This window comes from Hordeum vulgare, chromosome 5H, assembly GCF_904849725.1.
Source record: "Hordeum vulgare subsp. vulgare chromosome 5H, MorexV3_pseudomolecules_assembly, whole genome shotgun sequence".
In the NCBI taxonomy this organism is placed as follows: Eukaryota; Viridiplantae; Streptophyta; class Magnoliopsida; order Poales; family Poaceae; genus Hordeum; species Hordeum vulgare.
Window position 1 is genome coordinate 540,654,863 of NC_058522.1, and position 55,117 is coordinate 540,709,979.

General features: G+C 41.5%; 1 protein-coding gene and 3 pseudogenes across 1 annotated transcript; all 4 read right to left on the minus strand.

Annotated features, from left to right (window-relative positions):
• Positions 1-4,555: 4,555 nt before the first annotated feature.
• LOC123397196 lies at positions 4,556-14,686 on the minus strand (annotated as a pseudogene).
• A 4,842-nt stretch (positions 14,687-19,528) lies between these two features.
• LOC123397197 lies at positions 19,529-30,846 on the minus strand (annotated as a pseudogene).
• A 3,486-nt stretch (positions 30,847-34,332) lies between these two features.
• Positions 34,333-37,265, minus strand: LOC123397198 (annotated as a pseudogene).
• A 3,143-nt stretch (positions 37,266-40,408) lies between these two features.
• Positions 40,409-43,582, minus strand: LOC123452549 (AP-1 complex subunit sigma-1). The gene is made up of 7 exons (XM_045129213.1): positions 43,274-43,582; positions 42,241-42,327; positions 41,672-41,763; positions 41,470-41,578; positions 41,313-41,348; positions 41,091-41,177; positions 40,409-40,778 (listed from the first exon to the last, which is right to left on the minus strand). The coding sequence occupies exons 1-7, from the start codon at positions 43,274-43,276 to the stop codon at positions 40,707-40,709; spliced, it is 486 nt and encodes a 161-aa protein (XP_044985148.1). The 5' UTR covers positions 43,277-43,582; the 3' UTR covers positions 40,409-40,706.
• Between the last annotated feature and the right edge of the window lie 11,535 nt (positions 43,583-55,117).

The following is a 55,117-nucleotide window of genomic DNA, read 5'->3' on the forward strand; positions in this document are numbered from 1 at the left end:
ATTTGTGCTTTCCCCGGCCAACCAAGCATCTTCAATGGTGCATAATCTAGATACCAGATCACACAATTCCAGGAGTGTTTGAACACAGCGGCGAGCGAGGGCATTCGAAACGCCCTTATCCTTGCATCCGCGCTGGAAGGCTGTTATTATGTCCGAGTCCTGGTAGCTCGGTATCTTGTTTTTGACACACAAGAACCTAGCCCAGAACAGCCTGATTGACTCATCATGAATTTGTTGCACATAGGTTAGATCCCAAACGTCTGGTGGGGCCGAGTTATCGGGGCGATACTCGATGTGGGAGGTGGGTGGGTGAGTTTGATCTCTATGGACCAGGGTCCAAAGCCCTATCATCCTCATCCCTTGTCAGATCTGTAGCCCATCAGATTGGTCGGACTAATTTGAAGATTAGTTTCATCGACTACCTCTGATCGGCCGGTGTCTGAGTCTCTTTCCAAAAAATACCTTAGCCCTTTGTCCTTGAAGGAGGGTTCATAAGGCCAGAGAGGAGTCATGGGTCGCCTCGATCCCGCAAAGGAGAGAAGGAGTTTTCATGACAGAAGTTTTGGGCATGGGAATCATGCACGTGAGTTTGGAGTCGTTAACCGACGATCCCATCGATCCTTCCGTCGATCTCACAGCGGAACTCTCAATGAAAACACCAGTGTCGGTGTGAAAACCGACAGACTTTGGGGTAGGGGTCCCGAGCTATGGATCTTGTACGGATGGTAACAGGAACAAGGAGGCGATGTTTACCCAGGTTCGGGCCCTCTTGATGAAGGTAAAAGCCTACGTCCTTCTCTTGTTTATATCAATGGAAAAGTATCAAGTACAGAGTTGATCTACCTCGAGATCGTTAGATGTGTTCTAACTCTAGGGCTAGGTGAATGATGTTGTGTTGATGTTCTCTCAACGGGCTAAACCCTATGGCTTATATACACGCCACGTAGGGCATCTAGGGTTACAAAGTCGGTATCTTGGAGTATACATCAAACCTGCAACATATGCACTCTTGATAACGCCACGTTGTACAGCTTTCGGGGTCCATCTTGAGGAGGACGAGGAGAACCCATCGACCCAATCCGGGGAGCCTGGGCCTACTAGGTTAGTGCCCCCTATTCCAGGATACCGTCAATGACGCACGGACTAGTCTTTTTTCTTCTAGCCAATGATATTTAGTTTGTCTTTTTGACCTTTGAGATTTGTGATCATTATTAAAACCTTGATTGTGAGTTCTCATGTTAGTTTAGTGTGATATATCATACAATGGTAACATTAACCAGTGATTGATCGATCAACATATAACTTCGACGAAGCGATCTCCAGATGATCAGTTTTTGTGAAATGTAGCATACTTAATTTGTATATTTCACATGTGTAACATATTCAAAAATATTGATCTTGCACACTAACTAAAGTCATTACTAATTTGTTCAATATTCGATATGATGTCCATGTCTGTGTGTGTAAATAACTTACAATAAGAACTACTTTTTTATAGAAAAAATTCTTCTTCTTTTACTCCCCACTCATATAGCGGGGATGTGCATTCTCAATCAAATGATTTCTTACTTCTACGACAAATAAAATTTAATCTTCATACAACACAACATTTTCAGAATATGTAAAAAGGAAAAGGCGGCTTTGAGGAACCAGAGCAAGGCAAGTATCAGTCTGCTTCTTATATGCTAGGTGCTAGCTAGTTGTATCCACTTTTGTCGACCAACAGAGCATGGCATTTCACCGCATATATTCTTGGCACTACCAATCACTTTCCCTCCTTCCAGAACCATTATGAAATATGGACAGTGCGGGATCATGAAGTGAATAAAAATGCAAAAATACATGCATCTAGTATAAACTCAAAGGAATTGCTAGTATATTAGAGAAGAATAGTTGGAAGAGTTGGTTGCAACTTGCAAGTGCAAAAGCCAATTGATAAATGTAGTATGGGGATCATTTTCAGAAGAGTTGGTTGCAACTTTCGAGTGTAAAGTAAGTGATGATGAGTCCTATGTTAGGCATCTTAAAATTTTTTATGGCAGTAAATCGAGCATACACCTCATGTTATCTATGTAACTCAAATGATTTGACTCGCAATGTATCACCTCTTGGCAACATGAAGCATAATCTCGTTAATTTTCTCATATAATTCATGCCATATTGATTAGTTTTCTCAACAAAATGGAGCACCTTTACAGTTATGTGGACTAGGATCACGGTCAAATATGACCCTTCTCTCCTTTTCATGCCACGAGAATAATCTCCAATAATAAAGTGAATCACTAAGCATGCGAGTTATATCTCATCAGTATAGTGTAAGAGTTTGTTTAGCCAGCATCACGCAAGTAAGCACAATATCAAACATGTATCGCACTTCCAAAAAGCTAGGTTTTCACCATGTATGCATACTCAAGACTTTCCAATTGGATGTCGCACTCTTCTCCATCACTCCTTACTCGTAAACTAGACGTATTTTATTCTTTTACACAACTTGATGCATAGCTTCATTCCTCAAATTGTGCATTACTTTTACCTAAGATAACCAGATGTTCATAGTGAGCAAGTGCGCAAGTGCCATGTAAATTCTAAGCATGTGACTAGCCAAAATATCAACCGTGTGGCATATCATCACTGTTCTCTTGAATCCTGGTACCTTCCATCCCCAAACAAGTAATCTTGTTTGAAATAAAGTAGCTGACAGTTCTCACTCCTAGAAAGCCTGAGACCAACAAGGAAGAGGAAACTGCCTCGACTAAAGCTTGTGGATATTGTAAAGCCTAGCAAGTAAGAAGGGAAGAAAGCAAGACCGGCATAATATATAGCCAGAGACAGCTAAGATGTTAGAGTTGTACCACGGGCAACCTTTTTATTTTATTTATTTCAGAAGGACAACCTGAGCACGGCCCCAACAACCATTGTGCTTAACCACAAGAGAATGCACTCCCGAATTATGTCATGGATTCACATTAAAAAACACAGGTGAACAATCTCCATAACAGTCACCTTTGGAAGATCCCAATTCAGTTGCAAAGGAGCACGTACATTGTAGTTGCATATCACTCATTCTGAACGGGTTGGAATCTGATAAGTCGCATTTCTTTGGGAAAATGGATACAACAAAGGAGCTATTACATCAAGTTTACCAACATAAACATAAACCAAAGGGCGGAAGGGCAGGGATCATAAGTCGCGTTCATGGGCAGTAGTCGAAGATGTAAAGACAAGGCTCCAAGGGTTTCGAGATCATGAAGCGATGGCAGTATGCCATATGAATCATAAATCCAGTTATTCTCTCATATAATTTTCAAGCCATACTTGATCACTTTTGTTGACAAAATGGACCCATCTTCTAATTTATGTGCGATCCGATGATTAAATACATAGAGCACCTTTACAGCTGGACCATGATCATGTTCTAATATGACCCTTCTCTCATGTTCATATCATGAGCCTTTATGTTAGAAGAGAATAAAGTGGATCAATAAGCATATTAGTCGTATTCCATCAATCTAGTATATACAGTTTTATAGCTTCCATCACGCATGAAAGGACATCGACTATGCATCAAACCCCGGAATGGTTAGGCTTTCACTAAGTCTGGTACACAAGACATTTCGATTGGATGCTTCAATCTTCCTCGACCTTGCTTACTCGTAAACCAGACTTATTTCCTTCGTCTACACAACTGAGAATCCTAAAACTATGCATCATCCTTTAATGAAACGAGTGTCATGCGAATGGTATGCACAGGAGGGCGGAATCTCTCAACTGGGTATCCGTTTGCACCTGTTCTCATGAATCCTGGTACCTTCCATCCCCAAACAAGTTCTCTTGTTTGAAATTAAATACTCCATGATACAAACAAGCATTTGAAGTAGTTCATAGTTCTCGCTCATAGAAAGTCTAAGATCAACCAGAGGGAACTGTCTTGGACTTCAGCTCATGGATATCATTCCTAGAATCCTAGAACTATGCATCATCTTTGAATGAAACGAGTGTCATGCCAATGGTATGCAAAAGGGGGGCGAAACTCTCAACGAAGCATCTTCTTGTACGTGTTCTCATGAATCCTGGTACCTTCCATCCCCAAACAAGTTCCCTTGTTTGAAATTAAATACTACATGATTCAAACAGGCATTTGAAGTAGTTCACAGTTCTCGCTCACAGAAAGCCTAAGATCAACCACATGGAACTGCCTTGGACTTCAGCTCATGGGTACTATCAAGCCTAGTACGCAAGGGGAGAAAGCAAGGCATGTGTATATATAACCAGAGACAGCTAAGATGTTAAGAGTTGTACTAGGGCGCAACCCATTTATAGTATTTATTTCTGAAGGACAGCATGAGCACGCCCACAACAACCACTGTGATTAAACGCAAGATAATGCGCTGCCGAATTATGACCATGAATTTACAAATACTTCTTAATATATCCACTAAACAGATTACTGGTGAACAATCTCCATGACAGTTTTATCTTTGGAAAATTCCAAATTCAGTTGCAAAGGAACACATGCATTGTAGTTACATATCACTCATTCTGACGGGTCTGAATCTGGGAAGTCATATTTCTTTGGAAAAATGGATACAGCAAAGGAGCTATTACATCAAATTTACCAACATGAACATAAAGCAAAGAGCGGAGGGGCATCATCAAACGCAGGCTTTTACTTCGTAGCCTGGGCAATGATGTTACTGATGGAGCTAGCTTCCCCTTTAGCAGCCTCTACCAACGAATCCTATCAAAGTAGGTAAGCGAATTGTTAAGAGAGAAAAAAAAGTATGGACTTTTTGAGAGTAGTCCAACACAGGTTTTGCGATTTTCTATTGTACTCGTGTTTTTATATCTGTACAAACTATATTGGAAGCACAAACCCATTCAAGAGGTAACGGTAGATTTTAGAAGACAATGCTAATCCTGATATTTAAGCAAAGAAATGAAATCTAGTCATGGAAATGTACAATTTATGTTTGTTTGGTGGTGCAGCAATAAGTCTTGCAACATTCTTCTTGCTAGATTCCTGAAACTCACCAGAAATGAGAATCTCATCCACTACGTAGTAGGCCTACAAATTTCACCATTGGTACTCACGAAAATGAGTACATGACTCATAAAAATGGCATAACTCAGTAAAGAAAAAAAAATCATATAACTCCAGTCCTGGGTCTTCAGCATCAGCATTTCAACATATGTGAAACATATTACCTTGTGGAAATTGAATATCAAATCCAGCTCGCATACCTCAAGAAATTATGAAAAAGACGGTCAAAACAATAGTATATTTTGTTGGGGAACGTCGCATGGGAAACAAAAAATTTCCTACGCGCACGAAGACCTATCATGGTGATGTCCATCTACGAGAGGGGATGAGTGATCTACATACCCTTGTAGACCGTACAGCAGAAGCGTTAGAGAACGCGGTTGATGTAGTGGAACGTCCTCACGTCCCTCGATCCGCCCCGCGAACAATCCCGCGATCAGTCCCACGATCTAGTACCGAACGAACGGCACCTCCGCGTTCAGCACACGTACAGCTCGACGATGATCTCGGCCTTCTTGATCCAGCAAGAGAGACGGAGAGGTAGAAGAGTTATCCGGCAGTGTGACGGCGCTCCGGAGGTTGGTGATGACCTTGTCTCAGCAGAGCTCCGCCCGAGCTCCGAAGAAACGCGATCTAGAGGGAAAACTGTGGAGGTATGTGGTCGGGCTGCCGTGGAAAAATCGTCTCAAATCAGCCCTAAAACCTCCGTATATATAGGTGGGAGGGAGGGAGCCTTGCCTTGGGGCTCAAGGAGCCCCAAGGGGGTCGGCCGAGTCCAAGGGGGAGGACTCTCCCCCCCCCCAAACCGAGTTGGACTAGGTTTGGTGGGAGGGAGTCCCCCTCCCTTCCCACCTCCTCCTTTTTTTTCCTTTTCTCTCTTGATTTTCTTCTCCTTGGCGCATAGGGCACTTGTGGGCTGTCCCACCAGCCCACTAAGGGCTGGTGTGTCTCCCCCAAGGCCTATGGGCTTCCCCGGGGTGGGTTGCCCCCCCGGTGAACTCCCGGAACCCATTCGTCATTCCCGGTACATTCCCGGTAACTCCGAAAACCTTCCGGTAATCAAATGAGGTCATCCTATATATCAATCTTCGTTTCCGGACCATTCCGGAAACCCTCGTGACGTCCGTGATCTCATCTGGGACTCCGAACAACATTCGGTAACCAACCATATAACTCAAATACGCATAAAACAATGTCGAACCTTAAGTGTGCAGACCCTGCGGGTTCGAGAACTACGTAGACATGACCCGAGAGACTCCTCGGTCAATATCCAATAGCGGGACCTGGATGCCCATATTGGATCCTACATATTCTACGAAGATCTTATCGTTTGAACCTCAGTGCCAAGGATTCATATAATCCCGTATGTCATTCCCTTTGTCCTTCGGTATGTTACTTGCCCGAGATTCGATCGTCAGTATCCGCATACCTATTTCAATCTCGTTTACCGGCAAGTCTCTTTACTCGTTCCGTAATACAAGATCCCGCAACTTACACTAAGTTACATTGCTTGCAAGGCTTGTGTGTGATGTTGTATTACCGAGTGGGCCCCGAGATACCTCTCCGTCACATGGAGTGACAAATCCCAGTCTTGATCCATACTAACTCAACTAACACCTTCGGAGATACCTATAGAGCATCTTTATAGTCACCCAGTTACGTTGCGACGTTTGATACACACAAAGCATTCCTCCGGTGTCAGTGAGTTATATGATCTCATGGTCATAGGAATAAATACTTGACACGCAGAAAACAGTAGCAACAAAATGACACGATCAACATGCTACGTCTATTAGTTTGGGTCTGGTCCATCACATGATTCTCCTAATGATGTGATCCCATTATCAAGTGACAACACTTGCCTATGGCCAGGAAACCTTGACCATCTTTGATCAACGAGCTAGTCAACTAGAGGCTTACTAGGGACAGTGTTTTGTCTATGTATCCGCACAAGTATTGTGTTTCCAATCAATACAATTATAGCATGGATAATAAACGATTATCATGAACTAAGAAATATAATAATAACTAATTTATTATTGCCTCTAGAGCATATTTCCAACAGTCTCCCACTTGCACTAGAGTCAATAATCTAGTTCACATCACCATGTGATTCCAACGAATCCAACACCCATATAGTTCTGGGGTCTGATCACGTCTTGATCGTGAGAGAGGTTTCAGTCAACGGTTCTGAAACTTTCAGATCCGTGTGTTCTTTACAAATCTTCATGTCATCTTATAGATGCTGCTACTACGTGCTATTCGGAAATGCTCCAAATATCTACTCTACTATACGAATCCGTTTCACTACTCATAGTTATTCGGATTAGTGTCAAAGCTTGCATCAACGTAACCCTTTACGACGAACTCTTTAACCACCTCCATAATCGAGAAAAATTCCTTAGTATATTCAGTTACTAAGGATAACTTTGACCGCTGATCACTAATTCAATCCTGGATCACTCTGTGTACCTCTTAACAGATTTTGAGTCAAGGCACACATCATGTGCGGTACACAGCATGGCATACTTTAGATTCTACGGCTAAGGCATAGAAGACGACATTCGTCTATTCTCTTTATTCTGCCGTGGTCGGGTTTTGAGTCTTACTCAAATTCACACCTCACAACGCAATCAAGAACTCCTTCTTTGCTGATCTATTTTGAACTCTTTCAAAAACTTGTCAAGGCATGCATCTTGTTGAAACTTCTATTAAGCGCTTTTGATCTATCTCCATAGATCTTTGATGCTCAACGTTCAAGTAGCGTAATCCAGGTACTCCTTTGAAAACTTCTTTCAAACAACCTTGTATGCTTTACAGAAATTCTACATTACTTCTGATCCACAATATGTCAACCACATATACCTATCAGAAATTCTATAGTGCTCCCACTCACTTCTTTGGAAATAAAAGTTTCTCATAAACCTTGTACAAACCCAAAATCTTTGATCATCTCATCAAAGTGTATATTCCAACTCCAAGATGCTTGCACCAGTCCATTGAAGGATCACTGGAGTTTGCATACTTGCTAATATCTTTAGGATCGACAAAACCTTCTGGTTGTATCACATACAATGTTTGCTCAAGGAAACCGTCGAGGAAACAATGTTTTGACATCCTACATGCAATATTTCATAAATAATGCATCAACAACTAACATAATTCTAACAGACCTTTAGCATCGCTACGAGTGAGAAAGTCTCATCATAGTCAACTGTTTGATCTTGTCGAAAACATCTTTGCGACAAGTCGAGCTTTTCTTAATAGTGACTTATCACCATCATCGTCTGTCTTCCTTTAATGATCCATTTTATTCAATAGTCCTATGATCATCAAGTAGTTCTACCAAAGTCTACACTTTGTTTTCACACATGGATCCTCTCTCGGATTTCATGGCTTCCAGCCATTTGTCGGAATCCGGGCCCACCATTTCTTTCTCCATAACTCGTAGGTTCACTGTTGCTCAACAACATGACCTCCAAGACAGGGTTACCGTACCACTCTGCAGTAGTACGCGACCTTGTCGACCTACGAGGCTTGTAGTAACTTGATCCGATGCTTGATGATCACCATCATCAGCTTCCACTTCAATTGGTGTAGGCGCCACAGGAACAACTTCCTGCGCCCTGCTACACACTGGTTGAAGTGATGGTTCAATAACCTTATCAAGTTCTACTACCCTCCCACTCAATTCTTTCGAGAGAAACCTTTCCTCGAGAAAGGATCCGTTTCTAGAAACAAACACTTTGCTTTCGGATCTGAGATAGGAGATGTACCCAACTGTTTTGGATATCCTATGAAGATGCATTTATCCGCTTTGGGTTTGAGCTTATCAGACTGAAACTTTTTCACATAAGTGTCGAAGCCCCAAATTTTCAAGAAACGACAGTTTAGATTTCTCTAAACCTCAGTCTTTACTGTGTCATCTCAACGGAAATACGCGGTGCCCTATTTAAAGTGAGTGCGGTTGTCTCTAATGCATAACCCATAAACGATAGTGGTAATTCGATAAGAGACATCATAGTATGCACCATACCAAATAGTGTGTGGCTATGACGTTCAGATACATCATCACACTATGATGTTCCAGGTGGCATGAACTGCGAAACAATTTCCACATTGTCTTAACTGCGTACCAAAACTCGTAACTCAGATATTCATTTCCATGATCATATCGTAGACAGTTTATCCTCTTGTTACGACGAACTTCACTCTGAAACGGAATTGAACTTTTCAACATTTCAGACTTGTGATTCATTAAGTAAATACTCCTGTATCTACTCAAATCGTTACTGAAGTAATAACATAATGATATTCACTGCATGCCTCAGCACCCATTGGACTGCATACATCAAAATGTATCACTTCCAACAAGTTACTATCTTATTTCATCTCAATGAAAAACAAGGCCTTGCTCATGTGGTATGATTTGCATGTCACTAGTGATTCGAAATCAGGTGAGTACAAAGATCCATCAGCATGGAGCCTCTTCATGCAATTTATACTAACATGACTCAAGCGGCAGTGCCACAAGTAAGTGGTACTATCATCATTAACTCGTATCTTTTGGCACCAATATCATAAACATGTGTAACACTACGATCGAGATTCAATAAACCATTGAAGGTGAATATTCAAGAAAATAGAGTAACCATTATTCTCTTTAAATGAATAATCGTATTGCAATAAACACGATCCAATCATGTTCATGCTTAACGCAAGCACCAAATAACAATTATTTAGGTTTAACACCAATCCCGATGGTAGAGGGAGCGTGCGGCGTTTGATCATATCAACCTTGGAAACACTTCCAACACGTATCGTCACCTCGCCTTTAGCTAGTCTCCGTTTATGCCGTAGCTTTCATTTCGTGTTACTAATCACTTAGCAACCGAACCGGTATCCAATACCCTCATGCTACTAGGAGTACTAGTAAAGTACACATCAACATCATGTATATCAAATACACTTCTTTCGACTTTTGCCAGCCTTCTTATCTACCAAGTATCTAGAGTTACTCCGCCTCAGTGACTGTTCCCCTCATTACAGAAGCACTTAGTCTCCGGTTTGGGTTTAATCTTGGGTCTCTTCATTGGTGCAGCAACTGTTTTGCCGTTTCACGAAGTATCCCTTCTAGCCCTTGCCTTTCTTGAAACTTAGTGGTTTTACAAACCATCAACTATTGATGCTCCTTCTTGATTTCTACTTTCGCAGTGTCAAACATCGCGAATCGCTCAAGGATCATTGTATCTATCCTCGATATGTTATAGTTCATCACGGAGCTCTCACAGCTTGGTGGCAGTGACTTTGGAGAACCATCACTATCTCATCTGGAAGATTAACTCCCACTTGATTCAAGTGATTGTCGTACTCATACAATCTGAGCACACGCTCAACGATTGAGCTTTTCTCCTTTACTTTGTGGACAAAGAATCTTGTCGGAGGTCTCGTACCTCTCAACAAGGGCATGAGCATGAAATCACAACTTCATCTCTTTGGAACATCACTTATGTTCCGTGACGTTTCAAAACGTCTTCGGTGCCTTGCTTCTAAGCCATTAAGTATTTTGCACTGAACTATCGTGTAGTCATCAGAAACGTGTATGTCGGATGTTCACAGCATCCACAGACGACGCTCGAGGTGCAGCACACCGAGTGGTGAATTAAGGACATAAGCCTTCTGCGCAGCAACGAGGACAATCCTCTTCAAATTTTGCTACTATCAACTTTCAACTAAATTTTCTCTAGGAACATATAAAAACAGTAGAGCTATAGCGCAAGCTACATCGTAATTCGCAAAGACCATTAGACTATGTTCATGACAATTAGTTCAGTTAATCATATTACTTAAGAACTCCCACTCAAAAGGTACATCTCTCTAGTCATTTCAGTGGTACATGATCCAAATCCACTATCTCAAGTCCGATCATCACGTGAGTCGAGAATAGTTTCAGTGGTAAGCATCTCTATGCTAATCATATCAACTATACGATTCATGCTCGACCTTTCGGTCTCATGTGTTCCGAGGCCATGTCTGCACATGCTAGGCTCGTCAAGCTTAACCCGAGTGTTCCGCGTGCGCAACTGTTTTGCACCCGTTGTATGTGAACGTTGAGTCTATCACACCCGATCATCACGTGGTGTCTCGAAACGACGAACTGTAGCAACGGTGCACAGTCGGGGAGAACACAATTTCGTCTTGAAATTTTAGTGAGAGATCACCTCATAATGCTACCGTCGTTCTAAGCAAAATAAGGTGCATAAAAGGATTAACATCACATGCAATTCATAAGTGATATGATATGGCCATCATCACGTGCTTCTTGATCTCCATCACCAAAGCACCGGCACGATCTTCTTGTCACCGGCGCGACACCATGATCATCCATCAACGTGTTGCCATCGGGGTTGTCGTGCTACTCATGCTATTACTACCAAAACTACATCCTAGCAAAATAGTAAACGCATCTGCAAGCACAAACGTTAGTATAAAGACAACCCTATGGCTCCTGCCGGTTGCCGTACCATCGACGTGCAAGTCGATATTTCTATTACAACATGATCATCTCATACATCCAATATATCACATCACATCGTTGGCCATATCACATCACAAGCATACCCTGCAAAAACAAGTTAGACGTCCTCTAATTTTGTTGTTGCATGTTTTACGTGGTGACCAAGGGTATCTAGTAGGATCGCATCTTACTTACAAAAACACCACAACGGAGATATATGAGTTGCTATTTAACCTCATCCAAGGACCTCCTCGGTCAAATCCGATTCAACTAAAGTTGGAGAAACCGACACTTGCCAGTCATCTTTGAGCATAGGGGGTTACTCGTAACGATGAAACCAGTCTCTCGTAAGCGTACGAGTAATGTCGGTCCAAGCCGCTTCAATTCAACAATACCGCGGAATCAAGAAAAGACTAAGGAGGGCAGCAAAACGCACATCACCGCCCACAAAAACTTTTGTGTTCTACTCGAGAAGACATCTACGCATGAACCTAGCTCATGATGCCACTGTTGGGGAACGTCGCATGGGAAACAAAAAAATTCCTACGCGCACGAAGACCTATCATGGTGATGTCCATCTACGAGAGGGGATGAGTGATCTACATACCCTTGTAGACCGTACAGCAGAAGCGTTAGAGAACGCGGTTGATGTAGTGGAACGTCCTCACGTCCCTCGATCCGCCCCGCGAACAATCCCGCGATCAGTCCCACGATCTAGTACCGAACGGACGGCACCTCCGCGTTCAGCACACGTACAGCTCGACGATGATCTCGGCCTTCTTGATCCAGCAAGAGAGACGGAGAGCTAGAAGAGTTCTCCGGTAGCGTGACGGCGCTCCGGAGGTTGGTGATGACCTTGTCTCAGCAGGGCTCCGCCCGAGCTCCGCAGAAACGCGATCTAGAGGAAAAACTGTGGAGGTATGTGGTCGGGCTGCCGTGGAAAAATCGTCTCAAATCAGCCCTAAAACCTCCGTATATATAGGTGGGAGGGAGGGAGCCTTGCCTTGGGGCTCAAGGAGCCCCAAGGGGGTCGGCCGAGTCCAAGGGGGAGGACTCTCCCCCCCCCCCCCAAACCGAGTTGGACTAGGTTTGGTGGGAGGGAGTCCCCCTCCCTTCCCACCTCCTCCTTTTTTTTCCTTTTCTCTCTTGATTTTCTTCTCCTTGGCGCATAGGGCACTTGTGGGCTGTCCCACCAGCCCACTAAGGGCTGGTGTGTCTCCCCCAAGGCCTATGGGCTTCCCCGGGGTGGGTTGCCCCCCCGGTGAACTCCCGGAACCCGTTCGTCATTCCCGGTACATTCCCGGTAACTCCGAAAACCTTCCGGTAATCAAATGAGGTCATCCTATATATCAATCTTCGTTTCCGGACCATTCCGGAAACCCTCGTGACGTCCGTGATCTCATCTGGGACTCCGAACAACATTCGGTAACCAACCATATAACTCAAATACGCATAAAACAATGTCGAACCTTAAGTGTGCAGACCCTGCGGGTTCGAGAACTACGTAGACATGACCCGAGAGACTCCTCGGTCAATATCCAATAGCGGGACCTGGATGCCCATATTGGATCCTACATATTCTACGAAGATCTTATCGTTTGAACCTCAGTGCCAAGGATTCATATAATCCCGTATGTCATTCCCTTTGTCCTTCGGTATGTTACTTGCCCGAGATTCGATCGTCAGTATCCGCATACCTATTTCAATCTCGTTTACCGGCAAGTCTCTTTACTCGTTTCGTAATACAAGATCCCGGAACTTACACTAAGTTACATTGCTTGCAAGGCTTGTGTGTGATGTTGTATTACCGAGTGGGCCCCGAGATACCTCTCCGTCACATGGAGTGACAAATCCCAGTCTTGATCCATACTAACTCAACTAACACCTTCGGAGATACCTATAGAGCATCTTTATAGTCACCCAGTTATGTTGCGACGTTTGATACACACAAAGCATTCCTCCGGTGTCAGTGAGTTATATGATCTCATGGTCATAGGAATAAATACTTGACACGCAGAAAACAGTAGCAACAAAATGACACGATCAACATGCTACGTCTATTAGTTTGGGTCTGGTCCATCACATGATTCTCCTAATCATGTGATCCCGTTATCAAGTGACAACACTTGCCTATGGCCAGGAAACCTTGACCATCTTTGATCAACGAGCTAGTCAACTAGAGGCTTACTAGGGACAGTGTTTTGTCTATGTATCCACACAAGTATTGTGTTTCCAATCAATACAATTATAGCATGGATAATAAACGATTATCATGAACTAAGAAATATAATAATAACTAATTTATTATTGCCTCTAGAGCATATTTCCAACATATTTCACCCAGGAAGAAAACAATAGTACATTCAAGAAATAATGCTAATCCATAAAAAACATCACAGGGAACCACTTACACTGCCGAAGTAGCGGTCCAGTATCTCAACAAAATGATGGATAATTCAAGGACTTCGAGCTCATTGTCATTAGCATCGATACACATGCAGAAATAGAGGCTGGCATACTTGTACATAATTATCAGCAGATATATATAAATAGCTAACAAGCATATCTTGCAAACAGAATAGACTCAATGGCGTTCCTTATTACTAAAACATACCTTATGTACACAACCGTGTAACCTCTCCACTCGACAAAGTTACAGAGTTTTGGCACTCGAGTAAGAATGAGCCCACTAAGCTCATGGATGACCTTTCCAAATGAGAAGGGTGTGTAAAAATCAGCTAACCAATACAATCCTCCTAGCCAACAAGAATAATGTAGTTGGCGGTAGCGATTTAAGAGGTTTAAATGTAAAACCGGTGTCGATGTATCAGCACCTACAATACTTGGCCATCTTTCATAGAAAACAAATACATTGAATGGGTACCCAAGAGGTCAGAAAAATGTCAAAATCATGCATTAAATCGTTAAAGAGATAGAATCACAAATCATCAACACTGGGCAGCAACAGAAATGCTTGCATCTGTGACAGTAGAATAGCTGAAATTTATCCTTAGTAGAATAGCTGAAATTTGCCTCACCTTGCCATGGCGGCTGATTAGGAGCACGAAATTAATCTGAGAAAACACAGAGAAGAAAAGGAATGTTAAGCGACAATGAACCCCGAACAAGATTCAGTGCTAGTGGCAACAAGCAACCGCCTGTGTTGCACAGACACAGACAGATATTTGATTTTTCAAACAACGGCGACAAAAAAACACTGCTATATGTATTTAATTATATTGTATTATTCATTAAATCTTAAAAGTGCACGTCAGCATGAAAAACTATCGACTACACTTATTCTACATCATTTTTTTTAGCAAACGACACTTTTATTGATTTTTAGCGGGCGTTTCGCTTGCGGGGCTCGCCCCGGGGTGTGGGTACATCGCGTCGGATTGTGTTCATAGATCGAATTTGTGCTTTCCCCGGCCAACCAAGCATCTTCAATGGTGCAGAATCTAGATACCAGATCACACAATTCCAGGAGTGTTTGAACACAGTGGCGAGCGAGGGCATTCGAAACGCCCTTATCCTTGCATCCGCGCTGGAAGGCTGTTATTATGTCCGAGTCCTGGTAGCTCGGTATCTTGTTTTTGACACACAAGAACCTAGCCCAGAACAGCCTGATTGACTCATCAGGAATTTGTTGCACATAGGTTAGATCCCAAACGTCTGGTGGGGCCGAGTTATCGGGGCGATACTCGATGTGGGAGGTGGGTGGGTGAGTTTGATCTCTATGGACCAGGGTCCAAAGCCCTATCATCCTCATCCCTTGTCAGATCTGTAGCCCATCAGATCGGTCGGACTAATTTGAAGATTAGTTTCATCGACTACCTCTGATCGGCCGGTGTCTGAGTCTCTTTCCAAAAAATACCTTAGCCCTTTGTCCTTGAAGGAGGGTTCATAAGGCCAGAGAGGAGTCATGGGTCGCCTCGATCCCGCAAAGGAGAGAAGGAGTTTTCATGACAGAAGTTTCGGGCATGGGAATCATGCACGTGAGTTTGGAGTCGTTAACCGACGATCCCATCGATCCTTCCGTCGATCTCACAGCGGAACTCCCAATGAAAACACCAGTGTCGGTGTGAAAACCGACAGACTTTGGGGTAGGGGTCCCGAGCTATGGATCTTGTACGGATGGTAACAGGAACAAGGAGGCGATGTTTACCCAGGTTCGGGCCCTCTTGATGAAGGTAAAAGCCTACGTCCTTCTCTTGTTTATATCAATGGAAAAGTATCAAGTACAGAGTTGATCTACCTCGAGATCGTTAGATGTGTTCTAACTCTAGGGCTAGGTGAATGATGTTGTGTTGATGTTCTCTCAACGGGCTAAACCCTATGGCTTATATACACGCCACGTAGGGCATCTAGGGTTACAAAGTCGGTATCTTGGAGTATACATCAAACCTGCAGCATATGCACTCTTGATAACGCCACGTTGTACAGCTTTCGGGGTCCATCTTGAGGAGGACGAGGAGAACCCATCGACCCAATACGGGGAGCCTGGGCCTACTAGGTTAGTGCCCCCTATTCCAGGATACCGTCAATGACGCACGGACTAGTCTTTTTTCTTCTGGCCAATGATATTTAGTTTGTCTTTTTGACCTTTGAGATTTGTGATCATTATTAAAACCATGATTGTGAGTTCTCGTGTTAGTTTAGTGTGATATATCATACAATGGTAACATTAACCAGTGATTGATCGATCAACATATAACTTCGACGAAGCGATCTCCAGATGATCAGTTTTTGTGAAATGTAGCATACTTAATTTGTATATTTCACATGTGTAACATATTCAAAAATATTGATCTTGCACACTAACTAAAGTCATTACTAATTTGTTCAATATTCGATATGATGTCCATGTCTGTGTGTGTAAATAACTTACAATAAGAACTACTTTTTTATAGAAAAAATTCTTCTTCTTTTACTCCCCACTCATATAGCGGGGATGTGCATTCTCAATCAAATGATTTCTTACTTCTACGACAAATAAAATTTAATCTTCATACAACACAACATTTTCAGAATATGTAAAAAGGAAAAGGCGGCTTTGAGGAACCAGAGCAAGGCAAGTATCAGTCTGCTTCTTATATGCTAGGTGCTAGCTAGTTGTATCCACTTTTGTCGACCAACAGAGCATGGCATTTCACCGCATATATTCTTGGCACTACCAATCACTTTCCCTCCTTCCAGAACCATTATGAAATATGGACAGTGCGGGATCATGAAGTGAATAAAAATGCAAAAATACATGCATCTAGTATAAACTCAAAGGAATTGCTAGTATATTAGAGAAGAATAGTTGGAAGAGTTGGTTGCAACTTGCAAGTGCAAAAGCCAATTGATAAATGTAGTATGGGGATCATTTTCAGAAGAGTTGGTTGCAACTTTCGAGTGTAAAGTAAGTGACGATGAGTCCTATGTTAGGCATCTTAAATTTTTTTATGGCAGTAAATCGAGCATACACCTCATGTTATCTATGTAACTCAAATGATTTGACTCGCAATGTATCACCTCTTGGCAACATGAAGCATAATCTCGTTAATTTTCTCATATAATTCATGCCATATTGATTAGTTTTCTCAACAAAATGGAGCACCTTTACAGTTATGTGGACTAGGATCACGGTCAAATATGACCCTTCTCTCCTTTTCATGCCACGAGAATAATCTCCAATAATAAAGTGAATCACTAAGCATGCGAGTTATATCTCATCAGTATAGTGTAAGAGTTTGTTTAGCCAGCATCACGCAAGTAAGCACAATATCAAACATGTATCGCACTTCCAAAAAGCTAGGTTTTCACCATGTATGCATACTCAAGACTTTCCAATTGGATGTCGCACTCTTCTCCATCACTCCTTACTCGTAAACTAGACGTATTTTCTTCTTTTACACAACTTGATGCATAGCTTCATTCCTCAAATTGTGCATTACTTTTACCTAAGATAACCAGATGTTCATAGTGAGCAAGTGCGCAAGTGCCATGTAAATTCTAAGCATGTGACTAGCCAAAATATCAACCGTGTGGCATATCATCACTGTTCTCTTGAATCATGGTACCTTCCATCCCCAAACAAGTAATCTTGATTGAAATAAAGTAGCTGACAGTTCTCACTCCTAGAAAGCCTGAGACCAACAAGGAAGAGGAAACTGCCTCGACTAAAGCTTGTGGATATTGTAAAGCCTAGCAAGTAAGAAGGGAAGAAAGCAAGACCAGCATAATATATAGCCAGAGACAGCTAAGATGTTAGAGTTGTACCACGGGCAACCTTTTTATTTTATTTATTTCAGAAGGACAACCTGAGCACGGCCCCAACAACCATTGTGCTTAACCACAAGAGAATGCACTCCCGAATTATGTCATGGATTCACATTAAAAAACACAGGTGAACAATCTCCATAACAGTCACCTTTGGAAGATCCCAATTCAGTTGCAAAGGAGCACGTACATTGTAGTTGCATATCACTCATTCTGAACGGGTTGGAATCTGATAAGTCGCATTTCTTTGGGAAAATGGATACAACAAAGGAGCTATTACATCAAGTTTACCAACATAAACATAAACCAAAGGGCGGAAGGGCAGGGATCATAAGTCGCGTTCATGGGCGGTAGTCGAAGATGTAAAGACAAGGCTCCAAGGGTTTCGAGATCATGAAGCGATGGCAGTATGCCATATGAATCATAAATCCAGTTATTCTCTCATATAATTTTCAAGCCATACTTGATCACTTTTGTTGACAAAATGGACCCATCTTCTAATTTATGTGCGATCCGATGATTAAATACACAGAGCACCTTTACAGCTGGACCATGATCATGTTCTAATATGACCCTTCTCTCATGTTCATATCATGAGCCTTTATGTTAGAAGAGAATAAAGTGGATCAATAAGCATATTAGTCGTATTCCATCAATCTAGTATATACAGTTTTATAGCTTCCATCACGCATGAAAGGACATCGACTATGCATCAAACCCCGGAATGGTTAGGCTTTCACTAAGTCTGGTACACAAGACATTTCGATTGGATGCTTCAATCTTCCTCGACCTTGCTTACTCGTAAACCAGACTTATTTCCTTCGTCTACACAACTGAGAATCCTAAAACTATGCATCATCCTTTAATGAAACGAGTGTCATGCGAATGGTATGCACAGGAGGGCGGAATCTCTCAACTGGGTATCCGTTTGCACCTGTTCTCATGAATCCTGGTACCTTCCATCCCCAAACAAGTTCTCTTGTTTGAAATTAAATACTCCATGATACAAACAAGCATTTGAAGTAGTTCACAGTTCTCGCTCATAGAAAGTCTAAGATCAACCAGAGGGAACTGTCTTGGACTTCAGCTCATGGATATCATTCCTAGAATCCTAGAACTATGCATCATCTTTGAATGAAACGAGTGTCATGCCAATGGTATGCAAAAGGGGGGCGAAACTCTCAACGAAGCATCTTCTTGTACGTGTTCTCATGAATCCTGGTACCTTCCATCCCCAAACAAGTTCCCTTGTTTGAAATTAAATACTACATGATTCAAACAGGCATTTGAAGTAGTTCACAGTTCTCGCTCACAGAAAGCCTAAGATCAACCACATGGAACTGCCTTGGACTTCAGCTCATGGGTACTGTCAAGCCTAGTACGCAAGGGGAGAAAGCAAGGCATGTGTATATATAACCAGAGACAGCTAAGATGTTAAGAGTTGTACTAGGGCGCAACCCATTTATAGTATTTATTTCTGAAGGACAGCATGAGCACGCCCACAACAACCACTGTGATTAAACGCAAGATAATGCGCTGCCGAATTATGACCATGAATTTACAAATACTTCTTAATATATCCACTAAACACATTACTGGTGAACAATCTCCATGACAGTTTTATCTTTGGAAAATTCCAAATTCAGTTGCAAAGGAACACATGCATTGTAGTTACATATCACTCATTCTGACGGGTCTGAATCTGGGAAGTCATATTTCTTTGGAAAAATGGATACAGCAAAGGAGCTATTACATCAAATTTACCAACATGAACATAAAGCAAAGAGCGGAGGGGCATCATCAAACGCAGGCTTTTACTTCGTAGCCTGGGCAATGATGTTACTGATGGAGCTAGCTTCCCCTTTAGCAGCCTCTACCAACGAATCCTATCAAAGTAGGTAAGCGAATTGTTAAGAGAGAAAAAAAAGTATGGACTTTTTGAGAGTAATCCAACACAGGTTTTGCGATTTTCTATTGTACTCGTGTTTTTATATCTGTACAAACTATATTGGAAGCACAAACCCATTCAAGAGGTAACGGTAGATTTTAGAAGACAATGCTAATCCTGATATTTAAGCAAAGAAATGAAATCTAGTCATGGAAATGTACAATTTATGTTTGTTTGGTGGTGCAGCAATAAGTCTTGCAACATTCTTCTTGCTAGATTCCTGAAACTCACCAGAAATGAGAATCTCATCCAGTACGTAGTAGGCCTACAAATTTCACCATTGGTACTCACGAAAATGAGTACATGACTCATAAAAATGGCATAACTCAGTAAAGAAAAAAAATCATATAACTCCAGTCCTGGGTCTTCAGCATCAGCATTTCAACATATGTGAAACATATTACCTTGTGGAAATTGAATATCAAATCCAGCTCGCATACCTCAAGAAATTATGAAAAAGACGGTCAAAACAATAGTATATTTTGTTGGGGAACGTCGCATGGGAAACAAAAAATTTCCTACGCGCACGAAGACCTATCATGGTGATGTCCATCTACGAGAGGGGATGAGTGATCTACATACCCTTGTAGACCGTACAGCAGAAGCGTTAGAGAACGCGGTTGATGTAGTGGAACGTCCTCACGTCCCTCGATCCGCCCCGCGAACAATCCCGCGATCAGTCCCACGATCTAGTACCGAACGAACGGCACCTCCGCGTTCAGCACACGTACAGCTCGACGATGATCTCGGCCTTCTTGATCCAGCAAGAGAGACGGAGAGGTAGAAGAGTTATCCGGCAGTGTGACGGCGCTCCGGAGGTTGGTGATGACCTTGTCTCAGCAGAGCTCCGCCCGAGCTCCGCAGAAACGCGATCTAGAGGGAAAACTGTGGAGGTATGTGGTCGGGCTGCCGTGGAAAAATCGTCTCAAATCAGCCCTAAAACCTCCGTATATATAGGTGGGAGGGAGGGAGCCTTGCCTTGGGGCTCAAGGAGCCCCAAGGGGGTCGGCCGAGTCCAAGGGGGAGGACTCTCCCCCCCCCCCCCCCCAAACCGAGTTGGACTAGGTTTGGTGGGAGGGAGTCCCCCTCCCTTCCCACCTCCTCCTTTTTTTTCCTTTTCTCTCTTGATTTTCTTCTCCTTGGCGCATAGGGCACTTGTGGGCTGTCCCACCAGCCCACTAAGGGCTGGTGTGTCTCCCCCAAGGCCTATGGGCTTCCCCGGGGTGGGTTGCCCCCCCGGTGAACTCCCGGAACCCATTCGTCATTCCCGGTACATTCCCGGTAACTCCGAAAACCTTCCGGTAATCAAATGAGGTCATCCTATATATCAATCTTCGTTTCCGGACCATTCCGGAAACCCTCGTGACGTCCGTGATCTCATCTGGGACTCCGAACAACATTCGGTAACCAACCATATAACTCAAATACGCATAAAACAATGTCGAACCTTAAGTGTGCAGACCCTGCGGGTTCGAGAACTACGTAGACATGACCCGAGAGACTCCTCGGTCAATATCCAATAGCGGGACCTGGATGCCCATATTGGATCCTACATATTCTACGAAGATCTTATCGTTTGAACCTCAGTGCCAAGGATTCATATAATCCCGTATGTCATTCCCTTTGTCCTTCGGTATGTTACTTGCCCGAGATTCGATCGTCAGTATCCGCATACCTATTTCAATCTCGTTTACCGGCAAGTCTCTTTACTCGTTCCGTAATACAAGATCCCGCAACTTACACTAAGTTACATTGCTTGCAAGGCTTGTGTGTGATGTTGTATTACCGAGTGGGCCCCGAGATACCTCTCCGTCACATGGAGTGACAAATCCCAGTCTTGATCCATACTAACTCAACTAACACCTTCGGAGATACCTATAGAGCATCTTTATAGTCACCCAGTTACGTTGCGACGTTTGATACACACAAAGCATTCCTCCGGTGTAAGTGAGTTATATGATCTCATGGTCATAGGAATAAATACTTGACACGCAGAAAACAGTAGCAACAAAATGACACGATCAACATGCTACGTCTATTAGTTTGGGTCTGGTCCATCACATGATTCTCCTAATGATGTGATCCCGTTATCAAGTGACAACACTTGCCTATGGCCAGGAAACCTTGACCATCTTTGATCAACGAGCTAGTCAACTAGAGGCTTACTAGGGACAGTGTTTTGTCTATGTATCCGCACGAGTATTGTGTTTCCAATCAATACAATTATAGCATGGATAATAAACGATTATCATGAACTAAGAAATATAATAATAACTAATTTATTATTGCCTCTAGAGCATATTTCCAACAGTCTCCCACTTGCACTAGAGTCAATAATCTAGTTCACATCACCATGTGATTCCAACGAATCCAACACCCATATAGTTCTGGGGTCTGATCACGTCTTGATCGTGAGAGAGGTTTCAGTCAACGGTTCTGAAACTTTCAGATCCGTGTGTTCTTTACAAATCTTCATGTCATCTTATAGATGCTGCTACTACGTGCTATTCGGAAATGCTCCAAATATCTACTCTACTATACGAATCCGTTTCACTACTCATAGTTATTCGGATTAGTGTCAAAGCTTGCATCAACGTAACCCTTTACGACGAACTCTTTAACCACCTCCATAATCGAGAAAAATTCCTTAGTATATTCAGTTACTAAGGATAACTTTGACCGCTGATCACTAATTCAATCCTGGATCACTCTGTGTACCTCTTAACAGATTTTGAGTCAAGGCACACATCATGTGCGGTACACAGCATGGCATACTTTAGATTCTACGGCTAAGGCATAGAAGACGACATTCGTCTATTCTCTTTATTCTGCCGTGGTCGGGTTTTGAGTCTTACTCAAATTCACACCTCACAACGCAATCAAGAACTCCTTCTTTGCTGATCTATTTTGAACTCTTTCAAAAACTTGTCAAGGCATGCATCTTGTTGAAACTTCTATTAAGCGCTTTTGATCTATCTCCATAGATCTTTGATGCTCAACGTTCAAGTAGCGTAATCCAGGTACTCCTTTGAAAACTTCTTTCAAACAACCTTGTATGCTTTACAGAAATTCTACATTACTTCTGATCCACAATATGTCAACCACATATACCTATCAGAAATTCTATAGTGCTCCCACTCACTTCTTTGGAAATAAAAGTTTCTCATAAACCTTGTACAAACCCAAAATCTTTGATCATCTCATCAAAGTGTATATTCCAACTCCAAGATGCTTGCACCAGTCCATTGAAGGATCACTGGAGTTTGCATACTTGCTAATATCTTTAGGATCGACAAAACCTTCTGGTTGTATCACATACAATGTTTGCTCAAGGAAACCGTCGAGGAAACAATGTTTTGACATCCTACATGCAATATTTCATAAATAATGCATCAACAACTAACATAATTCTAACAGACCTTTAGCATCGCTACGAGTGAGAAAGTCTCATCATAGTCAACTGTTTGATCTTGTCGAAAACATCTTTGCGACAAGTCGAGCTTTTCTTAATAGTGACTTATCACCATCATCGTCTGTCTTCCTTTAATGATCCATTTTATTCAATAGTCCTATGATCATCAAGTAGTTCTACCAAAGTCTACACTTTGTTTTCACACATGGATCCTCTCTCGGATTTCATGGCTTCCAGCCATTTGTCGGAATCCGGGCCCACCATTTCTTTCTCCATAACTCGTAGGTTCACTGTTGCTCAACAACATGACCTCCAAGACAGGGTTACCGTACCACTCTGCAGTAGTACGCGACCTTGTCGACCTACGAGGCTTGTAGTAACTTGATCCGATGCTTGATGATCACCATCATCAGCTTCCACTTCAATTGGTGTAGGCGCCACAGGAACAACTTCCTGCGCCCTGCTACACACTGGTTGAAGTGATGGTTCAATAACCTTATCAAGTTCTACTACCCTCCCACTCAATTCTTTCGAGAGAAACCTTTCCTCGAGAAAGGATCCGTTTCTAGAAACAAACACTTTGCTTTCGGATCTGAGATAGGAGATGTACCCAACTGTTTTGGATATCCTATGAAGATGCATTTATCCGCTTTGGGTTTGAGCTTATCAGACTGAAACTTTTTCACATAAGTGTCGAAGCCCCAAATTTTCAAGAAACGACAGTTTAGATTTCTCTAAACCTCAGTCTTTACTGTGTCATCTCAACGGAAATACGCGGTGCCCTATTTAAAGTGAGTGCGGTTGTCTCTAATGCATAACCCATAAACGATAGTGGTAATTCGATAAGAGACATCATAGTATGCACCATACCAAATAGTGTGTGGCTATGACGTTCAGATACATCATCACACTATGATGTTCCAGGTGGCATGAACTGCGAAACAATTTCCACATTGTCTTAACTGCGTACCAAAACTCGTAACTCAGATATTCATTTCCATGATCATATCGTAGACAGTTTATCCTCTTGTTACGACGAACTTCACTCTGAAACGGAATTGAACTTTTCAACATTTCAGACTTGTGATTCATTAAGTAAATACTCCTGTATCTACTCAAATCGTTACTGAAGTAATAACATAATGATATTCACTGCATGCCTCAGCACCCATTGGACTGCATACATCAAAATGTATCACTTCCAACAAGTTACTATCTTATTTCATCTCAATGAAAAACAAGGCCTTGCTCATGTGGTATGATTTGCATGTCACTAGTGATTCGAAATCAGGTGAGTACAAAGATCCATCAGCATGGAGCCTCTTCATGCAATTTATACTAACATGACTCAAGCGGCAGTGCCACAAGTAAGTGGTACTATCATCATTAACTCGTATCTTTTGGCACCAATATCATAAACATGTGTAACACTACGATCGAGATTCAATAAACCATTGAAGGTGAATATTCAAGAAAATAGAGTAACCATTATTCTCTTTAAATGAATAATCGTATTGCAATAAACACGATCCAATCATGTTCATGCTTAACGCAAGCACCAAATAACAATTATTTAGGTTTAACACCAATCCCGATGGTAGAGGGAGCGTGCGGCGTTTGATCATATCAACCTTGGAAACACTTCCAACACGTATCGTCACCTCGCCTTTAGCTAGTCTCCGTTTATGCCGTAGCTTTCATTTCGTGTTACTAATCACTTAGCAACCGAACCGGTATCCAATACCCTCATGCTACTAGGAGTACTAGTAAAGTACACATCAACATCATGTATATCAAATACACTTCTTTCGACTTTTGCCAGCCTTCTTATCTACCAAGTATCTAGAGTTACTCCGCCTCAGTGACTGTTCCCCTCATTACAGAAGCACTTAGTCTCCGGTTTGGGTTTAATCTTGGGTCTCTTCATTGGTGCAGCAACTGTTTTGCCGTTTCACGAAGTATCCCTTCCAGCCCTTGCCTTTCTTGAAACTTAGTGGTTTTACAAACCATCAACTATTGATGCTCCTTCTTGATTTCTACTTTCGCAGTGTCAAACATCGCGAATCGCTCAAGGATCATTGTATCTATCCTCGATATGTTATAGTTCATCACGGAGCTCTCACAGCTTGGTGGCAGTGACTTTGGAGAACCATCACTATCTCATCTGGAAGATTAACTCCCACTTGATTCAAGTGATTGTCGTACTCATACAATCTGAGCACACGCTCAACGATTGAGCTTTTCTCCTTTACTTTGTGGACAAAGAATCTTGTCGGAGGTCTCGTACCTCTCAACAAGGGCATGAGCATGAAATCACAACTTCATCTCTTTGGAACATCACTTATGTTCCGTGACGTTTCAAAACGTCTTCGGTGCCTTGCTTCTAAGCCATTAAGTATTTTGCACTGAACTATCGTGTAGTCATCAGAAACGTGTATGTCGGATGTTCACAGCATCCACAGACGACGCTCGAGGTGCAGCACACCGAGTGGTGCATTAAGGACATAAGCCTTCTGCGCAGCAACGAGGACAATCCTCTTCAAATTTTGCTACTATCAACTTTCAACTAAATTTTCTCTAGGAACATATAAAAACAGTAGAGCTATAGCGCAAGCTACATCGTAATTCGCAAAGACCATTAGACTATGTTCATGACAATTAGTTCAGCTAATCATATTACTTAAGAACTCCCACTCAAAAAGTACATCTCTCTAGTCATTTCAGTGGTACATGATCCAAATCCACTATCTCAAGTCCGATCATCACGTGAGTCGAGAATAGTTTCAGTGGTAAGCATCTCTATGCTAATCATATCAACTATACGATTCATGCTCGACCTTTCGGTCTCATGTGTTCCGAGGCCATGTCTGCACATGCTAGGCTCGTCAAGCTTAACCCGAGTGTTCCGCGTGCGCAACTGTTTTGCACCCGTTGTATGTGAACGTTGAGTCTATCACACCCGATCATCACGTGGTGTCTCGAAACGACGAACTGTAGCAACGGTGCACAGTCGGGGAGAACACAATTTCGTCTTGAAATTTTAGTGAGAGATCACCTCATAATGCTACCGTCGTTCTAAGCAAAATAAGGTGCATAAAAGGATTAACATCACATGCAATTCATAAGTGATATGATATGGCCATCATCACGTGCTTCTTGATCTCCATCACCAAAGCACCGGCACGATCTTCTTGTCACCGGCGCGACACCATGATCATCCATCAACGTGTTGCCATCGGGGTTGTCGTGCTACTCATGCTATTACTACCAAAACTACATCCTAGCAAAATAGTAAACGCATCTGCAAGCACAAACGTTAGTATAAAGACAACCCTATGGCTCCTGCCGGTTGCCGTACCATCGACGTGCAAGTCGATATTTCTATTACAACATGATCATCTCATACATCCAATATATCACATCACATCGTTGGCCATATCACATCACAAGCATACCCTGCAAAAACAAGTTAGACGTCCTCTAATTTTGTTGTTGCATGTTTTACGTGGTGACCAAGGGTATCTAGTAGGATCGCATCTTACTTACAAAAACACCACAACGGAGATATATGAGTTGCTATTTAACCTCATCCAAGGACCTCCTCGGTCAAATCCGATTCAACTAAAGTTGGAGAAACCGACACTTGCCAGTCATCTTTGAGCATAGGGGGTTACTCGTAACGATGAAACCAGTCTCTCGTAAGCGTACGAGTAATGTCGGTCCAAGCCGCTTCAATTCAACAATACCGCGGAATCAAGAAAAGACTAAGGAGGGCAGCAAAACGCACATCACCGCCCACAAAAACTTTTGTGTTCTACTCGAGAAGACATCTACGCATGAACCTAGCTCATGATGCCACTGTTGGGGAACGTCGCATGGGAAACAAAAAAATTCCTACGCGCACGAAGACCTATCATGGTGATGTCCATCTACGAGAGGGGATGAGTGATCTACATACCCTTGTAGACCGTACAGCAGAAGCGTTAGAGAACGCGGTTGATGTAGTGGAACGTCCTCACGTCCCTCGATCCGCCCCGCGAACAATCCCGCGATCAGTCCCACGATCTAGTACCGAACGGACGGCACCTCCGCGTTCAGCACACGTACAGCTCGACGATGATCTCGGCCTTCTTGATCCAGCAAGAGAGACGGAGAGCTAGAAGAGTTCTCCGGTAGCGTGACGGCGCTCCGGAGGTTGGTGATGACCTTGTCTCAGCAGGGCTCCGCCCGAGCTCCGCAGAAACGCGATCTAGAGGAAAAACTGTGGAGGTATGTGGTCGGGCTGCCGTGGAAAAATCGTCTCAAATCAGCCCTAAAACCTCCGTATATATAGGTGGGAGGGAGGGAGCCTTGCCTTGGGGCTCAAGGAGCCCCAAGGGGGTCGGCCGAGTCCAAGGGGGAGGACTCTCCCCCCCCCCCCAAACCGAGTTGGACTAGGTTTGGTGGGAGGGAGTCCCCCTCCCTTCCCACCTCCTCCTTTTTTTTCCTTTTCTCTCTTGATTTTCTTCTCCTTGGCACATAGGGCACTTGTGGGCTGTCCCACCAGCCCACTAAGGGCTGGTGTGTCTCCCCCAAGGCCTATGGGCTTCCCCGGGGTGGGTTGCCCCCCCGGTGAACTCCCGGAACCCATTCGTCATTCCCGGTACATTCCCGGTAACTCCGAAAACCTTCCGGTAATCAAATGAGGTCATCCTATATATCAATCTTCGTTTCCGGACCATTCCGGAAACCCTCGTGACGTCCGTGATCTCATCTGGGACTCCGAACAACATTCGGTAACCAACCATATAACTCAAATACGCATAAAACAATGTCGAACCTTAAGTGTGCAGACCCTGCGGGTTCGAGAACTACGTAGACATGACCCGAGAGACTCCTCGGTCAATATCCAATAGCGGGACCTGGATGCCCATATTGGATCCTACATATTCTACGAAGATCTTATCGTTTGAACCTCAGTGCCAAGGATTCATATAATCCCGTATGTCATTCCCTTTGTCCTTCGGTATGTTACTTGCCCGAGATTCGATCGTCAGTATCCGCATACCTATTTCAATCTCGTTTACCGGCAAGTCTCTTTACTCGTTCCGTAATACAAGATCCCGCAACTTACACTAAGTTACATTGCTTGCAAGGCTTGTGTGTGATGTTGTATTACCGAGTGGGCCCCGAGATACCTCTCCGTCACATGGAGTGACAAATCCCAGTCTTGATCCATACTAACTCAACTAACACCTTCGGAGATACCTATAGAGCATCTTTATAGTCACCCAGTTACGTTGCGACGTTTGATACACACAAAGCATTCCTCCGGTGTAAGTGAGTTATATGATCTCATGGTCATAGGAATAAATACTTGACACGCAGAAAACAGTAGCAACAAAATGACACGATCAAGTATTGTGTTTCCAATCAATACAATTATAGCATGGATAATAAACGATTATCATGAACTAAGAAATATAATAATAACTAATTTATTATTGCCTCTAGAGCATATTTCCAACATATTTCACCCAGGAAGAAAACAATAGTACATTCAAGAAATAATGCTAATCCATAAAAAACATCACAGGGAACCACTTACACTGCCGAAGTAGCGGTCCAGTATCTCAACAAAATGATGGATAATTCAAGGACTTCGAGCTCATTGTCATCAGCATCGATACACATGCAGAAATAGAGGCTGGCATACTTGTACATAATTATCAGCAGATATATATAAATAGCTAACAAGCATATCTTGCAAACAGAATAGACTCAATGGCGTTCCTTATTACTAAAACATACCTTATGTACACAACCTTGTAACCTCTCCACTCGACAAAGTTACAGAGTTTTGGCACTCGAGTAAGAATGAGCCCACTAAGCTCATGGATGACCTTTCCAAATGAGAAGGGTGTGTAAAAATCAGCTAACCAATACAATCCTCCTAGCCAACAAGAATAATGTAGTTGGCGGTAGCGATTTAAGAGGTTTAAATGTAAAACCGGTGTCGATGTATCAGCACCTACAATACTTGGCCATCTTTCATAGAAAACAAATACATTGAATGGGTACCCAAGAGGTCAAAAAAATGTCAAAATCATGCATTAAATCGTTAAAGAGATAGAATCACAAATCATCAACACTGGGCAGCAACAGAAATGCTTGCATCTGTGACAGTAGAATAGCTGAAATTTATCCTTAGTAGAATAGCTGAAATTTGCCTCACCTTGCCATGGCGGCTGATTAGGAGCACGAAATTAATCTGAGAAAACACAGAGAAGAAAAGGAATGTTAAGCGACAATGAACCCCGAACAAGATTCAGTGCTAGTGGCAACAAGCAACCGCCTGTGTTGCACAGACACAGACAGATATTTGATTTTTCAAACAACGGCGACAAAAAAACACTGCTATATGTATTTAATTATATTGTATTATTCATTAAATCTTAAAAGTGCACGTCAGCATGAAAAACTATCGACTACACTTATTCTACATCATTTTTTTTAGAAAACGACACTTTTATTGATTTTTAGCGGGCGTTTCGCTTGCGGGGCTCGCCCCGGGGTGTGGGTACATCGCGTCGGATTGTGTTCATAGATCGAATTTGTGCTTTCCCCGGCCAACCAAGCATCTTCAATGGTGCAGAATCTAGATACCAGATCACACAATTCCAGGAGTGTTTGAACACAGTGGCGAGCGAGGGCATTCGAAACGCCCTTATCCTTGCATCCGCGCTGGAAGGCTGTTATTATGTCCGAGTCCTGGTAGCTCGGTATCTTGTTTTTGACACACAAGAACCTAGCCCAGAACAGCCTGATTGACTCATCAGGAATTTGTTGCACATAGGTTAGATCCCAAACGTCTGGTGGGGCCGAGTTATCGGGGCGATACTCGATGTGGGAGGTGGGTGGGTGAGTTTGATCTCTATGGACCAGGGTCCAAAGCCCTATCATCCTCATCCCTTGTCAGATCTGTAGCCCATCAGATCGGTCGGACTAATTTGAAGATTAGTTTCATCGACTACCTCTGATCGGCCGGTGTCTGAGTCTCTTTCCAAAAAATACCTTAGCCCTTTGTCCTTGAAGGAGGGTTCATAAGGCCAGAGAGGAGTCATGGGTCGCCTCGATCCCGCAAAGGAGAGAAGGAGTTTTCATGACAGAAGTTTCGGGCATGGGAATCATGCACGTGAGTTTGGAGTCGTTAACCGACGATCCCATCGATCCTTCCGTCGATCTCACAGCGGAACTCCCAATGAAAACACCAGTGTCGGTGTGAAAACCGACAGACTTTGGGGTAGGGGTCCCGAGCTATGGATCTTGTACGGATGGTAACAGGAACAAGGAGGCGATGTTTACCCAGGTTCGGGCCCTCTTGATGAAGGTAAAAGCCTACGTCCTTCTCTTGTTTATATCAATGGAAAAGTATCAAGTACAGAGTTGATCTACCTCGAGATCGTTAGATGTGTTCTAACTCTAGGGCTAGGTGAATGATGTTGTGTTGATGTTCTCTCAACGGGCTAAACCCTATGGCTTATATACACGCCACGTAGGGCATCTAGGGTTACAAAGTCGGTATCTTGGAGTATACATCAAACCTGCAGCATATGCACTCTTGATAACGCCACGTTGTACAGCTTTCGGGGTCCATCTTGAGGAGGACGAGGAGAACCCATCGACCCAATCCGGGGAGCCTGGGCCTACTAGGTTAGTGCCCCCTATTCCAGGATACCGTCAATGACGCACGGACTAGTCTTTTTTCTTCTGGCCAATGATATTTAGTTTGTCTTTTTGACCTTTGAGATTTGTGATCATTATTAAAACCATGATTGTGAGTTCTCGTGTTAGTTTAGTGTGATATATCATACAATGGTAACATTAACCAGTGATTGATCGATCAACATATAACTTCGACGAAGCGATCTCCAGATGATCAGTTTTTGTGAAATGTAGCATACTTAATTTGTATATTTCACATGTGTAACATATTCAAAAATATTGATCTTGCACACTAACTAAAGTCATTACTAATTTGTTCAATATTCGATATGATGTCCATGTCTGTGTGTGTAAATAACTTACAATAAGAACTACTTTTTTATAGAAAAAATTCTTCTTCTTTTACTCCCCACTCATATAGCGGGGATGTGCATTCTCAATCAAATGATTTCTTACTTCTACGACAAATAAAATTTAATCTTCATACAACACAACATTTTCAGAATATGTAAAAAGGAAAAGGCGGCTTTGAGGAACCAGAGCAAGGCAAGTATCAGTCTGCTTCTTATATGCTAGGTGCTAGCTAGTTGTATCCACTTTTGTCGACCAACAGAGCATGGCATTTCACCGCATATATTCTTGGCACTACCAATCACTTTCCCTCCTTCCAGAACCATTATGAAATATGGACAGTGCGGGATCATGAAGTGAATAAAAATGCAAAAAGACATGCATCTAGTATAAACTCAAAGGAATTGCTAGTATATTAGAGAAGAATAGTTGGAAGAGTTGGTTGCAACTTGCAAGTGCAAAAGCCAATTGATAAATGTAGTATGGGGATCATTTTCAGAAGAGTTGGTTGCAACTTTCAAGTGTAAAGTAAGTGACGATGAGTCCTATGTTAGGCATCTTAAATTTTTTTATGGCAGTAAATCGAGCATACACCTCATGTTATCTATGTAACTCAAATGATTTGACTCGCAATGTATCACCTCTTGGCAACATGAAGCATAATCTCGTTAATTTTCTCATATAATTCATGCCATATTGATTAGTTTTCTCAACAAAATGGATCACCTTTACAGTTATGTGGACTAGGATCACGGTCAAATATGACCCTTCTCTCCTTTTCATGCCACGAGAATAATCTCCAATAATAAAGTGAATCACTAAGCATGCGAGTTATATCTCATCAGTATAGTGTAAGAGTTTGTTTAGCCAGCATCACGCAAGTAAGCACAATATCAAACATGTATCGCACTTCCAAAAAGCTAGGTTTTCACCATGTATGCATACTCAAGACTATCCAATTGGATGTCGCACTCTTCTCCATCACTCCTTACTCGTAAACTAGACGTATTTTCTTCTTTTACACAACTTGATGCATAGCTTCATTCCTCAAATTGTGCATTACTTTTACCTAAGATAACCAGATGTTCATAGTGAGCAAGTGCGCAAGTGCCATGTAAATTCTAAGCATGTGACTAGCCAAAATATCAACCGTGTGGCATATCATCACTGTTCTCTTGAATCCTGGTACCTTCCATCCCCAAACAAGTAATCTTGTTTGAAATAAAGTAGCTGACAGTTCTCACTCCTAGAAAGCCTGAGACCAACAAGGAAGAGGAAACTGCCTCGACTAAAGCTTGTGGATATTGTAAAGCCTAGCAAGTAAGAAGGGAAGAAAGCAAGACCAGCATAATATATAGCCAGAGACAGCTAAGATGTTAGAGTTGTACCACGGGCAACCTTTTTATTTTATTTATTTCAGAAGGACAACCTGAGCACGGCCCCAACAACCATTGTGCTTAACCACAAGAGAATGCACTCCCGAATTATGTCATGGATTCACATTAAATAAACACAGGTGAACAATCTCCATAACAGTCACCTTTGGAAGATCCCAATTCAGTTGCAAAAGAGCACGTACATTGTAGTTGCATATCACATATTCTGAACGGGTTGGAATCTGATAAGTCGCATTTCTTTGGGAAAATGGATACAACAAAGGAGCTATTACATCAAGTTTACCAACATAAACATAAACCAAAGGGCGGAAGGGCAGGGATCATAAGTCGCGTTCATGGGCGGTAGTCGAAGATGTAAAGACAAGGCTCCAAGGGTTTCGAGATCATGAAGCGATGGCAGTATGCCATATGAATCATAAATCCAGTTATTCTCTCATATAATTTTCAAGCCATACTTGATCACTTTTGTTGACAAAATGGACCCATCTTCTAATTTATGTGCGATCCGATGATTAAATACACAGAGCACCTTTACAGCTGGACCATGATCATGTTCTAATATGACCCTTCTCTCATGTTCATATCATGAGCCTTTATGTTAGAAGAGAATAAAGTGGATCAATAAGCATATTAGTCGTATTCCATCAATCTAGTATATACAGTTTTATAGCTTCCATCACGCATGAAAGGACATCGACTATGCATCAAACCCCGGAATGGTTAGGCTTTCACTAAGTCTGGTACACAAGACATTTCGATTGGATGCTTCAATCTTCCTCGACCTTGCTTACTCGTAAACCAGACTTATTTCCTTCGTCTACACAACTGAGAATCCTAAAACTATGCATCATCCTTTAATGAAACGAGTGTCATGCGAATGGTATGCACAGGAGGGCGGAATCTCTCAACTGGGTATCCGTTTGCACCTGTTCTCATGAATCCTGGTACCTTCCATCCCCAAACAAGTTCTCTTGTTTGAAATTAAATACTCCATGATACAAACAAGCATTTGAAGTAGTTCACAGTTCTCGCTCATAGAAAGTCTAAGATCAACCAGAGGGAACTGTCTTGGACTTCAGCTCATGGATATCATTCCTAGAATCCTAGAACTATGCATCATCTTTGAATGAAACGAGTGTCATGCCAATGGTATGCAAAAGGGGGGCGAAACTCTCAACGAAGCATCTTCTTGTACGTGTTCTCATGAATCCTGGTACCTTCCATCCCCAAACAAGTTCCCTTGTTTGAAATTAAATACTACATGATTCAAACAGGCATTTGAAGTAGTTCACAGTTCTCGCTCACAGAAAGCCTAAGATCAACCACATGGAACTGCCTTGGACTTCAGCTCATGGGTACTGTCAAGCCTAGTACGCAAGGGGAGAAAGCAAGGCATGTGTATATATAACCAGAGACAGCTAAGATGTTAAGAGTTGTACTAGGGCGCAACCCATTTATAGTATTTATTTCTGAAGGACAGCATGAGCACGCCCACAACAACCACTGTGATTAAACGCAAGATAATGCGCTGCCGAATTATGACCATGAATTTACAAATACTTCTTAATATATCCACTAAACAGATTACTGGTGAACAATCTCCATGACAGTTTTATCTTTGGAAAATTCCAAATTCAGTTGCAAAGGAACACATGCATTGTAGTTACATATCACTCATTCTGACGGGTCTGAATCTGGGAAGTCATATTTCTTTGGAAAAATGGATACAGCAAAGGAGCTATTACATCAAATTTACCAACATGAACATAAAGCAAAGAGCGGAGGGGCATCATCAAACGCAGGCTTTTACTTCGTAGCATGGGCAATGATGTTACTGATGGAGCTAGCTTCCCCTTTAGCAGCCTCTACCAACGAATCCTATCAAAGTAAGTAAGCGAATTGTTAAGAGAGAAAAAAAAGTATGGACTTTTTTAGAGTAGTCCAACACAGGTTTTGCGATTTTCTATTGTACTCGTGTTTTTATATCTGTACAAACTATATTGGAAGCACAAACCCATTCAAGAGGTAACGGTAGATTTTAGAAGACAATGCTAATCCTGATATTTAAGCAAAGAAATGAAATCTAGTCATGGAAATGTACAATTTATGTTTGTTTGGTGGTGCAGCAATAAGTCTTGCAACATTCTTCTTGCTAGATTCCTGAAACTCACCAGAAATGAGAATCTCATCCAGTACGTAGTAGGCCTACAAATTTCACCATTGGTACTCACGAAAATGAGTACATGACTCATAAAAATGGCATAACTCAGTAAAGAAAAAAAATCATATAACTCCAGTCCTGGGTCTTCAGCATCAGCATTTCAACATATGTGAAACATATTACCGTGTGGAAATTGAATATCAAATCCAGCTCGCATACCTCAAGAAATTATGAAAAAGACGGTCAAAACAATAGTATATTTCACCCAGGAAAAAAACAATAGTACATTCAAGAAATAATGCTAATCCATAAAAAACATCACAAGGAACCACTTACACTGCCGAAATAGCGGTCTAGTATCTCAACAAAATGATGGATAATTCAAGGACTTCAAGCTCATTGTCATCGGCATCGATACACATGCAGAAATTGAGGCTGGCATACTTGTACATAATTATAAACAGATATATATAAATAGCTAACAAGCATATCTTGCAAACAGAATAGACTCAATGGCGTTCCTTATTACTAAAACATACCTTCTGTACACAACCTTGTAATCTCTCCACTCGACAAAGTTACAGAGTTTTGGCCCTCGAGTAAGAATGAGCCCACTAAGCTCACGGATGACCTTTCCAAATGAGAAGGGTGTGTAAAAATCAGCTAACTAGTACAATCCTCCTAGCCAACAAGAATAATGTAGTTGGCGGTAGCGATTTAAGAGGATTAAATGTAAAACAGGTGTCGCTGAGGATTAAATGTAAAACCGGTGTCGATGTATCAGCACCTACAATACTTGGCCATCTTTCATAGAAAACAAATACATTGAATGGGTACCCAAGTGGTCAGAAAAATACCAAAATCATGCATTAAAGCGTTAAAGAGATAGAATCACAAATCATCAACACTGGGCAGCAACAGAAATGCTTGCATCTGTGACAGTAGAATAGCTGATATTTATCCTTAGTAGAATAGCTGAAATTTGCCTCACCTTGCCATGGCGGCTGATTAGGAGCACGAAATTAATCTGTGAAAACACAGAGAAGAAAAGGAATGTTAAGCGACAATGAACCCCGAACAAGATCGAGTGCTAGTGGCAACAAGCAACCGCCTGTGTTGCACAGACACAGACAAATATTTGATTTTTCAAACAATGGCGACAGAAAAACACTGCTATATGTATTTAATTATAATGTATTATTCATTAAATCTCAAAAGTGCACGTCAACTTGACAAACTATCGACTACACTTATTCTACATCAATTGTTTTAGAAAACGACACTTTTATTGATTTTTAGCGGGCATTTCGCTTGCGGGGCTCTCCCCGGGATGCGGGTACATCGTGTTTCGGATTGTGTTCATAGATCGAATTTGTGCTTTTCCTGGCCAACCAAGCATCTTCAATGGTGCAGAATCTAGATACCGGATCACACAATTCCAGGAGTGTTTGAACACAGCGGCGAGCGAGGGCATTCGAAACGCCCTTATCCTTGCATCCGCGCTGGAAGGCTCTTATTATGTCCAAGTCCTGGTAGCTCGGTATCTTATTTTTGACACACAAGAACCTAGCCCAGAACTGCCTGATTGACTCATCAGGAATTTGTTGCACATAGGCTAGATCCCAAACGTCTGGTGGGGCCGAGTTATCGGGGCGATACTCGATGTGGGAGGTGGGTGGGTGAGTTTGATCTCTAAGGACCACGGGTCCAAAGCCCTAGCATCCTCATCCCTTGTCATGTTTGTAGCCCATCAGATCGGTCGGATTAATTTGAAGATTAGTTTCATCGACTACCTCTGATCGGCCGCTGTCTGAGTCTCTTTCCAAAAAATACCTTAGCGCTTTGTCCTTGAAGGAGGGTTCGTAAGGCCGGAGAGGGGTCATGGGTCGCCTCGATCCCGCAAAGGAGAGAAGGATTTTTCATGACAGAAGTTTCGGGCATGGGAATCATGCACGTGAGTTTGGAGTCGTTAACCGACGATCCCATCGATCCTTCCTTCAATCTCACAACGGAACTCTCATTGAAAGCACCAGTGCCGGTGTGAAAACCGACAGACTTTGGGGTAGGGGTCCCGAGCTATGGATCTTGTACGGATGGTAACAGGAACAAGGAGGCGATGTTTACCGAGGTTCGGGCCCCCTTGATGAAGGTAAAAGCCTGTGTCCTTCTCTTGTTTATATCAATGGAAAAGTATCAAGTACAGAGTTGATCTACCTCGAGATCGTCAGATGTGTTCCAACTCTAGGGCTAGGTGAATGATGTTGTGTTGATGTTCTCTCAACGGGCTAAACCCTATGGCTTATATACACGCCACATAGGGCATCTAGGGTTACAAAGTCGGTATCTTGGCGTAGAGGAGGCAGGAGAAGTCTTGGAGTATACATCAAACCTGCAGCAGATGCAGTCTTGATAACGCCACGTTGTACAGCTTTCGGGGTCCATCTTGAGGAGGACGAGGAGAACCCATCGACCCAATCCGGGGAGCCTCGGGTTACTAGGTTAGGGCCCCTATTCCAGGATACCGTCAATGACGCAGGGACTAGTCTTCTTTCTTCTAGCCAATGATATTTAGTTTGTCTTTTTGACCTTTGAGATTTGTGATCATTATTAAAACCTTGATTGTGAGTTCTCATGTTAGTTTAGTGTGATATATCATACAATGGTAACATTAACCAGTGATTGATCGATCAACATATAACTTCGACGAAGCGATCTCCACATGATCAGTTTTTGTGAAATGTAGCATACTTAATTTGTATATTTCATAAATTCATGTGTAACATATTCAAAAATATTGATCTTGCACACTAACTAAAGTCATTACTAATTTGTTCAATATTCGATATGATGTCCATGTCTGTGTGTGTAAATAACTTACAATAAAAAACATCTTTTTATAGAAACAATTCTTCTTCTTTTACTCCCCACTCATATAGCGGGGATGTGCATTCTCAAACAAATGATTTCTTAATTCTACCACAAATACAATTCAATCTCCATACAACACAAGATTTTCAGAAAATGTAAAAAGGAAAAGGCGGCTTTGAGGAACCAGAGCAAGGCAAGTATCAGCCTGCTTCTTGTATGCTAGGTGCTAGCTAGTTGTATCCACTTTTGTCGACCAACAGAGCATGGCATTTCACCGCATATATTCTTGGCACTACTAATCACTTTTCCTCCTTCGAGAACCATTATGAAATATGGACAGTGTGGGATCATGAAGTGAATAAAAATGCAAAAAGACATGCATCTAACATAAACTCAAAGGAATTGCTAGTATATTAGAGAAGAATAGTTGGAAGAGTTGGTTGCAACTTGCAAGTGCAAAAGTCAATTGATAAATGTAGTATGGGGATCATTTTCAGAAGAGTTGGTTGCAACTTGCAAGTGTAAAGTAAGTGACGATGAGTCCTATCTTAGGCATCTTAAAAAAATTTATGGCAGTATAAACTCATAGGAGTTGCTAGTATTTTGGAGAAGAATAGTTGGAAGAGTTGGTTGCAACTTGCAAGTGCAAAAGACAATTGATAAATGTAGCATGGGGATCATTTTCAGAACAATTGGTTGCAACTTGCAAGTGTAAAGTAAGTGACGATGAGTCCTATCTTAGGCATCTTAACTTTTTTATCGCACTAAATCCAGCATGCACCTCATGTTATCTATGTAACTCAAATGCTTTGACTCGCAATGTATCACCTCTTGGAAACATGAAGAATAATCTCGTTAATTTTCTCATACAAAGTTCATGCCATACTGATTAGTTTTGTCGACAATATGGAGCACCTTTACAGTTATGTGTACTAGGATCACGGTCAAATATGGCCCTTCTCTCCTTTTCATGTCACAAGAATAATCTCTAATAATAAAGTGAATCACTAAGCATGACAGTCATATCTCATCAATATAGTGTAAGAGTTTGTTTAGCGAGCATCACGCAAGTAAGCAAAATATCAAACATGTATCGCACTTCCAAAAAGCTAGGTTTTCACCATGTATGCATACTCAAGACTTTCCAATTGGATGTCGCACTCTTCTCCATCACTCCTTACTCGTAAACTAGACGTATTTCCTTCTTTTACACAACTTGATGCATAGCTTCATTCCTCAAATTGTGCATTATATTTACCTAAGATAACTAGATGTTCCTAGTGATAAGTGCCATGTAAATTCTAAGCAGGTGACTGGCCAAAATATCAACCATGTGGCATATCATCCATGTTCTCTTGAATCCTGGTACCTTCCATCCCCAAACAAGTTATCTTGTTTGAAATAAAGTAGCTGACAGTTCTCACTCCTAGAAAGCCTGGGACCAACAAGGAAGAGGAAACTGGCTGGACTAAAGCTTGTGGATATTGTAAATCCTAGCAAGTAAGAAGGGAAGAAAGCAAGACCAGCATAATATATAGGCAAAGACAGATAAGATGTTAGAGTTGTACTACGGGCAACCTTTTTATTTTATTTATTTCAGAAGGGCAACCTGAACACGGCCCCAACAACCATTGTGCTTAACCACAAGAGAATGCACTCCCAAATTATGTCATGGATTCACATTAAATAAACCACTACTAACACCACATGTGAACAATCTCCATAACAGTCACCTTTGGAAGATCCCAATTCAGTTGCAAAGGAGCACGTACATTGTAGTTACATATCACTCATTTTGAACGGGTTGGAATCTGGAAAGTCGCATTTCTTTGGGAAAATGGATACAACAAAGGAGCTATTACGTCAAATTTACCAACATAAACATAAACCAAAGGGCGGAAGGGCAGGGATCATAAGTCGCGTTCATGGGCGGTAGTCGAAGATGTAAAGACAAGGCTCCAAGGGTTTCCAAATCATGAAGTGGTAGCAGTATGCCATATGAATCATAAATCCAGTTATTCTCTCATATAATTTTCAAGCCATACATGATCACTTTTGTTGACAAGATGGACCCATCTTCTAATTTATGTGTGATCCGATGATTAAATACACAGAGCACCTTTACAGCTGGACCATGATCACGTTCTAATATGGCCCTTCTCTCATGTTCATGTCATGAGCCTTTATGTTAGAAGAAGAATAAAGTGGATCATTAAGCATATTAGTCGTATTCCATCAATCTAGTATATAGTTTTATAGCTTCCATCATGCATGAAACGACATCGACTATGCATCAAACTCCCAAATGGTTAAGCTTTCACTAAGTCTGGGTACCCAAGACATTCCGACTGGATGCTTCAATCCTCTTCGACCTTCCTTACTCGTAAACCAGACTTATTTCCTTCGCCTACACAACCGGATGCATGACATCATTTCTAGAATCCTAGAACTATGCATCATCTTTGAATGAAACGAGTGTCATGCGAATGGTATGCAAAAGTGGAGCGAAACTCTCAACTCGGTATCTTTTTGCGCCCGTTCTCATGAATCAAGTTCCCTTGTTACTCCATGATTCAAACAAGCATTTGAAGTAGTTCACAGTTCTCGCTCATAGAAAGCCAAAGATCAACCAGAGGGAACTGCCTTGGACAGCTAAGATGTTAAGAGTTGTACTAGGGCGAACCCATTTATATTATTTGTTTCTGAAGGACAAAATGAGCACGCCCACAATAACCACTGTGATTAAACACAAAGAATGAGCTGCTGAATTATGATCATGAATTTACAAATATTTCTTAATATATCCACTAAACAGATTACTGGCGAACAATCTCCATGATAATTTTATCTTGAAGGGTCCCAAATTCAGTTGCAAAGGAACACACACACAATGTAGTTACATGACACTCATTCTGAACAGGTCCGAATCCAGGAAGTCGTGTTTCTTTGGGAAAATGGATACATCAACGGAGCTATTACATCAAATTTACCAACATGAACATAAAGCAAAGAGCGGAGGGGCATCATCAGAAGCAGGCTTTTACTTCGTAGCCTGGGCAATGATGTTACTGATGGAGCCAGCTTCCTCTTTAGCAGCCTCCACCAACGAATCCTGTGCAAGTAGGGAAGCAAACTGTTAAGTGAAAACTATGGACTTCTCAAGAGCAGTCCAACACAGGTTTTGCAATTTCTTTTGTACATGTGTTCTTATTTTTATATAGACTATATTGGAAGCTCAAAGTAATTAGGGCGGGTAACAAAATAGAATTTAGAAGACGATGTTGTAAATCCTAATACTTAAGCACATAAATGAACTCTAATGAACCATAGGAGAAAATGTGAGGTGTGGTTAAGACATGAATGAACAGAGAGATTTTAATGGCCAAAGTCATACACTCTTAACTAGCCATGGAAATGTAGATACCTGTGCAGCAATAAGTCTTGCAACATTCTTCTTGCTAGATTCCTGAAGCTCGCCAGAAATGAGAATCTCATCCAGTACATAGTAGGCCTGCAAATTTCACCATTGGTACTCATGAAAATGAGTCCATTCGCATAAAAATGACATAACTTGGGGAAGAAATTGCATATAACTCCAGTCCTAGATCTTCAGTGTCAACATTCCATCATATTTGAAAGAGAATACCTTGTGGAAATTGAATATCAAATCCAGCTCGCATACCTAAAGAAATTATGCAAAAGACAGTCAAAACAATAGTACATTTCACCCGCAAAAAAGAAAAACAATGGTATACTCAAGAAATAATGCTAATCCATAACAGAAATCACAGGGAAACACTCACACTGCCGAAATAGCGGTCGAGTATCTCAACAAAATGATGGATAATTTCAAGGACTTCGAGCTCATTGTCATCAGCATCGATACACATGCAGAAATAGAGGCTGGCATACCTGTACATAATTATAAGCAGATATATAACTGGCTAACGAGCATATCTTGCAAACAGAATAGACTGAATGGCGCTCCTTATTACTAAAACATACCTTCTGTACACAACCTTGTAACCTCTCCACTCGACAAAGTTGCAGAGTTTTGGACCTCGAGTAAGAATGAGCCCACTAAGCTCACGGATGACCTTTCCAAATGAGCACGGTGTGGAAACATTAGCTAACCAGTACAATCCTCCTAGCCAACAAAAATCATGCAGTTGGCAGTAGCAATTTAAGAGGATTAAATGTGAAATCGTTCTTGTTGTATGAGCACCTACAATACTTGGCCATTTTTCATAGAAAACAAATACATTGAATAGGCACCCAAGAGGCCAGGAAAATACAAAAAACATGCATTAAATTGTAAAGGGCTAGAATCATAAATCATCAACACTGCACAGCAACAGAAATGCTAGCTTAAGACGGAGCCTGGAACAGATCATACGGACAGTAGAACAGCTGAAGTTTATCCTTACAAGAAGCAACTGTCACCATCTACTCACTATAATAAGCAAACACTAGCACAAACACACATAGTTTGCATCAACTTGCAAGTTGTTTAATTAGCACACAGACAAACAGACATAAAAGCTGTCGACGGAAAAGCAGTATAAGATGCTGACCTTAGTCCTCTCCTTCTGGGTGTAAGGCGAGTACCACTTGGTGAGCCTCACCTTGCCCTGGCGGCTGATTAGGAGCACGAAATTAATCTGTAAAGATGCAGAGAAGAAAAGGAAAATTAAGTGACACTGAACCCCAAACAAGACCTGGTGCCTATGTTGCTCAGACACAGACAGAGATATGATTTTTCAAACAATGCAACACAAAAACACTGCTATATGTATTGAAATATAATGTGTAATTCATTAAATAAATCTTAAAAGTGCACTTCAGCTTGACAAACTATCACTATACTTATTCTGCATCACTTTTTCTGGAAAACAACACTTCTATGATTTCCAGCAGAACATATACAATAATTAACAGGACAGGTACAACTACATAACAGGACCGTTCATGGTTGTATCACTGAAGAATTCATCCTATCAGTAAATTCGTTGAAATCCTAGAATGTGTAGCGTTCTGAAACGATGACACAGGAAATAGTTTATCAAGAAGTTTATTTTCTACATGTTTCTTCTAGGCTCGAACAATATAAGCTGGAGACATGGAAACACGCCTTAAATATGATCACCAGCAGCAATCAATGTGGAACTGGAAAACGTGGCATTTAAAAGGAGATTCAGCCTACGCTCTACAGACTACAAACTTCTCCAAACTAGAACAGAACAACCGCGGCGTTCAAGAGGGGGGTTTGGCCTAGTCAAGGATTCAGCAGGCAATGGCTGCCCAATTCATTCATATATCGTACAGAAGCAGGAAAGGATGGTGTCGAAATCGATGACGATGGCTCCAATTCCCCCTCCTTGAAATGGGACCATAACACTCTCGGACCCATGACGCCGTTGGGCAAATCCACTGGCACGAGAAATTCCGCCAAACTGGGTGTACCGGGCTCGCTAACTCCAAATCGATAGCAAAACTGGTGGGTATTCCCTCCTATCCTCCGAGATCCGGATCCGTACGACAAACGAGATCCCACGACCTCTGGCGTGGGCCAGGGGATCTACGGGAAGGGGAGGACGAGGAACTCACCATGGCTAGGGACGGCCGCCGCCCGCGTAGATCTGCCGAGGCCTGAGAGGAAGAGCGGGTGAGGGTGGGCGTGGCCGCGCGGATCTGGCGGCGAGGGCGGACGGGGGTGGCAGCCGGTCGTCGGAGAAGGGAGGGTCGCCGAGAGAGAGAGACGGGGGGTGCGAGCGGCGTCGGCGGGCGGTCTGGGTCGCGTCGGGTGCGCGATCTGCTGCTACCAGTGTTGAGCCAAGCCGGTCTGTTTTGCTGGTTTTCCGTTGCTCTGGGGTCCTTCCTGCATACTGCAGACAACTTTGTGTGTATCCTTCTTCTTTTTTGTGTGTATTCTTTCTTTCAGACCCAACTTTGTGTGTATTCTTTTTTATTTCAGGCCCAAATTTGTGTGTGTTCCATCAGTTCATGTGGATTTCCCATACTCCCATGTGGCCACACCTTCTATCTAGGCCACCTAGTTTGCATCAAGATCCATGTTATCTTGCAACAACAACAAGATCCATGTTATCTTTGTATAAAATTTCTCTTTTTTGGCCTTGAAACTTTGCAAGTCGGCTATGCACAAGTGCCACTATGTGGATAAGAAGTTATGATTTTTTTAAGGAATATAAATTTGTCAAATTACAAATTCTAAATAACTTGCATCATTTTAAAATATTATTGTTACATCAAAAAAATCTAAAAACAAATCTACACATGGTAGTACATGTGTGATGTTGATCTGCAATGTTTGTAATTCAAAAGTTGCTTTGTTTGAAATACAAAAAATTTGCACAAACTTTGATGTAAAAATATGTTGTGGCGATAGAAGGCGCAGTTGTATGATGTGGAATCACAACTTCCCCATTCCACGACCACATTATACGTATGAGCAATGAATTAAACGGGCAAGGAATATGTATTGTTGTTAAAAACATAATATGAATTCCACACCCACCCAAAAGATAAAATATGAATTCCACATGCAACGCCTTTCTTGTCCACTGCTGACAACTTTACAAGTTGAGATGCAGAATTGCTTTTCAACGCAAAATCGGAAATGGTACTTCTTATTTATGTAGAAAAGTTGCAGCTTCTACAAAAAAAAATATAGCCAAGTGCTAGGGGATTTCTTCTTGAGAAACATCTCTCACGAGGCAACTTTTGTTTTCTTAGGAAGTACAAAAGTGCCCAATTATCAAGAGGAGATCAGATACAACGGCATCACACCTAATTACTTGGATCTTTAGACACTACAAAACGATAGAACAAGCAAAACAGTTCATGTGATTACTAAACCACGTGTATAAATTCATCTGCTATGCATAACCGATTTTTTTTTACTTTTATATAAAAATCAATAGGTAATTAATCATTTCACCAAAAATGTCTGTAAACTCAAAGGTTATTCCAATTGTTTCTATTTTGTCAAGTCACATCACTTATGTATGATGACCATTGGAAGGACCCGTAAGCTCGTATATAAATGTCGGCTCCTTTGTTGCGAGGAAAATATAAATGTCGGCTCTACTACAAAGTGGGTGCAAATGCTTAGAGCTCTCTTAACTTGTAGTGTTTGGACATTTTTTTTGTTTCCTTTTATCTCTTAAGTGTAGCAAAGTATAAGAAAATAAAAACTTAAGAAGGAACATGTGAAACATTCTTCCTTCATATATCCAAATCCTGTTGAGATGGGAAGTTCATATATTTTGAGAAAACATGATAAATGGTTTCATGACGTTGTTTAGTTGTGTGAAAAGAAGATATCAAGGTCAATTTACATGTAAGAAAAGATCATGTGAAGGGGGTGTATGGCATGGTTATGGACCTGAGAATATGTAGTCTGTGTGAGCATGCACGTATCAACTATGGATGACTAAAGAGCTAGAAAAACAAGAGGACAAGCCACCAATAGTGCTTCCAATAGAAGAGATTAAGGAGAAGCCACCTCGGCTAAAACTATGTGTGTGTGGCGTGCATGTGCTTTAGTAACATGGAACTTACAGAGTCTTCATATGGTCACACCTACCCTTACCACCAACTAGAATTCAACTCCATTAATCCGTTCCAACTTAGATATCTGGAACATCTCAAAAGTTGTGAGCTTGCTTCTATACTTCCATTATTGTTTTTCAGGATTGCGCATGTGTGCCGAGTGGGAGAAACTTGCATGATAAGTACACCAACTAAAAATCGAGAAAATGTGTGAAGAAGGTCGAGGTAGAATAGTGCACAATTGTTCAATGTAGTAGTCAAAAGGATTCAACAAGGATAAATGATAAGAGTTTCATCATTAGAAAGCATAAGGATACCTAGGATTGCATTCCGAAAAAGCATAGAGCCGCTATGCACAGAAATAAGTATTGATTGCTAGAGCTCTCTCTTGACCTTCTCATGACTAATGCAAGGTGATTGTCTCTCTTGGCGACCTAGCTTAGAACTAATAGTAGTTGAAAATCTACATGACATGATGTTGTATTGCGTAGTTCAGATAGTGCAACTCGTGACCATGAAACCGGCTAGCATGTATAACCCATATAAACCCAAACCCATTTTCATGACATGCTTGTACTCTTATTTAAAATCCCTCCTGTCATCTGTCGTACCTAGGGCCAGTCCTAATATACTACTAGAGGCCTGAGGCAAAAGAAGAATAAGACATCCCTATTTGAAAAGAAATGCTCATAAATTTAAGAAAGAAGTGACAAATTTTCAAAAGTTTTACAATTTGAAAAATTTCATGAATTTAGAAAAAGTTCAAGAATATGATTTTTTTCTACATAACTTGAAATTAGTTCAACAATTTTAAAAAGCTGACGAATTTGATTTTTTTTCACAAAATCTGAAAAGAAAATTGTGAATTAAAAAAGTTCACAAACTTAAAAAAAGTTCACACCTCTGAGAAAAAAGAAAAAGGAAAAGGAAATATATAAAAAGAAAAAGTTCATGTATTTTGTCTCCCAAGCCTTATTTGGTAAAAACTTTGAAGCTTTGAGTCTTTATTTTGGCTGTATGGAGATGGATACGGCTGTTGTAATTAAAATCGAATATGTGGATGTTTTATAGCGTTGCTTCTTATATGAAATATTGGATGCAGCAACTTGCTTCCTGTTGGCATGAATGTTAATTTTTGGAAAGTTAATGTTTGCGTATTATGAAGCTCATTTTTAAGCCAAGCTATTTCTGAATTCTCGACAAAAATGGCAGCCAAACATGCTTTGGGAAAGCATTTCAATTCAGAAATCCTTGTGGTAGCCAAAAATGATTTTTGCAATTGGATTTGAATTCAACCTAATGAAGGCTCAGCACAGATTTCATTCATTTCCACCAAATGAAATGGGCCATTGGACTCTATGATCTCAAAGTTGTCGTTGTTCATGCCTTGGTGTCGGCCCTACATTTCGATGAAAGGTAGCAGATCGACAGCAACAGTAGTTCGTTGTGACAGATTGGCTGCCAATCGCACCAAGAAAACCTCACTGGACCGACCCATGTCTCCAATCGTGTCCCACTGATCCTTCTAGCTTTTATTAGTTTGTTTTTTATGATTTTGTATAATTTTTATTTTGGTTTTTTCACTCTTCTTTTGATTTTTTAGAGGAACGTGGGATAGGAATTTTTTTTGTTTTGGAAAGCATAAAATCCCAAATTTGAGCTAAGCTCACTTCTTTGCTTACTCCTTATTTCTCTTATTCATTTTTTGTTTTTAATTCAGGATTTTCCTTTTGTTCTTTTGCTAATTTTACTTGTTGAAATTTATGTATATTTTTAAAATTCATGAACTAATTTGAGATACATTAATAGTTTGAATATTCAGAAATATCATAAAATTACTAATGTTTTTAAAAATTCATAATAATTTTATATTCTAACTTTTTTTAATTCATGAATGATTTAAAAAAATAGAATGTTTGTACTATATTTTATGATCAATTTTTAAATGTTATTAAATTATAAAATTAATGTATACTTTAAAAATTATTGAAAATGTTTAAAATAAAAATAAAAAATAAATAGAAAAATCTAAGAAGAAGAGAAAATTGAATGAAATCAAAAATTAAAATAGGAAAAGACGCTATAAACTAGCCGATAAGTCACGTAGCGTTGGATGCCTAAGTGGGGCGACCCATGAAGGCTACCACATGTGTGCCAGTCCAACTACTGGATGAAGAAATTGTATAGGAAGACTTAAAGGCGACCTCCAAACACTGGAAGGACTGCACCCTCCTTGAGTTCTAGCTCATCACTAGATCCTCATCTTGGGCATTGCTGAAGACGCGGATGATGTCATGCTTGTCATGCCCTATGATGAACCTAGTGCTGGCACGTGAAAGTGTTTTGGTCAGTGGAATCTAAGGTCTATGAAGGGCGGTCCAACATTCTTAGGAAATTGCCTTTCGAGCTTCTACCTTATTTTCAGCTTCTAGGTTATTTTGACAATAAGCTCCTAAAAGATACAAAAGAACTGGCCCTAAGAAGATGGGGTCTTGGTATGACAAGAGCTTGTCTGTGGAGCGGAGCAGAGCATCCATCCAACGTACGTGGCCGCGATCCCTGCCCCCGACCGCTTCGTGTAGCTAGAGAGTTTGTTCTCCATTGGGTCATCCTACGTGCGGAGTCGCGGTCATCGTCATGTCAGCATCTAGGAGTTGGCAACCTGGTGCCAATGACTTCACGACGTATGTGATGGCACCGAGGTGATCACCGACTATCTGACTGAGGAGTGCCAGGTCGAGTCATCGCATGAAGCCCTCTTCTAGACCGTGTAGTTGATGTAAGATATCATCGCACCGTGATGGTAGCGGCTGACGTGTCATGCACACATTGGACGAAAACAGGATACTATGACTCAGCAAAGGAAGTCTGGGTACCTACAACAAACTAATTTTCCTTCCCCGTAATTCGATGAATAATGCTTTAACACAATGATTTATATATATTAATATGTAATCTACAATAATTAGTAAACAATGCCATATCTCTGATTTTCCTTTGCTATTATACACAAGGACACAGGACACTGTGCATCGAAAAGTGCTTTTTTGATTCCGAGCTAACATTGCTTATGAACAGTAAAATTTAAAAAATACTTTCTTGATTTCAAAATAAGTGTCCCAACTTTATACTAACTTTAGTATAAATTTATACTAAAGTCGAGACACTTATTTTGAGATGAAGATAATAATAATAATAATAATAAAATATATTGATGTTCACTGCATGCAAAATTTTATGATGAAATGCCACGAATGTCATTTTATCACAAAAATTTGCATTTAGACGTAGTTGAAACATTCATCAATGTTTAGAACAGTTTATTTTTTGGAGTTATTATTATTATTTTATTATTCATCAGGAGGCATGTGAGCACTATGCCCCTAACTTGCCTCATGTACGTTAGCGGATCCACTTCCACGTAGGCCAGCTACCTCAACTTCTACTACAGCGGCAACTGCACGAGGCCACCTTGACTATTTATAAAATTACTAATCTATCTATGTCAAGTACCATTACATGCTTCGGGATTCGTGCAAAAAACTTTTGAAAAACTATAGAATAATACCTCGATATATATTTGATCTTTCACAACCATTTCTGGCAATCAAGTTTACTTGCGAAGTTGGATTGTCATAACATTTTTCTCTGGATGTCTTGTGTTTCCAGAATAGTTTAGACATCCTTGGTAGTTTGACGGCGACCGTGGTAATGTTCGTCTATGAACAGCTTCTACTCGTCACGGATTTGTAGTACTACATGGAGGGCTCAAGGTTAAAGCATCTATAGCCCTGTATGACAATTCCTCAAACGTTTATAGGAATGTGTGGGTGAGTCCGCGGAGAATGACCGGACATGTCTTAAATTAACATAATTGTAGCCGGACGCCTTATGTAGATTTTTAAATTCATATGAAAACATGCGAACGAAAAATCGTACATACTATGTAGATCACCTAGCTACTCATTGTTGGAGATGTCGACTATCTCAGTGCCCGACTCCGGATACATGAGCGGTAACTGTAGCTCCGGTTCCTCCAGCTGCTCCGCTCCGGACTCCTCCTCCCCTTCTATGCCCCCTCGAATTCGGCGAAGAGCGCGTCAGAATCCGCCTGCTTCTGTCGGAGGAACTGTCGTTTGGTATCCACATAGGCCTCATCTTGGATGAACTCCAGGATGGCTTGCTGCTGCGTAATCTCCTTAGCATGGGTGGTGGTGAACTCCGCCTCCGCATCTTCCATGTTGAACCCCGGAGCGCGACAGAACCACGTAGTCCTCCTCCAGATCCGCCACCTTCATTGACTCCGGCAGCTGCTCTCCCTTCTCCTCCTCCGGATGCTCCTCCTCCTTCTTTGCGGCTCCGGTGAGTCTGGAGGCAGCCTGACAAAGATGCGGACCGCGCTTCTAGCATGGATCTCCTCCTCGATCTGCCTTCGGCGCTTCGGTGTGAGCATCACTTAGGTGGTGATCTTTTGCCGGACCATGGCGATGCCAGAGAGCGTGGGAGAGCGAGGGAGAGGAGGCGGACGAGCTCGAATGGCGGCACAGAGAGGAAGGAGGTGGATGGGCTATGAGGACGTCAACTGACTTAAATAGCCAGATCTGGCACTGGGTGACCAGCCGGAGCGGCGCCACGCGGCGTTCACATAGCGGTGACGTTCGTCGGATCGTTGGATTTTCGAATGATTCCGCATGGGACCCCATCGCCAGTCATGCGTGACTGGATATGGGGGGTACCGGTCAGTGCAAACGTTTGAGGTTAGTTTGAGGCATCTGTTTGGATTATAATTTGATGACTGGTCCGTGATTGGGCAGCCCGCGCCCGAAATGAGTGGGGTATGGGATGCCCGGATGTAGATGCACAGTTAAAGATTACACAGAGGAGGGATATTTCCTTAATGACCTGATGCCGCTCGTAAACCCAACCAACCATACATGCATGGAAAAAGGTTTCAATCGCAACAAATGGTCCTCACAAAAATCAACATTTACAAAAAGAAGCAAGAAGGGAATTGCTAGGATGAAATCTCGTTATTCAGTTATATTTCAAAGGTCGTCTGGATGGTTGGCGGTGGCACACACTTTGCAGAGAAAAACACTAGTACGGACCGACGGAAACAAAGAAATGAACGCGGAGGTGGAGGCCATGGCCGATCTAGAACCCAGTGATCGGCACCTTGTAGTCGTAGTCGGTCCTCTCGTAGTAGGACGCCACGGGGCCATCCGCCGCCGCCGCCGCCGCCGCCGCCGCTTCATCAGTCGTCGGGAAGAGCCTGAGGAGCGCCGCGATGTCCTCCACCATGGACGAGGGAGGCTCGGCCACCTCCAAGACGGTGGGCGCCAACGCTCCCGCGGTCTTCAGAGCGCGGCCGCCGTGCGCAGACGTGATGGTCGTCGCGGCGACCACGACGAAGAGGATCGCGAGCACTGCGAGCCGGGCCATGGCTGAGCTTTGGGTGATTTTGGGTCGTGTGTTTGTGTGGGCAGTGCCGGTGAGCTCTTGTACGCCGTAACACCGCCGGTGAATTTATATGCATGGTCCCGTGGCGCCGTGGACCTAATTGTCCCCCCTACTAGTTTAGTTTCAGTAACTACAGTGTGGAATTAACTGCTGTGACTAACGTACGTAGGAGGTCGTTTCTCAACACAACAAAACGTAGGAGTTTCTTTTCTGAATGAAGTGGCGATTAATATGGGAGTTTATTTTTGAGCTCCCGCAATAGTAGCTCCCAGTTTATTCATTTTTTGTAATCGAGTATGGTTTTCCGTTTAATTTTCTTTCATGCAATCTTTTTACTACTCCCTCCGTTCCTAAATATAAATTATTTTAGAGGTTTTACTAGGAAACTACATACGGATGTATATATACATACTTTAGAGTATAAGTTCATTCATTTTGTTCCGTATGTAGTTCCTTAGTAAAATCTTTTAAAAAACTTATATTTAAGAACGGAGGGAGTAGGTAGTAGGCAGTTAGCTACCGCAGCCTACGGGCGATTTGTTGCTTTTTTTTTCTCTTACTCCCTTTTGTTTCTTTTTTTCCGCTTGCATTACTAGATCACCAATTTTGCTTCTCCGTGAATTTGAAAAATGTTTGCTAACATTCACATATTCAAATTTCAAAAATTATTATGAATTTAAAATTGTTCCAGAATTTTCAAATGTTTATTAATTCAACAAATGTTTAAGAATTTGGATAAATATTTGCAAATTTAGAAAATGTTTATGAGTTCAAGCACAAAAATATTGTTGACTTAAAAATAACTATGAATTTGAAAAAGAAAATAAATACGAAAATTCTCTCTAATTCAAAATATGTTTGGCAATTTGAAAAATGTTTTTGAATTCTAAAAAACGTTCATTAATTCAAAACCTATCCACAGATTCAAAGAATGTTATTCACTTGGATTTATTTTTCTTAATAGAATAGAAGTCCGAAAATTTCAAAAATATTTTTAAATTTGTATAATATTTTGGTATTCGAAAAATTAATTGAAAATGTTAATGAATTTAAAATTGTTCGTGAATTTGAAATGTTTTTGTGAATTTCAAAATGTTCAAGATTCTGAAAGTATTCCTGAATTCGAAAAAATTCTCGTATGTTCAAAAAAGTTTGTGATTTGAAAATACTTGCGTATTTAAAAGGTATTCAATTGAAAATTTTATTTATGATTTTTAAAAAATCGTGAGGTTTCAAAATGTTTGTGAATTTATTTTATTTTAATTTGAAAAAAATCGTGAATTCAGAAAAGGTTCATGAATTGAAAAATCTTCACGTATTTGAAAAGTATTCATGAATTTGAATAAATATTCAGGAATATTAAAACGTTTCTAAATTACAAATGTTTGCTAATTTAAAAAAGTTTGCGGATATGATTTATTTTTCATGAATTCAGAAAATGTCAATAAATCAAAAAAAAATCTTCATGAAATTGAACAATAATTGCAAATTTGACAAACGTTTTTTTATTCAAAAAAATGTTTAGGGACTTGCTAAAAAAGGTGAAGGCGCAAGAAAAGTAATAATAGAGAGGGTACGTAAAAATATGAAAAAAACCCGACTAGAAATAGAGAAGAAAAAACAATCAAAAAAGGCTGAAAGCTTCCCAAATCTGGATGGAAGGTTCAAAACTAGTGCATAGTATGAACTAAGTGTCAAGAGTGTTTTTTTGTGAATTAAGAGTAAAGAGCATTGACCATCTATTTTTCCACGCCATTAATTATTTCATTTTCCTCGTCAAAGTAAAGCCCACAAGTACATGTGCTAATTAGTTGTTTTTCTTAATGATATTGAATAAGGTGTATTGGGAACATATATTGTAGAAGGATGAGTGTTCTATAAAATAATAGAGAGGCTAAAATCACATATATTTTTTAAAGGAGAGAGTATACATTGTTTTTTTTCAAATAGATAAGTTTTACTTGTTTGAATTCGGCCAAATCTTACCTTTTTCTTCGATGTAATACATGGGTTACATTCCCTTGAGGCCGCAAGTTGGGTTTTCATCCTTGGTACAAACCTTCTCAACCCTTTTTTTTGCCTTTGTACCCAAAATCACTAATTGAGAAGTACTTCTTTCAAAGATCATTTTCACCGTTTCAGTTTGCAACGAATAACGCACTGCATGTGTGCCACTTATCACAACCTGGAAGTTTTTCCTTTTTTTTGTAGATTCGTATTTTTAAAATGTTTCATTTCTTAAACCGTGTGTCAAAACTCGAACCGTTTTCACCGTTGAGTTCCTCGCGTTTGAAATCTTTAAAACTAGATCCCATGTTGATAGGTTTTGACGAACTTTTTTTCACGAAAAAAAAACGGAAGAAAAAATGTGCCTTTCATGATAGAAACAAAAACAGTTTTTTATTTATTTTCCGAAAAACATTTTTTGTTTCCGAAAGGCACGGCCGTGCCTTTCGTCAAGGCAAAATTATGACTCTCGCGAAAGCAAAACTGAGCCTCTCATGGAAAAAACATGTTTTTTTCTATTTCCAAGAGGCACGACCGTGCCTACTGTGAAAGCAAAATCGTGCCTCTGGAGGAAGCAAAATTGTACCTCCCATGATAGAAAATATATATCAAAAAACATGTTTCTTCCCGTTTCTAAGAGGCACGGCCTTCCCTTTCGTGAAGGCAAAATATTGCCTTTCGCAGAAGCAAAACCATGCCTCTCGAAAAAAACACAATGCGTTTTTTGGGAATTTTTTTATCATTTTTTCATCGAAAAGCTAAGAAATACCGATGAAAAACCGGAACATCGAAAAGAAGAAAAAATAATTCACCTAAAAATCTGAAAACGCATGCAGAAAAAAATAAAAGAACAAAATCCAAAGAAAATACTCAAAACGCTACACGCGACGGCGGCTGAGAACGCGTCAAGCGGCGTCGCATGGGAGTGATCGTTAGGAGGCTTTCGAAGGAGCGTTCGCCAACTAGTTTCTCTCCTTTGTACCATTTCAGTTTCTCATGCTGTCCATTAAAATTTGTGCAGGGTAAAGAGCTACATCCAGAAAGTCAAGAGAAAGAAGTAGTAGTTGTATAATGGAGAATGCGAGAGAAAAATGACATCTAGCTTCTTGATGTCGTATTTGAAGTAACTCCTGCATACGAGCGGATCAGAACAAAGTTTGATTGGGAAGTCCAGAATGTATCCTTGTACATGTCATTAGCAGCAGTGTCCCACTAATCCGGGACGTGTTTAAAAGACATCAAGCCTGAGCCTAGTCAGGTTCGGAATCAGCAGCTTGCAGGTTTAATCAATCGGAGATAAATTTTCCTGACGCCTTCCATTATCAAAACTCATCACCATTTGTTTGATAGCAGGTTCATATGTTCCCCGCAAAAAAGCAAGCCCATATAACTATCCTTGCTTATTTAACTGACTGTCCCCCTCTCTCTCTCTCTCTCTCTATATATATATATATATATATATATATATATAGCTTGTGAGTTGGCTGAGTCGGTACATATATATAAGGTCTAGCATTTGGCCATGTGGGTGGGGTCATTGAGATGTCTCTCGATTATTCCATGCTCTGAGACCAAGAGCATGTGCAAAAAAAACACTACAATAGCGTGAGAAGTGAGGGAAGATATAAATCATGCAAACATGTGGTAAATATACATACTGGATCTGGTTGGAGAGGTCCTCGTGGGCCGAGAGCATGTAATACAATATATTATAGCTACTAAGCTAGCAAGCCTGGGGTAAACTCCCAGTGTAACGTGAAGTGAATCTCCGATTGACACGTGGGTTTGGTTTTCCTTGTGGTTAATTCCTGGTTTTCTGATGGTTCTTTATGATGGTCCGGTTTGACCGGTTCACCGTTTACTGTCTCCTGCCGCCTGAAACCCACCACAAATATCTGGAGCAGGGGCCGCTGCCCATCGGCAATCTCTCTTCTTTTCCTTTCTTCATTCTTCGAGAGAAACAGAGAGTGTCCTAGACCACCATCGATCCATCCTTCGCTGCCCGCACACAACTTTCATCGCCGCTTTCCACCCCCGGCTGTCGATGTCGCACCACTCCCGGCTGCGATTTCATCCCCACCCACCGCCTCTTGGTAGTCTTCGTCCGCACAGCGTTACGGTGTGCCGCCGCTTTCCTGCAAGGGGTTGGCCCGACAAACGCCGGAAGTCGTCGTCTGCTGCATCCTCTCTATCACATGCCGAACTCTTTACTGCTGCCTCCCATTTTTCACGCATCTCTCCTTCTTCCCACAGGGTCTACATCCCTGATGGGATGAGCAGCGAGTCATTGAGGGGCAGTCGATGGCCGTGGATGAGGAGATAGGCGCTGCAAGGCGCTGCAACCACGGCACAACGACACTCCATCACTTTCTCCTCCATGGCAGGTTTCCTCCCCCACATCCCTTCTTCCTT

What these genes read in the sequence shown, in the direction of transcription:
- LOC123452549 (XM_045129213.1), bottom strand. An exon ending in TACAAGGTTGTGTACAGAAG is followed by an intron (nt 41,579 to 41,671) that starts GTATGTTTTAGT and finishes AATTATGTACAG; the next exon opens with GTATGCCAGCCTCTATTTCT. An exon ending in TCGACCGCTATTTCGGCAGT is followed by an intron (nt 41,349 to 41,469) that starts GTGAGTGTTTCC and finishes TAATTTCTTTAG; the next exon opens with GTATGCGAGCTGGATTTGAT.